This window comes from Chenopodium quinoa, unplaced genomic scaffold (assembly GCF_001683475.1).
Source record: "Chenopodium quinoa cultivar QQ74 unplaced genomic scaffold, ASM168347v1, whole genome shotgun sequence".
Lineage (NCBI taxonomy): Eukaryota > Viridiplantae > Streptophyta > Magnoliopsida > Caryophyllales > Amaranthaceae > Chenopodium > Chenopodium quinoa.
This window is the reverse complement of record NW_018742523.1, coordinates 1,080,432-1,152,520: the sequence shown is the minus strand read 5'-3', so window position 1 is coordinate 1,152,520 and position 72,089 is coordinate 1,080,432. Positions and strand designations below refer to the sequence as shown.

Sequence of the window (72,089 nt, the reverse complement as noted above, 5' to 3'; positions counted from 1 at the left end):
GGAGCAGTCGGCTAAGAAACCCTCCACTTCACGGAAGAGGAAGCCAGTTCAAGGGCGAGAGGCGACCCCTCATCCTAAATCTAGGAAGTGGGAGCCGCCTGCCCTTGATTTCACAAAATACCGTTTTCCTACTCCAGGAAAGAGGAAACCTGTTCGTCATATTCAGGCGGACGGGTCAAGGAAAACATACACAGATGCTCGGCTACTGCTAGAACAGAAGAAGAGTGACCGATTGTCAGAGTCGGCCTCTACTTCAAACTTCCAAGACAGTCTGCGCAATACCTCGATGAGGCATACTTAGTCGTATCATGAGAGTCAGTCAGGCGGCACCTCCCGTCAGTCCGGCTTTCATAGCGACCAGGCGGTACCAAACTTACCGTTTGTACCGCTACAACAGTTTTTTTTGCAGCCACCTCCGTTTGGTGGGCATGCAGCAAAAAATGTCCAACCTATGGACTGGCAGCTACGGTTGCTTAGACTTGGCGAACAACCATCAACTTCTCCAAGGAAATTACTGAAGCCGCTCAGCCGGCCAAAGTGAAAAATGTATTAGTAGGCGCCTATGACGGCACTACTAACCCAGAAGACCATCTGATGGCATTCACCAACCTGATGTACCTTCAAGGGTTGGATGATCCCACTTGGTGCAAGTGTTTCCCAGCGACTCTCAAAGGAATCGCACAACAATGGTTCGGCAACCTGCCGACTGGTTGTGTAAATAACTTCAGGACGCTTGCTTACTTATTCACCTCCAACTTCGCCATGAACATCCCTGCGAAGAAGACGACCCTTGATTTAGGAACGATTCAGCAGGGCGAGAAGGAGGGGCTTCGTTCTTACATCAGGCGGTTTAACCTGATGAGAATACAGATTCAAGGGTTACCGGATGAAGTAGCCTATACTGACTTTTTCAGAGGTCTCAAAGACGGGTCGACCTTCAAATTTGATTTGGTCCGAAAGAGGGTGGCGACTCTTCAAGAGGCCTTGATTGAAGCGGAAGCCTATATACAGGCGACTGATCTTCGTAGTACGGTAAAACAGTCAGACGGGAAAAGGTCCGACAAAAGAGAAGGACGATAGAAACAGTCGTCAAACAAAGATGAGAAGAGAAAAGAGGTATGGGCGGCTGATTCCTCTAAACAGCCGGCCCAGAAGAAGAAAAAAGAATTCAAACCATACTCCCCAAAGTATGCGTTTAACAAGGATAGCCAATTTATCCAAAAGGAAATCAAGGGACGGATCTCAATTGAGAAGCCGGTCCCCATGAAGGGTTCTGCAAACAATCGGAACCAAGAAAAATTCTGTGATTATCATGAAGATGTTGGTCATCACACCAATGAATGCATCAGTCTCATGCGGTATCTGGACCGCCTGGCTGAGCAAGGTGATCTTGACACTTATGTCAAGAAATCTACGGGGAACACTTCCTCGAAAAAGCAGTCGGCCAAAAAGAATCAACAGGCCGACAGCTCCGATACAGATGATGCAGTCGTCTACACCATTGCAGGCGGCTTCTCAGGAGGCGGCCCCACTATTAGGGGCAACAAAGACAATATTAGACGGCTAGATGTAAATTCCGTTCACCAAGAACGGCCCTCCAAATATTCATTTCCTGAGATTGTCATCACTGAAGAAGATCTAGGAGGGGTAAGAGGGCCGCATGACAACCCTATCGTTATTGAATGTAAAGTGGCCAACCAGAGAGTTGGCCGAATCCTCATAGATACCGGAAGCTCCTCAGATCTCATCAGTAGCAAATGTCTGTTGAAACTAAAATATCAGACTGATTGCATACATCCGGCATCCCACCCTTTAGTAGGGTTTGGAGGAGGAGTCGTCCACCCAGTGGGACGAGTGGATTTACCCATCCGCCTGGGTGAAAAAGGGGAAGGACGACACATGGTAGTCCGGTTCCTGGTAGTAGAAGAACTCTCGGCCTACAACATGATTCTGGGACGACCAACCCTGAATAATTCCAAGGCTGTTATAATCCCATCTCTTATGTTGCTCAAGTTTGAGAGGGATAATGGAACAGTTGGGTCCCTAAGGGGAGATCAGAGGATGGCCCGAGAGTGCTATCTCTCGGATGTCAAGCCCACTGTTATGGCCGCTGGGTCGAGTGGTGGAAAAATAGACCTTGATAATGTCAAGGAGAGTGCGCCTGTTCAAGAAGCAGGCGGCAAGAAGAGAAAGGCATCCCAGACGGGGGCCGCAAGAAAAGACAGAAAATAGCAATCATTGGCAGAGGAGCGGTCGGATGAATTCCGCCCTCAGCCGGCTGGTGAGCATACGGACCTGATCTTAGATGACTCGCGTCCTGACAGAACAGTCAAAGTTGGGACGACTGCTCTAAGGGTCCTGGGTGACGACTTTCACAAACTATTGAAAGAATACAAGGACATCTTTGCATTCGAAGTCCATGAAATGCCAGGCATCAGTCCTGATCTGGCGGTACATAAACTGGTCGTGGATCCGAAAAAGAAGCCGGTAAGGCAGAAGAAGCGGAACCATGGCGAAGAAAGAAGTCAGGCGGCAGCCGCCGAAGTTAAAAAATTACTTGATGCAGGGTTCATCCGGCAATGTTACTTCCCAGACTGGGTTGCAAATGTGGTGCTTGTTAAAAAGCCGAATGGCACCTGGCGAATGTGTGTAGACTACACAGACTTAAACAAGGCATGCCCCAAAGACAGTTACCCTCTGCCTAAAATTGATAACCTGGTCGACTCAACAGCCGGCCATGCTTTGATGAGCTTTATGGACGCCTACTCTGGTTTCCATCAAATTCCTTTATGGAAGAAAGATTAGGAGAAGACGGCCTTCGTCACTGATCAAGGGTTATACTGTTACACGGTCATGCCGTTTGGTCTTAAGAATGCCCCGGCCACTTTCCAGCGAATGATAAACACTGTGTTCTTTGATCAGATTGGGAGAAATGTCGAGGCATATATTGATGATATGATTGTCAAGTCTAAACTTCAGAAAGATCATCTGTCGGACCTCCGAGAAACTTTCGCCACACTCAGGCGGCACCATGTCATGCTCAATCCCAAGAAATGTGTCTTTGGAGTTGAGTCTGGGAAATTTCTCGGATTCCTTATCAATCAGAGAGGAATAGAGGCGAACCCTGAGAAGGTGCAGGCGGTCATCGACATGCAGTCGCCTCGTACCATCCGAGAGGTTCAGAAGTTAACAGGTTGTCTGGCGGCCTTGGGAAGATTTCTAAGCTGATCAGGCGACAAATGCCTATACTTTTTCCAGGCAATTAAGAAGAAGGCAAGGTTTGAATGGGGGCCGGATGCTGAGGCGGCCTTCCAGAAATTGAAAGTTCACTTGCATTCCTTGCCGAGGCTGGTCAGCCCTTTACCCAAAGAAGTACTTTACATGTACCTGGCCGTCTCTGATCATGCGTTAAGCGCTGTTCTTCTTGCTGAAAGAGACGGCTGTCAGCTCCCGGTCTACTTTGTCAGTCATGTACTGAAAAATGCCGAGTTGAGGTATCCCTTAGTGGAGAAATTTGGTCTTGCACTCTTCATGGCTGTTAAAAAATTGAAGCCCTACTTTTTGGCACATGCAGTCGTCGTGTATACAAATCAACCTATCAAGCGGCCACTGACCACCATGGAGTCGTCAGGCCGAATGATCAAATGGGCCATAGAAATACAGAGCCTCGAAGTTACTTTCGAGCCTAGAAAAGCAGTGAAGGGGCAAGCCTTTGCTGACTTTATTGTTGAGATGACTCGTCCCCCTGATTCTCGAGATCCAGACCAAGTCTGGAAGGTATATGTGGATGGAAGCTCTACATCAAATGGTTGTGGAGCAGGCGTCATATGTCAGTCGCCAGAGGGCGACAGGTACGAGTATGCTCTACGCTTCAGTTTTCAGGCCTCAAACAATGAGGCAAAATATGAAGCTTTACTAGCTGGAATCCGCATGTGCAAGGCGGCAGGGGCACGAAAGATAGACGCCTGTTCCGATTCACAATTGATAGTGAGTCAGTACAATGGCGAATACGAAGCAACCCATCCGGCCATGATCAAGTATTTACAGGCGGTCCGACAAGCAGTCGACAACCAGGCGGATGCACTTTCAAAATTAGCATCATCCGCCTCCTGTGATACTCCTCAAACTGTTTTTTGGGAAGTAATGGAGAGGAGAAGCATTGAGGAAGACCCTATTGGAATCTTAGACAGAAGCTCAACCTGGATGGATCCAATCAGGGCATATCTGACAAACGGATGCTCCGGATGATTATCAACAGGCGGCAGCACTGAAAAAACGAGCAACCAGTTTTGAAATGATAAAGGGAGAACTTCACAAAAGGGGGTACCTTCAACCCTTCTTGAAGTGTGTTACTCCAGAAAAGGGGCGAGAGATACTAGACGATCTTCACTCTGGTTACTGTGTTTCCCATATAGGCGGTAGGACGCTTGCTCAACGGGCAAGGCGGCAGGGCTACTTTTGGCCTACTTTAGAAGCAGATGCAATGGAGATGGTGAAAAAATGTGACAAGTGCCAAAGGTTTGGCAAGCTAATTCACCGTCCGGCTACTGACCTCACTACCATTCATAGCCCACTACCGTTTGCTAAGTGGGGCATGGATATTCTGGGTCCATATACGCCTGCTACAGGCGGAAGGAGGTACATACTTGTTGCAGTCGACTACTTCACTAAATGGGTAGATGCGGAGGCTGTAAAGGGAATCAAGACGAAGGATGTAATTTCATTCATTTGGAAAAATGTCATCACTCGGTTCGGGGTTCCCATGTCTATGGTTTTTGATAATGGTCCCCAATTTGAGACGCCTGTTCTCAAAAGCTGGTTGGGTGACCAAGGAATTGCACACTACTTTGCATCTGTCGGCCGTCCACAAGCAAACGGCCAGGTAGAAGCCTTTAATAAAATCATCTCAGACGGTCTCAAGAAAAATATTGAACGAGCAGGCGGCCTATGGGCGGATGAATTACCACATGTTCTCTGGGCCATTAGGACGACTGAAAAAGGGGCGACTGGAGAAACTCCATTCCTCCTAACTTATGGTGCGGAAGTTGTTCTTCCAATAGAACACTACGAGCCGACTCTTCTAGTAATGCTATATGACGAAGAGGCAAACTGGGAAGCCATGCGCCTGGCATTAGACTCACTCCCTGAAAGGAGGGGCAATGCTGTCTTGCGCCATGAAATTTACCGCCTGAGAATGACTAGATCATACAACAAAAAAGTACACAGGCGTCCACTCAAAGTGGGGGACTTTGTACTTAGAAAAATGGAAGTAGTTGGTAGGGCTAATGAGTCTGGCAAACTAACTCCCAACTGGGAAGGACCCTACCGAATCTGTGAAGAGGTCAGGGACGGTACCTACCGTCTGGAAACACCAGACGGCCAACCGTTGCCTCGAACTTGGAATGTAGATAATCTTAAGAAATATTTCTTTTGAATGATGTAAATAGTCAAGGGCTACTTAATAAAAGTTTGCTGTTTCATTCAATTTTGTACTAAGAGGGGCACGCCTACTAACAAACAGTCGGCTACTCTCCATATTTAGTTTTCATTTTTACCTAAGAGGGGCATGCCTACTGACAAACAGTCGGCTACTCTCCATGTTTAATTTTTATTCTTACTTAAGAGGGGCACGCCGCTTGTTTCACTCAACCGGCTACTCTCCCATAATACAGTTCACCAAGAACTGTCAAAGGCTCATGGCTAAAATGATCAGACCAGGCGTCAAGCCAACTGATCAAAATATAAAAATTCAATTCGACCTGTCCCAACGTTATAGCAGGCGTCCGACGGCATCCATCATGATGAAATTCGTCGCAGAGAGCAGCTCCCTTTTGGGTGGAACATTGTTCTATAAAATCATTACACGGCACCTATACGACTGTCTAAACAAGACAACCACGTAGCTGTTTCCCGGACAAGGATACCTCTCACTTAACTGACTAATCAGGTCAAACAAGTGTTCGCAGTAACCATCCGTGTCAACCAACCGACTGGACTACTTGGGATAAGAACAGTCGGTATCTTATGAGTTGATAGCCAACAAACATTGGCGAATAAAGGGGAGCAACCGGTACCCACCGCTTGAAACCTCTACTACTCAGTCACTCGGCGACTAGGTAACAATCATGTTTACTTGGTCACTCCTTAAAAATTTAGTATGAAACTAAAAAGGTGTTCATACAGCACCTGTTCACACTAGATTAAATGTGGCGGGGAACAGTCGGCCTAGATTGCCTAAAGTCTCTAGCCTAAAAACATGACAGGTAGGAAACCACTTTCCTACTTGGTTAATTTTACAAATGACAGGACCGCCTGCCTAAAGGGGATCCAGTCTTTAAAATGGGTCGAATACCGATTGGATAAATGGCCGACTGATCGCCTAGCCTGGAAACAGACAACCAGTCGTCCAGGGGCATAGGCGGCGTGACTAACTATCCGTACCTGTCTGCAACTATCGGCCATGTAAAACAGTCGGTATAGTGTGCAATTGGATATCAGAATATTCAATACTTAAACAAATTTGAAGCAAAACAAAAATATTCATTAAAAGGAAGCCGGTCATTAAAGACCGGCCAAATATTCAGATCCCCGGCCCCCTGGCCGGGTAAATACAAACAAACGGCACGCAGGCCGTGGAAAGAAGACATAAAGCTTAAGAAGGGGGCAGATCTTCAATATTAGCAGCTGCCGCCTGGTCAGCACTCTTTTTGCTGGACTCGGCTTCAGCTGCATCCTTCTTCGATGCATTACCCCCAAGCGGCACAAGCGCCACAACCGGCTGCTCCTCCTCCTCCAACGCCTCGTCCTCAGCAGCCGCCAGGATCTCTTGATTATATCTATCAGAACACTGGCGGTACGTTTTTTTCCCAGGAGGCAAAGTCGGCATTGGGGAAGAGGCGGCCCCAAGTCATGCGCTGGATTTGAGCAGAGTCTTCCATCATCTCCCGGACCAGCTCTTTCTTTTCTTGCTCGGCCTTTTCCGAGAGCTCCTGAGTAAGACTCTTCTCCTGGGTCACCAGGCGTTCCTTAACAGCCGCCAAGGATTTCTCCAAGGTGTCGTATGAGGACATCTTTTGGCGAAGAGGTCTCAGCTCGGCCTTGAAATTGTTGATGGTCGCCTCCAGCTCGCTATTCCTCTTCTGGGCCGCCTCTAACTGAGCCCGGATAGCGGCGGTAGCCTGCGCCTGATAATAAAGAATATTAATTGTCAGAACCTCATTTTGGGCAATTTGAAACATTGCCTTATCACAGTCAGAGGCGGCCATAGCTTTTGCAGCCTTTACCTCTTTGTTCTTCCTGTCAAGCGGCTTACGGAGGCCGTTTACTCGGAGCAGGGCCTAAGTAAAAAGGGGAACAGGCGTCAGTTTCCAAACAAAAAAAAAAAAAAAAAAAAAAAAGAGGCGTCCTGGAATTCAAATACTCAAAAATATGTTAAGTATACCTCAGCAAGGACTCCTGCAATCCCATCTAGGTCAAGGGTGCCGACACCCCTGACCGCCTCCCTTTCAGCTGGAGGAACGGCCTTGATCATAGACTTGGCCACCTCGACCAAGTCAGGATCCTGAGGGCCGGCTGCATTAAGCATAGACAAATGGATTAGACCTAGTAAAGAAGGGAGCAAGTCTAAAATTTACAAGGACAACTTCATACTTCTAGGCGGCCCAATTGGAGTTTTGGAAGGAGTGGCCGGCTGTTTCTCAGCCGCCGCATGTTTCTTGGCAGAACCAAGAGAGCTCGCAACAGTCGTCCTCCGGGCCTTGGAGTCCGGCTGTTGGGAAGAAGAAGCTCTTGGAGCGCCCGTCTAAAAAAGAAGAAAAGAGTCAGTATATGCATAAACACAACTCTAAAAAGAGAGTGAAAGGTTCGAAGCCCACCAAGGGTGCCCCCTTGTTGGGGGAGTCGGTTGAAGACTGTTGCATGATGGAGGCCCGCAACATGGCCGCCGCAGTCTTGGAGGCGGTAATTTTGCTCATGGCGTCCGCTGCAAAAACAAATAGGAAAGTTAATAAAAGTCATAACAGAAATGCATGGAACAACAGAGTATTCGACAGGCCGGCTACCTCTTGAGCACCGACTGCTGAGGCCACATGCGGCCAAAAAGTACTCGTCGTAGAGCCATTTGAAGCTCGGGACGCAGTGCAGGGGTACTTGCTCTCGTACCCCTGAAGTAGAGTTCACCTTCGACTCTACTTTGAAGAGTCCTTTATCTAGGATCTCTTTCTTAGCCTTGGGGGGAACAGGCGGCATGCTGCGGCCGCCTGCAAGAAGGGGCGGATTCCTGTTCCACCTGTTGAAGCGCTTGTTCAGCTCTGTGTCTGAACTCTCAATGATAAGGAAGGTACTCCGCCAGTCCTTCCATTTGTTTGCTTTACCTCTTGTCATGAGGTAGCCCCTGTGGCTCGTCAATTGATACCAGCCGGTACCGCCTGCCTTAGGGGTCCGGCTGAGGTAGTTCATGTGGGAGAAAGCCTCGAAGTTCGGCTCCACCCCGTGCAGTTCGCACCCGGCCACATAGCCGAGTACGTTGACCCAGGAGTTCGGGGCTAACTGCCATAACCCCAACTCATACCCATCCAAGATCCGCTGAACAGCCGGATGTAGTGGGAAGCGCAGCCCAGCCTTGATGGCCGCCTCGTAGCAGCCAAAGCAGGCGCCATCATAACTGGTACCAGCCGGCCAGACGACTGTGTCTTCTGGATCCAGCACGAACACTAAAAAGTCGGGGCCCATTGTGTGGTTTGCGATAAAGCTCCCCACTTTTTCTTGCATGGCCGTGATCCGGCCCCGAGGTACCGTGCAGTAGTAGGGGGTATTTTGCTCTCGGTGAGAGGCGGATGGCTCCGCCCAATCGTCCCCCTTCTCAACTGCGTGAGAAAGCCTCGCCTCTTGTAGGCGACTGTTTTTCTCTTCTGTGTCCAGAGAAGCATGGCCAGAAGAGCTAGACTCGGAATCGTCCTCTGACGAGTCCGAAGAGGACGACTCCTCCCCTCTCCCGGAGGGGCCCGCCTCCTCTCCTTTAAAAGGAGCAGGAGAGAATGTAGAATTGACAACTGTAAAATGGGAAGGGGTCACTTTGACTCCTCCCTCAGAACTGCCGGCTTTCAAGCCGCTTTGTTTCACTTCCACATCTGGCGCCTGGTCAGATGTTTCACTAATCGGCACCCGGTGGGAGGAGCCGTCTGAGTTCGAGATCCTAGCCGTCTTTTTTGTTCTGGCCATCATGTTCTGCATAGACACAGATATAGTCGGACTTTGTATAAAGGGCAAAGATGGGTCCAGAAAAGGGCAGGCGGCACTCCTAGTCCTAGATTCAGCCGTCCCCGGTGACCAGCTGATCGCTAACCTAGGTCGTGTCGTGTGCTTCCGTGGTGTCATTTCAAAAAGAATAAAGTAAAGAGAAAATTAAGAGTAAGAGAACCGACGGTTACCTGAACGAGTGACGATTGATGAAGTTCTGAAAATCCTTTGCAGTCGGCTTGTCAGAGCAGGCGGTAGGCAGAAAGGGTCCAAAATGTCAGAGCAAGTTCAGGGGTCCGAATGTTCTCTCACAAAGTTCTCAAGTGTGAAAATGACCGAAGGCAACACTCCCTTATATAGGCGAAGTGAGAAGGCGAAGGGTCACTTCCGGAATTCAAAATTTGGGCGGGAGAATCTCTCGGCCTTTCGCCGAATGACACCTGTAGCAGGCCGTCGCCTGTTACAGAGCGACACCTGTCACAGGTAACACGTGACCAGTCACGTGCCACCTGTGAGGGGCAAATGATTAGGGGATTTTGCTCCCACCAATCGGAATGCGCCACGTGGGCCAATCAGGTCCTGCCAAGTGTCGCCCAGTTGGACCTCTCAGGGCTTGCCACGTGGCACACGCTTATTCGTCCACCCTGGACCTATTATGTCATGACACGTGGCATACTCCATGCCTAATGGAGAAGTCGGCCACCTAGGCCCAACTTCCGAGGGAAGCCCAATCAGCCCAAGGTTAACCTAAACCTAGGATTGGCACGTTTCCCGAGGTTATAAATACCTCCCTTAATCCTCATTAAGGGGGATTACGCAGATTACACACATTAAACACTCTCACCTAGAGAGACCTAATCACTTTAATTTCCGCATTAATTACTCCTTAATCAAGTACTAACTTGACCGTCGGAGGCGGATTTCCAATCATCCGGAGCATCCGTTTGTTTTGCAGGTACAGGCGTCCGGTTCCAGTCTCGGAATTGTAACTCTCCCGCAGGACATCAGAAAACCCCGAAACAACTTTCATGTGGCATTTGCTTACCCGATTAGCTCCCGGTGTAGTTTACCTCAATTTATTTGGGGCAGGGATTTGGTGGGAAACCGATTCGATGCGTAAACAAATTAAATAAGCAATTTATTTAGCTATTTATTGGTTGGTTGTGTTGTATGCTTGTAAATAGGTGCAACAAGGTAAGTTGTGTGTTGATATGATGAAAGTATGTTAGTGTGTACTGTTTACGCTTATGTACTCAGCATTGCTGTTTGTGTGTTAATATGTTTGTTTGGCCTTGTCTTTATCTTGGCCCTACGACGACCCATTTCTAATGGCGAGTAGTGGGACAAAGTAAAGATAAGCTTTTCATGTGATGAAGCATATACATGATGGGCATGAGTGAAGAGCAAATCATGCTTAGTTTCTATAAGAATATGATGTGGTTAATTGTTTTGATTATCATATATTTTGCTTGTTAGACTAACACAAAGGTTTTTAAAATTTGTTTTGGGTTGATAAGGGCTTAAAATGGTTCCAAGTTGTAGGTTGACTTCGTTTACCTTTACTTTTGTTTGGTTTGACTTTTTAAGATAACTTGTTTTGAATGATTTTTGAAGTGAGTCTTCTTCTGTGAGTTTTTGATAATTGCCTTAGCCGTTTTCACGGTGGCGGTAATGTCTCAGAATTTCATACTTCGTATTTTAAAAAGAGCAAAACAGGTATTTTAAAGGAAAGGAATTTCTAAGGTGTTACAATAATGTTGTTCATGATACAGTTATTGATATTTGTTTTCGGTCTGGGATTTCTGTAAGAAAGGAGGTTAAAGTTGGGTTGACTGGAGGGAACGATGGGACTCTTCGACCTGCAGATGTGTTACTTTATTCCTGGGACAAAGGCCTTGATGTATGTGTTGACTTGATGGGGTCTTCTCTTTTAACATAATCTGGATTGTCTAACTTCGTTCCTGGTCGTGTTGTGTCGGTTGCAGCTCAGCGGAAGCGCGATAAGTGTGGGGCGTGTTGTAAGGCTATTGGCTATGGTTTTCTTCCTTTCTCCATTTCTTCATTGGGGGAATTAGAGAAGGATGTTGTTGCGTTGCTAAAGCGGGTTCAGGCGTTCACTATGACTCAGGATATAGGTGCTCGTGGAGCTACAGGATCGGGTTCGCTATAGATAGAGGGGTGGGGTGGGGCCCAAATTGTATCTCGGCTCCCTACTAATTTCTTGTAATTCGTTTGACTTTGTAGGTTTTTTTTTAATAATAATAATAATAATGATGATAATAAGTATAGAAGTATATATTACATGAACACAGTATTGAGCATCCAACCATTGGTGAGACGGATCTCACCTAAACACTTAAAGTTATCATATTCACTCCCTTTTCTTCATCAATCACTCCACCACGATCCTTCCTTCCTTTGATCCAACCTCACCCCATACGTTCTCTCTCTTCAACAATGTCCGACGAAGCATTACAAGTTCTCGACTACACTCACCTCCTCACCGCCGACACTTTTGAACTTTTCGACGACATCGCCACCGATCGTGTTCTTCAAATAAATGAGTTTGTCCCCACAACACTTGCTCTGCATCGAAAATCATGTAGTGAGATGAAACGGTGTGTGAATAGTAAATAATAAACATCATTCATGAGAAAATAGAGGACATAATAACATCACCCTATGGTGGGTGAAACGAAAGGTAACGAGTAAAGACAACCTTTTTATTTCTCCCCTGGTTTTCCAAGTTATTATTAGTCCTATTTTTGTAATTTCTGGGTTGATTTATTTTATTGTATTTATGATGTAATGGGTAAATGAGAAACTTTTTTTAAAAGGTCATGTATTATCTCTCATGGTAAATTATATTCTCGATTTAACGGCTCGCTTTGGTTGCCATTTCTCTGAAATATGAAAAATTAATTATACAATATGGTCATACTTCTTATTATTATCTATGCATGAGGATATGAAGAAGCTAGGAATTTTTATTTATTGTCACAACTCATTATGCGCGAGTCTCAGGTGGTTGCATCTTTTTCTTGTACATGGATCATGGGTAAATTGAGTGGAATATATCAATAACTATTTGGATGGTGTGATTCATTGGATAGATGACATGGTTAATTATTTGGATGATATCAGTAACTACTCGGATGATAATTTGTCAGACTTTAAGTATCTAGGTTGGATAATATGGTTAATTGGGTGGATAGCATGATTAATTGCTGAATGATATCAATAACTACTTAGATGATATATTTAAGCTTAGTGTTTAGGGTATATGATATGATGATTAATTGGACAGATGACATGGTTAATTGTTTAGATGATATCAGTACGTAACATTATGGATGATTTCTCTTTTAGTAATCGTTGGTTCGTACACCGGGGTGTACCATGCGCATGATATACCAGGATTAAAGAGGAAAAAACATAGCTTATAATTGTAAAGAACATCACTAATTTATAAAAGAACACAGCTTTGAAATATAAGGAACATGGTAAGTTCTAAGAAACTAATTTAAAAAAAGGTAATAGATAATTACTAATTGATTTATACCGCATTTAATGTCAAATCATTTCAAAATATTTAGTTTTCTAAAATTTATCTATCTAAGTTTATTTTCTACCAAAAATAATTCAAGGTTTCATTTTCAAATTTTAAATTCAAAATTTAAGTTTTCAAAATACTTTATTTCAAATTATTTTAAAAAAAATTATGTACAAAAATTAATCATATTTTTTCAACGTTATAAAAAAAATAAAGAATTAAACAAAAGTACACAATGTTATAACAAATATAATACCCAAAATAATATAAGGGTTAAATCAAACGAAAATTAATATAGAAGAACATATTATCTAGGTTAAAAGAACATGATTTGTATTATTAAAACCCAAAGAATGTTTTTAATCTACATACATTAAAGTACATTATTTTAATGTAAAGAACATATAGTTCATATGCAAAGAACATAAAAGAATATAGATCTAAGAAATGATAAAAAAAAAATAAAAAAAAAAAAGATAAAATAAAATAAAATAAAATTTATCATTATACGAAGAACATCATTATCAACCTCATAAAATAACACGAAAACAAGAAAAAAATATAAAAAATTAAAAAATAATACATTTTCTCTCAACAACGAATTGATCAATTACATCATTAAGAAATTATAAATAATAAATCAATTAATAAATAAAGGAGTATAGATAACAAGTCAATCCCTTAAATCAAGGAGGGAATCGTTTTGAATCAAGGAATATTTGTATACAATGTTATTTCCGCATTTTTTAGTAACCTTTGTATATTGACCGGGTGTACCATGCTCATGGTACTTCCAAGTGTATGATGAAATTTTTATTAATTATCCAGCATGGCTCATATACAAAATTTAGAGAATATTTCAGAATTAACAATAACCATTATATAATAATAAAAGTACATTGCAGCAATCGAGGATCATGGACATTTAAACTATTTTATCTAAAGATCTAATAAGGATCATTATATGATACTACATATAATAATGAATATTTGAGAAGAACATACTGTACAGTACAAATAAATAATTAATTGTACATTACAAACAAATATAAAGTACATTATATTTTTTGATAAAGAACATGTATATTAAATCATATAAAGAACATGATAAGAAATACACCTAACCATCATTAATACGGATGTCATATTGAAATAAATAATTTTTCTAGTTGAAAAAATATGAACGGCTTTTTTTTATTCTTTTTTGCAAATAAATTATATGAAATTTAATATTTTAGAAACATAAATTTTTAAAATGAAAAAGAATTTTTGAACTTTAAATTTTGAATTTTGAAAATCTTGAAATTTTAGAGCAAGAAAAACAATTTGAAAAAATGATTTTTGGTTAAAACAGATATTTTGTTAAGATATGACACACTGACACTTAATTTGGGATAAAAATCTTTGGTAATTTTTTTTTTAATGCCTTCAAAAATTTGCGCGTACATTACAAAGGACTGTTGTGTTCTTTTTATCGTCCATGTTCTTTTTTCTTAACCACAATGTACTTTCCGTTTTTTTTTAATCGGGTGTACCATGCTCATGGTACACGTAGGTGTACAGATCAAGCATTATCAACTATATGTCTATTTATCAATGTCATCATTTGATGCATAATTATTATAATTCTGAAATGAATTGTATACTCCTAAAATTAAATTCCTATTAGCAAAAAATTAATTTTATTTTTAAAATAATTTAAAATTAATGAAACATGTAGTCAAATTGTAAAGGGAAATTCTATAGAGTAACCCTCTACTATTGACTTTTCCAAGTTGTGTCCTTTCCTTTTGAAAATTACATTTTGTAACCTTATGCTACAATTAGTTTAATCAATAGTGACCTTTTCGTTATCCTGCCGTTATTGGGTTCCGTTTTGTTGATTCAATCACAGTTAGCGGGGCCCACTTTGCTCCTATTAATATTTTTTTCATGAATTTGCGTGCTGAAAAAAATGTTTCTTTAAAGCTTTAAGGGTTCATTTTGGCCTTATTAGGTCCAAATCGAGCTCGAACTTGGCAAAAAAAAAAAAAAGAGTAAATGCTTCGTTTTTGCGTATCATAAAATGTTCAAATTTGTGTGTCATTATTTTTTTAGCTAGGAAATTGCTCGGATAAGGTTTTGGGGTCATTTTAGCTATTAGGAATTCGAGTTGAACTTAAAATCGGCAAAATAACAATGTAACATCCTCATTTTGCAATCTATAAATAATGTAATTGACACGTAAAATGAGGCAAAAATATTATTTTCTTTTGCCAAATTCAAGCCCAATTTGGATCCTTAAGGGCTAAAATGATCTCCAAAACCTTATTAGAGTAATTGCTGGAACTAAAGTAATAATGACACGCAATTCAAGACATTTTTTGATACACAAATCGAGACATTTACGTTTTTTTTTTTGCCATATCCGATCTCAATTTGGAACTTTATGTATGGGCCAAAATGACCCTTTAAACTTTAACGGAACATTTTTTAGCACACAAATCGGAAAAAAATATTAAGAGGTGCAAAGTGGGCCCTACTAACAGTGATTGAATCAACAAAGCGGAACCCATTAACGGTGAGATAATGGGCAAGGTCACTATTGATAGACTAATTATAGTACAAGGTTACAACATGTAACTTTCAAAGGAGGGGGCACAACTTGAAAAAATCAATAGTAAAGGGTTATTGTATAGAATTTCCCAATCGTAAATCATTTTTCTCATTCGATAGATATTCAAATTAAATTGTTAATAGCAACAGAAAAAAAATATATTTTATCAATATTCCTTTCGCTCTAGGCAGAATATAATTGTAATAGCTATTTCCATGAAAAATGCACACAAAGTACTTAACTTTGAAATTATGCCACATTTTATCAATATTCCTTACAATTACTGTCCATGATAGCAATTGAAATTAAAGAGATTTTTTTTTTTCCAATTCTCAACAAAGTTGCCAATTGAATTAGTGATTTTAGTGAGACCAAAACTGCTAATTGGAAAATTACCGGTGCCACCCTCTACAAAACCACTAATTCAATTAGCGACTACGATTCGAATAATTATGAACCGCTAACTCAATCATCATTTATATTGTAATTAAAAAATATATATATTCGTTGCTATTTTTTTTTCTATCATGAACGGTCGCTGGGAATATTGAAAAAATGTAGTGCAATGACGAAATTTTGTACTTTTCGAGTATTTTAAATGGAAATTTCGAAAGTTTGTGTTTTTTATGATGTTCAGAAGAGTTGTAATTTCGTAACAGCTACTCGTTAATAAATTCTCAAATTATTGTCCACATCACTGATTCAAGGAGAATTTTCTAATGGTTTTCGGGGAAATCACTACCTAGTATTTTAAAGTTAGTGATTTTCAATTGGTTCGTTTCGATTTATAATTCTATAATTTCAAATTGTTACAATTTTAATATATTGGTAATTAAAGATATTATTGATTGAAATAATTATTGGCAAATGTAAAATGCGAAGTGTTGCAAGTAAAAAAACACAAGGAGGTATAGAATAGTCTTCCGTTCCGCACCCTATATAATTTTCCTGAAATTATATGCTAGTATTACGATTATTTTGAAAAAGAGGGAGTATTTGCGCTTTATTGATAAATTTTCTCTATTTTTTTTAAACCAATTTACTCTATTTAATTAATGAGTATAAATTAAATTTTAGTGTGTAAAAGACTAAAAGTAATTATATTATCCTTATAAATACTTCGTATTCATTGCTTATATATATTCCATCCATTCCAAAATTAAGTGCTTGATTTTCTAATTGGGTATCCCAAAATTAAGAGCCTATTTTCTAAAAAAAAATTTTTGGACCACCCTTATTTCAAGATTCCAAAAAAAAGAGATTCCCACCAACTAATCTTATGTGTTTTATTTGTACGTACATATGAAAAAAATGGAACAATAATGAATGTCTTTTAAGAATACCACCAATTAATCTTTTAAAGTATCTCTTTAATACTTGTACTTGCACACATGAAAATAATAATTGTACAACAATAATGAAAATCTTTTGAAAAATCTGCAATTTTATTAGCCTTAATTCCCGTAAAATATTAAAAATGGACACTTAATTTTGAGAATGAGAGACCGAGGGAGCATATTAAAATGAAAAAAAAACTTGTGTAGAGTCTGTAGAACTGATTCACAATAATATTATTATGGACCAAGGTCTATACGTGTGCAACTAATTAACGTATTGTTGAACGACCCTAATTTTAACATAGTAACGTTTATTAAAACTTTTGTGACCTTTAATATTATTGTGAACCTGAAATATGCACGTGTCAGCCAATGTAATGGTAATATAGTGACCTTAATTTTAATATAGTGACCTACTAGTCGACAAATTGATCTCTCGTTTATCGAACCAATTGTGCTCACCAGATGATTGCAACACCCTCCTCGGCCCAATCTTTAAAGAAGAAATAAAAAGGGTCTTTTTTGATATGAATCTAAATAAATCCCTCGAATCAGATGGCTTTGGGGCTAAATTTTTTCAAGCCTACTGGCCAATAGTTGAGAACGACATCAGTATAGCAATTCAGAGTTTTTTTTTTCGCATGGGCATCTTCCCCCCCTTTGTGTACCACACTATTATTACCTTAATACCAAAGAATCATTTCCGGCCATTAGCCTGGTAAACACAATCTACAAAGCCATTTCAAAAATCTTGGTTAATCATCTATGTCCAATCTAAAGAAATCAGTTAGCCCCTTACAAAATGCTTTTACCCCCCATCGCTCAATGCACGACAATATTCTTATAGTGAAATAAATACTTAACACCTTCCATAAATAAAAAAAAATAAGACGAGTTGGTGTGCACTAAAGTTGGACATGGAAAAAGCCTATGATAGGATTAAATGAGTTTTTTTTATGGGAAACCCTAAAAGGTTTTGAATTCCCCTCAAAATAGTTTCACTGGATTCAGGAATGTGTCACAAAAGTATCATATTCTCTCAAAATCAATGGAGAAACTACACAATGGTTCAAGCCTTCAAGGGGGCTAAGACAAGGGGGGCCCCCTCTCTTCGTTTCTTTTTATCTTATGCATGGAAGTTCTAATTAGAAAATTATCCCTAGAAAGCCAAAAACATAATCAGGGATCGGGTTAAAAATTGCCCCTCGCTTATTTAATATTCTGTATCTCCTTTTTGCAGATGACAACTTAGTTTTATATAAAGCTACAACGTCGGCTTGTAATAATTTAAAGAGAATACTAGACGAGTTCTGCTCCTCCTCTGGTCAACTAATTAATTTCCACAAGTCATCAATCATTTTTTCACACCAAATTACAAATAGTCGTCGCAGTGCCCTTGCACCACATTTCAACATGGCTCCCAAGTCATCTCTCGGAAGATATTTAGGGGTCTTTTTTAGCTCCTATTACCCTATGAAAAAATATTTTAAGGGAGTACTTGATAGCACCCAACAACGAATAAGCTTTTGGGAAGCAAATTACCTCTCTAAAGCGGGTCGCTAGACGTTAATCCAAAGTAATTTAGAAGCCCTTCCGTCCTACATTTGTTCTTCTTATCTCCTTCCCACTGATATTGCGAAAAATCTAGACTCCCTCTGTTTCGGGGTTTTCTGATGTCCTGCGGGAGAGTTACAATTCCGAGACTGGAACCGGACGCCTGTACCTGCAAAACAAACGGATGCTCCGGATGATTGGAGATCCGCCTCCGACGGTCAAGTTAGTACTTGATTAAGGAGTAATTAATGCGGAAATTAAAGTGATTGGGTCTCTCTAGGTGAGAGAGTTTAATGTGTGTAATCTGCGTTTCTTCCCTTAATGAGGATTAAGGGAGGTATTTATAACCTCGGGAAACGTGCCAATCTAGGTTTAGGTTAACCTTGGGCTGATTGGGCTTCCCTCGGAAGTTGGGCCTTGGTGACCAGTTATCCCAGGTGTCATGGGAAGGACACGTGTCGTGTCGTAATTGGTCCATAGTGGACGGATCATTGCTTGACACGTGGCAGGCTCCTATTGGCCCATGTGACGGACACATGGCGGAACCTGATTGGTCCACTTGTCAGATGGTGATTGGTGGGAAAAATCCCCTAATCATTTGCCCCTCACAGGTGGCACGTGACTGGTCGCATGTTACCTGTGACAGGTATCACCCTGTAACAGGCGACGACCTGCTACAAGTGTCACTCGGCGAGAGGCCGAGAGATTCTCCCGCCAAAATTTTGAATTCTGGAAGTGACCCTTCGCCTTCTCACTTCGCCTATATAAAGGAGTGTTGACTTCGGTCATTTTCACACTTGAAAACTTTGTGAGAGAACATTCGGACCCCTGAACTTGCTCTAACATTTTGGACCCTTTCTGCCTACCGCCTGCTCTGACAAGCCGACTGCAAAGGATTTTCAGAACTTCATCAATCGTCACTCGTTCAGGTAACCGTCGGTTCTCTTACTCTTAATTTTCTCTTTACTTTATTCTTTTTTTGAAATGGCACCACGGAAGCACACGACACGACCTAGGTTAGTGATCAGCCGGTCACCGGGGACGGCTGAATCTAGGACTAGGAGTGCCGCCTGCCCTTTTCTGGACCCATCTTTGCTTTTTATACAAAGTCCGACTATATCTGTGTCTATGCAAAGCATGATGGCCAGAACAAAAAAGACTGCCAGGATCTCAAACTCAGACGGCTCCTCCCACAGGGTGCCGATTAGTGAAACATCTGACCAGGCGCCAGATGTGGAAGTGAAACAAAGCGGCTTGAAAGCCGGAAGTTCTGAGGGAGGAGTCAAAGTGACCCCTTCCCATTTTACAGTTGACAATTCTACATTCTCTCCTGCTCCTTTTAAAGGAGAGGAGGCGGGCCCCTCCGGGAGAGGGGAGGAGTCGTCCTCTTCGGACTCGTCAGAGGACGATTCCGAGTCTAGCTCTTCTGGCCATGCTTCTCTGGACACAGAAGAGAAAAACAGTCGCCTACAAGAGGCGAGGCTTTCTCACGCAGTTGAGAAGGGGGACGATTGGGCGGAGCCATCCGCCTCTCGCCGAGAGCAAAATACCCCCTACTACTGCACGGTACCTCGGGGCCGGATCACAGCCATGCAAGAGAAAGTGGAGAGCTTTATCGCAAACCACACAATGGGCCCCGGCTTTTTAGTGTTCGTGCCGGATCCAGAAGACACAGTCGTCTGGCCGGCTGGTACCAGTTATGATGGCGCCTGCTTTGGCTGCTACGAGGCGGCCATCAAGGCTGGGCTGCGCTTCCCACTACATCCGGCTGTTCAGCGGATCTTGGATGGGTATGAGTTGGGGTTATGGCAGTTAGCCCCGAACTCCTGGGTCAACGTACTCGGCTATGTGGCCGGGTGCGAACTGCATGGGGTGGAGCCGAACTTCGAGGCTTTCGCCCACATGAACTACCTCAGCCGGACCCCTAAGGCAGGCGGTACCGGCTGGTATCAATTGACGAGCCACAGGGGCTACCTCATGACGAGAGGTAAAGCAAACAAATGGAAGGACTGGCGGAGCACCTTCCTTATTATTGAGAGTTCAGACACAGAGCTGAACAAGCGCTTCAACAGGTGGAACAGGAATCCGCCCCTTCTTGCAGGCGGCCGTAGCATGCCGCCTGTTCCCCCCAAGGCTAAAAAAGAGATCCTAGATAAAGGACTCTTCAAAGTAGAGTCGAAGGTGAACTCTACTTCAGGGGTACGAGAGCAAGTACCCCTGCACTGCGTCCCGAGCTTCAAATGGCTCTACGACGAGTACTTTTTGGCCGCCTGTGGCCTCAGCAGTCGGTGCTCAAGAGGTAGCCGGCCTGTCGAATACTCTGTTGTTCCATGCATTTCGTGTTATGACTTTTATTAACTTTGCTATTTGTTTTTGCAGCGGACGCCATGAGCAAAATTACTGCCTCCAAGACTGCGGCGGCCATGTTGCGGGCCTCCATCATGCAACAGTCTTCAACCGACTCCCCCAACAAGGGGGCACCCCTGGTGGGCTTCGAACCTTTCACCCTCTTTTTGGAGTTGTGTTTATGCATATACTGACTCTTTTCTTCTTTTTTTAGACGGGAGATCCAAGAGCTTCTTCTTCCCAACAGCCGGACCCCAAGGCCCGGAGGACGACTGTTGCGAGCTCTCCTGGTTCTGCCAGGAAACATGTGGCGGCTGAGAAGCAGCCGACCACTTCTTCTAAAATTCTAGCTGGGCCACCTAGAAGTATGAAATTATCCTTGTAAATGTTAGACTTGCTCCCTTCTTTACTAGGTCTAATCCGTTTGTTTATGCTTGATGCAGCCGGCCCTCAGGAGCCTGACTTGGTCGAGGTGGCAAAGTCTATGATCAAGGCCGTTCCTCCAGCTGAAAGGGAGGCGGTCAGGGGTGTCGGCACCCTTGACCTAGACGGGATTGCAGGGGTCCTTGCTGAGGTATACTTAGCATATTTTTGAGTATTTGAATTCCAGGACGCCTGTGTTCTTTTTTGTTTGGAAACTGACGCCTGTTCCCCTTTTTACTTAGGCCCTGCTCCGAGTGAACGGCCTTCGCAAGCCGCTTGACCGGAAGAACAAAGAGGTAAAGGCTGCAAAAGCTATGGCCGCCTCTGACTGTGATAAGGCAATGTTTCAAATTGCCCAAAATGAAGTTCTGACCATTGATATTCTTTATTATCAGGCGCAGGCTACCGCCGCTATCCGGGCTCAGTTAAAGGCGGCCCAGAAGAGGAATAGCGAGCTGGAGGCGACCATCAACAACCTCAAGGCCGAGCTGAGACCTCTTCGCCAAAAGATGTCCTCATACGAAACCTTGGAGAAATCCTTGGCGAGCGTAAAGGTACGCCTGGTGACCCAGGAGAAGAGTCTTACTCAGGAGCTCTCGGAAAAGGCCGAGCAAGAAAAGAAAGAGCTGGTCCGGGAGATGATGGAAGACTCTGCTCAAATCCAGCGCATGACTTGGGGCCGCCTCTTCCCCAATGCCGACTTTGCCTCATGGGAAAAAACGTACCGCCAGTGTTCTGATAGATATAATCAAGAGATCCTGGCGGCTGCTGAGGAAGAGGCGTTGGAGGAGGAGGAGCAGCCGGTAGTGGCGCTTGTGCCGCTTGGGGGTAATGCATCAAAGAAGGATGCAGCTGAAGCCGAGTCCAGCAGGAAGAGTGCTGACCAGGCGGCAGCTGCTAATATTGAAGATCTGCCCCCTTCTTAAGCTTTATGTCTTCTTTCCACGGCCTGCGTGCCGTTTGTTTGTATTTACCCGGCCAGGGGGCCGGGGCTCTGAATATTTTGCCGGTCTTTAATGACCGGCTTCTTTTTAATGAATTTTTTTGTTTTGCTTCAAATTTGTTTAAGTATTGAATATTCTGATATCCAATTGTACACTATACCGATTGTTTTACATGGCCGATAGTTGCAGACAGGTACGGATAGTTAGTCACGCCGCCTATGCCCCTGGACGACTGGTTGTCTGTTTCCAGGCTAGACGATCAGTCGGCCATTTATCCAATCGGTATTCGAACCATCTCAAAGACTGGATCCCCTTTAAGCAGGCGGTTCTGTCCTTTGTAAAATTAACCAAGTAGGAAAGTGGTTTCCTACTTGTCATGTTTTTAGGCTAGAGACTTTAGGCCGTCTGGGCCGACTGTATGAACACATTTTTAGTTTCAAACTAAAATTTTTAGGGAGTGACCAAGTAAACATGATTGTTACCTAATCGCCAAGTAACTGAGTAGTAGAGGTATCAAGCGGTGGGTACCGGTTGTTCCCCTTTATTCGCCAATGTTTTTTGGCTTTTAACTCATAGGTTGTTAACTTAGCAGGAGTAGTGGTTGAGAGCCCCTGTTTGCTAAAAACAGGCGGACGACTCATACCTTTTAGGCTCCATACTAAGTTTGAGAGAGTGACTATGAGTTAACTTTGGTGTTACTCAGTCGCCGTCACTCCAGCTTGAGTAGTAAAGGTACCAGGCGGCGGAGGCCGGCTGAACCTTTTGATTCGCCAATGTTTGTTGGCTATTAACTCAAGAGGTACCCCCTGCATTTATCCCAAGTAATACAGGCGGTCATCTGACTCAGATGCCAACTGCTACCACTAGTTTGGTTAGTGATAGAGTTATCCTTGTCTCAAAAACGGCTACGTGGTTGCCCTTGGGGACAGTCGTATAGGTGCCGTGTAATTAGTTTATAGAGCAATGTTCCACCCAAAAGGGAGCTGCTCTCTGCGACGAATTTCATTCGGAGGGATGCCGCCGGACGCCTGCTATGATGTTGGGACAAGTCGTATTAGTTTTGAGGATTGGATCAGTTGGCTTGGCGCCTGGACTGATCATTCGGCTTGTGGCCTTGGTTAGTTCTTGGTGAACGTAGGTGCTAAGTAAGAGGAGGGTGGCTGTGTGCTTTGGAACCAGTCAGCCTTCTTCTATGGAGAGTAGCCGACTATATGTCCAGACGGTATGCCCCTATGGTGATAAAATATTCAATGGAGAGTAGCCGACTGTAAAGGTACAGGCGGCATGCCCCTCTGAAGATAGAGTAAAATACTTAATGGAGAGTAGCCGATTGTAAAGGTACAGACGGCATGCCCCTCCGATGATAAAGTGAAATACTCAATGGAGAGTAGCCGACTGTTTGTTAGTAGGCGTGCCCCTCTTAGTACAAAATTGAATATTAAGTATGCAAACTTTTATTAAGTAGCCCTTGACTATTTACATCATTCAAAAGAAATATTTCTTAAGATTATCTACATTCCTAGTTCGAGGCAACGGTTGTCCGTCTGGTGTTCCCAGACGGTAGGTACCGTCCCTGACCTCTTCACAGATTCGGTAGGGTCCTTCCCAGTTGGGAGTTAGTTTGGCAGACTCATTAGCCCTTCCAACTGCTTCCATTTTTCTAAGTACAAAGTCCCCCACTTTGAGTGGACGCCTGTGTACTTTTTTGTTGTATGATCTAGTCATTCTCAGGCGGTAAATTTCATGGCGCAAGACAGCATTTCCCCTTCTTTCAGGAAGTGAGTCTAATGCCAGGCGCATGGCTTCCCAGTTTGCCTCTTCGTCATATAACATTACTCGAAGAGTCGGCTCGTAGTGTTCTATTGGAAGAACTGCTTCCGCACCATAAGTTAGGAGGAATGGAGTTTCTCCAGTCGCCCCTTTTTCAGTCGTCCTAATGGCCCAGAGAACATGTGGTAATTCATCCGCCCATAGGCCGCCTGCTCGTTCAATCTTTTTCTTGAGACCGTCTGAGATGATTTTATTAAAGGCTTCTACCTGGCCGTTTGCTTGTGGACGGCCGACAGATGCAAAGTAGTGTGCAATTCCTTGGTCACCCAACCAGCTTTTGAGAACAGGCGTCTCAAATTGGGGACCATTATCAAAAACCATAGACATGGGAACCCCGAACCGAGTGATGACATTTTTCCAAATGAATGAAATTACATCCTTCGTCTTGATTCCCTTTACAGCCTCCGCCTCTACCCATTTAGTGAAGTAGTCGACTGCAACAAGTATGTACCTCCTTCCGCCTGTAGCAGGCGTATATGGACCCAGAATATCCATGCCCCACTTAGCAAACGGTAGTGGGCTATGAATGGTATTGAGGTCAGTAGCCGGACGGTGAATTAGCTTGCCAAACCTTTGGCACTTGTCACATTTTTTCACCACCTCCATTGCATCTGCTTCTAAAGTAGGCCAAAAGTAGCCCTGCCGCCTTGCCCGTTGAGCAAGCGTCCTACCGCCTATATAGGAAGCACAGTAACCAGAGTGAAGATCGTCTAGTATCTCTCGTCCCCTTTCTGGAGTAACACACTTTAAGAAGGGTTGAAGGTACCCCCTTTTGTGAAGTTCTCCCTTTATTATTTCAAAACTGGTTGCTCGTTTTTTCAGTGTTGCCGCCTGTTGATGATCATCCGGCAGGGTACCGTTTGTCAGATATGCCCTGATTTGATCCATCCAGGTTGAGCTTCAGTCTAGGATTCCAATAGGGTCTTCCTCGATGCTTCTCTTCTCCATTACTTCCCAAAAAACAGTTCGAGGAGTATCACGGGAGGCGGATGATGCTAATTTTGACAGTGCATCCGCCTGGTTGTTTTCTGATCTCGGCACTTGGGTCAGATGGAAATCCTCAAGGGAGCCGACTGCTTGTCGGACCGCCTGTAAATACTTGATCATGGCCGGATGGGTTTCTTCGTAATCGCCATTGTACTGACTCACTATCAATTGTGAATCGGAACAGGCGTCTATTTTTCTTGCCCCTGCCGCCTTGCACATGCGGATTCCGGCTAGTAAAGCTTCATATTCTGCCTCATTGTTTGAGGCCTGAAAACTGAAGCGTAGAGCATACTTGTACCTGTCGCCCTCTGGCGACTGACATATGACGCCTGCTCCAAAACCATTTGAAGTAGAGCTTCCGTCCACATATACCTTCCAGACCTGGTCTGTAACTTGTGAGTCAGGAGGACGAGTCATCTCAACAATAAATTCAGCAAAGGCTTGCACCTTCACTGCTTTTCTAGGCTCGAAAGTAACTTCGAGGCTCTGTATTTCTATGGCCCATTTGATCATTCGGCCTGACGACTCCATGATGGTCAGTGGCCGTTTGATAGGTTGGTCTGTATACACGACGACTGCATGTGCCAAAAAGTAGGGCTTCAATTTTTTAACAGCCATGAAGAGTGCAAGACCAAATTTCTCCACTAAGGGATACCTCAACTCGGCATTTTTCAGTACATGACTGACAAAGTAGACCGGGAGCTGACAGCCGTCTCTTTCAGCAAGGAGAACAGCGCTTAACGCATGATCAGAGACGGCCAGGTACATGTAGAGTACTTCTTTGGGCAAAGGGCTGACCAGCCTCGGCAAGGAATGCAAGTGAACTTTCAGTTTCTGGAAGGCCGCCTCAGCATCCGGCCCCCATTCAAACCTTGCCTTTTTCTTAATTGCCTGGAAAAAATATAGGCATTTGTCGCCTGATCGGCTTAGAAATCTTCCCAAGGCCGCTAGACAACCTGTTAACTTCTGAACCTCTCGGATGGTACAAGGCGACTGCATGTCGATGACCGCCTGCACCTTCTTAGGGTTCGCCTCTATTCCTCTCTGATTGATAAGGAATCCGAGAAATTTCCCAGACTCAACTCCAAAGACACATTTCTTGGGATTGAGCATGACATGGTGCCGCCTGAGTGTGGCGAAAGTTTCTCGGAGGTCCGACAGATGATCTTTATGAAGTTTAGACTTGACAATCATATCATAAATATATGCCTCGACATTTCTCCCAATCTGATCAAAGAACACAGTGTTTATCATTCGCTGGAAAGTGGCCGGGGCATTCTTAAGACCAAACGGCATGACCGTGTAACAGTATAACCCTTGATCAGTGACGAAGGCCGTCTTCTCCTGATCTTTCTTCCATAAAGGAATTTGATGGAAACCAGAGTAGGCGTCCATAAAGCTCATCAAAGCATGGCCGGCTGTTGAGTCGACCAGGTTATCAATTTTAGGCAGAGGGTAACTGTCTTTGGGGCACGCCTTGTTTAAGTCTGTGTAGTCTACACACATTCGCCAGGTGCCATTCGGCTTTTTAACAAGCACCACATTTGCAACCCAGTCTGGGAAGTAACATTGCCGAATGAACCCTGCATCAAGTAATTTTTTAACTTCGGCGGCTGCCGCCTGACTTCTTTCTTCGCCATGGTTCCGCTTCTTCTGCCGTACCGGCTTCTTTTTCGGATCCACGGCCAGTTTATGTACCGCCAGATCAGGACTAATGCCTGGCATTTCATGGACTTCGAATGCAAAGATGTCCTTGTATTCTTTCAATAGTTTGTGAAAGTCGTCACCCAGGTCCCTTAGAGCAGTCGTCCCAACCTTGATTGTTCTGTCAGGACGCGAGTCATCTAACATCAGGTCCGTATGCTCACCAGCTGGCTGAGGGCGGAATTCATCCGACCGCTCCTCTGCCAATGATTGCTATTTTCTGTCTTTTCTTGCGGCCCCTGTCTGGGACGCCTTTCTCTTCTTGCCGCCTGCTTCTTGAACAGGCGCACTTTCCTTGACATTGTCAAGGTCTATTTTTCCACCGCTCGACATACTGGCCATAACAGTGGGCTTGACATCCGAGAGATAGCACTCTCGGGCCATCCTCTGATCTCCCCTTAGGGACCCGACTGTTCCATTATCCCTCTCAAACTTGAGCAACATAAGAGATGGGATTATAACAGCCTTGGAATTATTCAGGGTTGGTCGTCCCAGAATCATGTTGTAGGCCGAGAGTTCTTCTACTACCAGGAACCGGACTACCATGTGTCGTCCTTCCCCTTTTTCACCCAGGCGGATGGGTAAATCCACTCGTCCCACTGGGTGGACAACTCCTCCTCCAAACCCTACTAAAGGGTGGGATGCCGGATGTATGCAATCAGTCTGATATTTTAGTTTCGACAGACATTTGCTACTGATGAGATCTGAGGAGCTTCCGGTATCTATGAGGATTCGGCCTACTCTCTGGTTGGCCACTTTACATTCAATAACGATAGGGTCGTCATGCGGCCCTCTTACACCTCCTAGATCTTCTTCAGTGATGACAATCTCATGAAATGAATATTTGGAGGGCCGTTCTTGGTGAACGGAATTTACATCTAACCGTCTGATATTGTCTTTGTTGCCCCTAATAGTGGGGCCGCCTCCTGAGAAGCCGCCTGCAATGGTGTAGACGACTGCATCATCTGTATCGGAGCTGTCGGCCTGTTGATTCTTTTTGGCCGACTGCTTTTTCGAGGAAGTGTTCCCCGTAGATTTCTTGACATAAGTGTCAAGATCACCTTGCTCAGCCAGGCGGTCCAGATACCGCATGAGACTGATGCATTCATTGGTGTGATGACCAACATCTTCATGATAATCACAGAATTTTTCTTGGTTCCGGTTGTTTGCAGAACCCTTCATGGGGACCAGCTTCTCAATTGAGATCCGTCCCTTGATTTCCTTTAGGATAAATTGGCTATCCTTGTTAAACGCATACTTTGGGGAGTATGGTTTGAATTCTTTTTTCTTTTTCTGGGCCGGCTGTTTAGAGGAATCAGCCGCCCAGACCTCTTTTCTCTTCTCGTCTTTGTTTGACGATTGTTTCTGTCGTCCTTCTCTTTTGTCGGACCTTCTCCCGTCTGACTGTTTTATCGTACTACAAAGATCAGTCGCATGTATATAAGCTTCCGCTTCAATCAAGGCCTCTTGAAGAGTCGCCACCCTCTTTCGGACCAAATCAAATTTGAAGGTCGACCCGTCTTTGAGACCTCTGAAAAAGTCAGTATAGGCTACTTCATCCGGTAACCCTTGAATCTGTATTCTCATCAGGTTAAACCGCCTGATGTAAGAACGAAGCCCCTCCTTCTCGCCCTGCTGAATTGTTCCTAAATCAAGGGTCGTCTTCTTCGCAGGGATGTTCATGGCGAAGTTGGAGGTGAATAAGTAAGCAAGCGTCTTGAAGCTATTTACACAACCAGTCGGCAGGTTGCCGAACCATTGTTGTGCGATTCCTTTGAGAGTCGCTGGGAAACACTTGCACCAAGTGGGATCATCCAACCCTTGAAGGTACAACAGGTTGGTGAATGCCATCAGATGGTCTTCTGGGTTAGTAGTGCCGTCATAGGCACCTACTAATACATTTTTCACTTTGGCCGGCTGAGCGGCTTCAGTAATTTCCTTGGAGAAGGCCGACGGCTGTTCGCCAAGTCTAAGCAACCGTAGCTGCCAGTCCATAGGTTGGACGTTTTTTGCTGCATGTCCACCAAACGGAGGTGGCTGTAAAAAATATTGTTGTTGCGGTACAAACGGTAAGTTTGGTACCGCCTGGTCGCTATGATAGCCAGACTGACGGGAGGTGCCGCCTGACTGACTCTCATGATACGACTGAGTATGCCTCATCGAGGTATTTCGCAGACTGTCTTGGAGGTTTGAAGTAGAGGCCGACTCTGACAATCGATCACTCTTCTTCTGCTCTAGCAGTAGCCGAGCGTCTGTGTATGTTTTCCTCGACCCGTCCGCTTGAATATGACGAACAGGTTTCCTATTTCCTGGAGTAGGAAAACGGTATTTTGTGAAATCAAGGGCAGGTGGCTCCCGCTTCCTAGATTTAGGATGAGGGGTCGCCTCTCGCCCTTGAACTGGCTTCCTCTTCTGTGAAGTGGAGGGTTTCTTAGCCGACTGCTCCTTGTCCAGAGCAGGCGGCTTCTTGTTGATCAACTCTTGAATTTCTCCCTTGAAGTCCCTCATGAAGGTCATGAGTTCGTTCCTTGTGATGGGAGCAGACCCATCAGTCGGCTGTTGCCGAACAGGCGGTGCGCCTGCTGGCTCGCTTCCTGTATGAAGATGTTCCCGTTCCCTCCTTTCGGTATGACGGGTACGTCGGGCCCTTAGGGTCCCGTCTGAAGCTGTGTGAGCTTCAACTTCAATTTCATTCTCAGTATCGTGGTCCGACTGAACTAGAGGGTCGTCCAGGGGACGTCTCTCTTCAGGAGTCGGTACAAACGTGGATGCCATCTCAGAAGTACTCTCCTCACAGACGGCGCCAAAATGTTTCGGGGTTTTCTGATGTCCTGCGGGAGAGTTACAATTCCGAGACTGGAACCGGACGCCTGTACCTGAAAAACAAACGGATGCTCCGGATGATTGGAGATCCGCCTCCGACAGTCAAGTTAGTACTTGATTAAGGAGTAATTAATGAGGAAATTAAAGTGATTGGGTCTCTCTAGGTGAGAGAGTTTAATGTGTGTAATCTGCGTTTCTTCCCTTAATGAGGATTAAGGGAGGTATTTATAACCTCGGGAAACGTGCCAATCTAGGTTTAGGTTAACCTTGGGCTGATTGGGCTTCCCTCGGAAGTTGGGCCTTGGTGACCAGTTATCCCAGGTGTCATGGGAAGGACACGTGTCGTGTCGTAATTGGTCCATAGTGGACGGATCATTGCTTGACACGTGGCAGGCTCCTATTGGCCCATGTGACGGACACATGGCGGAACCTGATTGGTCCACTTGTCAGATGGTGATTGGTGGGAAAAATCCCCTAATCACCCTCCATAGAATTTTCTTTTGGAGGCAACAAAAAGAAAAAAATGGTACCCCTCTAATAGCATGGAATAAAGTTTGTAACCCAAGAACCACGACGGCCTAGCTTTAAGGCAGACCCTTCCCTTAAATAAAGCGTTCCTAGCTAAGTTATGATGGAAGATCATATCAGACCCTACTAATCGGGTTAAACTCATAAAAGAGAAATATCTCCATAGCTCCTTATTTTTTTACTATCAACCAGCTTAAAGACTCACGTATATGGAAAATCATTCTCGCGCAGAGGGAAATTTTGCGCAAAGGCACTCGCATGAAAATCGGTAATGGCAATGGCATTTGCTTTTGGCTAGACAACTGGGTCACAAATAAGAGTCTCCTAGAAACCTTGGAGTTACAAGGCCACCAAGTCAACATTAACTCAAGGGTTGCAGACTTTATTCTCCCAGATCGACATTGGAATAAACATAAGCTTTGTTCTTTAGTACCAAACTATATTGTACAACTAATCATAAGCATCCCCTTACCTAACTCTCAAATGACTGACGCACCAGTATGGGGCCCTACGCCTTCGTGGAATTTTTCGATAAACTCGGCTACATGGATAGCACATGATTTATAGCCAAATTAAATGCTGTAAAATGGCCACATCGTTGGATATGGAAACTAGACATCCCGCCTAAACTCCAAATCTTCTTATGGAAAATAATGCATAATAGCCTTGGAGTTAGAGACACCCTTTTTATAAAAGAAAGATTATTCCTTTCAATCTTTTCACCTTTTGTTCCGCCTATCCAGAATCTCACGATCACTTATTTCTTACTTGTGATAGGGCTAAAGAAATTAGGAACCACACTTTAACCCAAAGCTGGTTGTCAGGTGCACTTCCACCCACATACTTAATAACGACATTATTTACGCTTTGGAAAAACAACTCCTCCCTCCGAAAGGTTATCTTCTTCTTATTATGGAGTATCTGGAAAGAATGTAACTCTATTATTTTCAAGAATGAGACTTTTGACATCCCTAAAACCTTCCACCGAGCGCAAATTGCGTTCAAAGAGTGGAATTATCGCATTCTCATAGATACCTCTTTGAGCTCGGGGTCTCCAGAGATCCCAAACCCATCATCTTCCTCACCCAAACCACCATAACCCACAATTAGTTGCATGGGAGGCTCCTTCTCTCAACTCCATCAAACTCAACTTTGACGGTTCGGTCAAAAACAATTCAGCAGCAGTAGGAGTCATCATTAGAGACAGTGACAGTACACCCATTGCAGCACAAGCTTTCAACCTTGGAACCACCTACGTTTTTGTAGCTGAAGCTTTTGGTCTCCCCAAGGGAATTATCCTCGCCCTCCAACAAGGAATACAAAATCGTCAAATTGAAGGGGACAACCTCCTAGCTGTCAACGTAGTGAACGGTATTTGGTCGACCCCATGGCAGATTGATCACATTATAGCAGATATCAAGATCCTACTTCGCAGATTCCCCCATTGGGAAATTCGACATGTCTACAGAGAAGCAAACAAAGCAGCAAATTGGATTGCAAATGTCGGCCATCTTGTCACCGACAAATTGGATATTTCTTTTTGTAGCTCTTCAGCTTTGTACCCCATTCTCACCTCAGATGCTTTAGGATCACCCCTCGTGAGGAGGGGGTACTAATTCTTTCCTTTTTTCTTACCTTAAAAAAAAAAAGTACAAGTACATTAAAACTTTTATTAAAAAAAATTTAACGCTTATGACCTTTATAATGACACAATGACTTTTATTTTAACATAGTGACTTTTTTTTTAATTAATAAAACGGTCATAATATCTCTAATATTAATAGTGCACTGATGCACAATAAATGAATATGAACCAAATTTATTTAAAAGTTTGTATATTAAAATCGTATTAACTTTACAAATTCCGATTTACCGCTTTGTAATTTGTAAACCGATTGTCTGAGTATGCAACAAAAGTTTTTGATTGTTTAAAAAAAAAAAAAAAAGAAAAAAAAAAAGAAAAAGAAAAAAACAAAAGTTTTTGAAAAATCAAGTACTAGTTAGTTCGTACCAAACATTTCCATTGTCTTTCCAACTTTTGTAGTCACTTTTACTAGTGCACTGTTTTTTTTCTCATGGAAACATACCCTTTACCTCAGGGCTCCCTTCATCTGGGCTTGGATTGTTCTACTCAGTAAGTCTTTCATTCTATCCTTTTACATGTATTTATCATCGATTCTACTCGTGTCTTATTATGATTTTGGATTTTTTAATTCCTATATTACTCCTACAAATTTAATTATCAGCTGTAAAATATGTAATTTCTCTATCATTAATCGTTCATTATATACTAAATTCTGCGTTATTAAGTTTTCTCTTTGATCTTTGTCCTTATGAAAACTTATATATACTTGGGTTGAAAATTTGAAATTGAATTTTGTTTATAATTTTTTTGGTGGGTTTAGGTCCTTAAAGGCTACTGTTTTGGATTCCAACATTGTAATTGTTGCCACAGAATTTGTGCATTTTGATTCAGACTTACCCCATTACAAAACCAAAGATGGGGTATATCGCGATTCGGCAATTAATGGCCGGATTGTTTCCCCTACTATAATGTGGGTTGAAGCCCTTGACTTGATGCTTGAAAAACTAAACAAGAAAGTAGACTATACAAAGATTGTTTCAATTTCTGGGAGTGCACAACAACATGGTAGTGTATATTGGAAAAATGGGAGTTCTATGGTATTATCATCTCTTGATCCCGAAAAGAGGTTAAAAGATCAATTAAGTGAGTCATTTTCTTTGAAAGAGTCACCAATATGGATGGACTGTAGCACAACAGAACAATGTAGGAAGATTGAAGAAGCTGTTGGGGGTGCATTTGAGTTACATCGTCTCACTGGGTCTCGGGCCCATGAAAGATATGTCGGCCCACAAGTCCGGAAGATTTATGAGACAAGGCCTGAAATATACAATAATACTGAGAGGATATCCCTTGTTAGTTCTTTTATGGGATCTCTTCTTATTGGTGCATATGCTTGCATTGATGAAACAGATGGAGCAGGGATGAACTTAATGGATATAAAGAAACGAGAGTGGTCAAATTTGGCTTTGGAAGTAGGCTATTTTCCTCATATGATTGTTGATGTTTGCTGAAACGTATTGCTGTCTTGTTTGTCAGGAATTAGATTTCCTATCTTCAGTATAGACTACCTAATCTAAGAAGTGCTCAATACAGGCAACCACACCGTCTTTGAAAGAGAAGCTTGGAAAGCTTGCTCCAGCTTTTGCTGTTTCTGGTTACATTGCCTCATATTTTGTCAACAGGTTAGTTTGCCTTAAATTGACTTGTAGCTGTTGCTGGTCTTATTTATTTATTTTTATTATATATATATATTTTTTTTTTTTTACTCCGTACCATTTTAGATGTAATAGAAAATCGTAGATTAAGTTTAGGTAGCTAATCATCCTACCATTTTGATACTGAAGTATTATGTTATCAATGCTTCATACTCCTTTCAGATTCAAGTTCAACGAGGAATGTTTGGTTATTCAGTGGTCAGGAGATAATCCAAACAGCCTTGCTGGTACGTACTTTATTTTTCTGAATACAGTGAGGTTATGACAGTGCTATATGTTTCAATGGTCATCACCTCTGTCCTGTTAAATTTGTCATTTATTTTCTCTTTTATCGTGTTGGCTTATGCCTGTCAGCTATGAGATGTGCATTAAACACCTTGTTGCAATTGCATCCAAACTACGGGTTTCTTGAAGTGGGAAGGCTAAAACCTTACAATAGTTATGCCTGAATGAGCATTTGGTAACATGGATTATGTTGTTCCTGCTTTTCCCTTTCATTTCCCTTTTTCTTTCTGGAAAATATCTTCAACTTCATCTCCATAAATTCAGCACTATGGCTAGTGCTCTCCACTTTATTAGAATTCTGGTCTTTGGCAGAATAAGATAGCGTAAAATAAGGGTGTGCCAATATCAAAGATTGGCTCCTCTAGCGACCATAAATGACTCTTGCGTGCTCTATTGGTATTAGCTGAGCTCTAAGCTTCTTGCACAACTTTGCTTCTTTGCTTTTTTCTAGGAGAATCCTTGAGGTATCGATTGAGCTTGCCTTCATCTGCTAGCTTATTAAGAGCTCTTTTGAGTTTACGACAGTTTCGGGTGGTGTGACCACACTCTCGATGGTACTCGCACCAGAGTTTCTTGTTTCTTTGTTCTATCGGCGTGTTCATTGGATTCGGCTTTGGGAGGATAGCCTTATTTTTTATGTCCATGTAGATCTCACGCCTATTAGCATTGTATCTAAATCCTTCTTTCTCGACCCTCATAGGCTTTCTGTTCTTGTTTTCTTGATAACTGTCCCCGGGTTTCCTCTTTGCTTTCCCCTTATCCGAGGGAATTTTGCAAACATCACTAGCCTCAATGATACTTTCGGCTCTCTCCATAGCTTCAGTGAAGGTGGTAACCTTGTCATGGACAAGTTCAAACTTCAGCATGTTAGACTTGAGCCCGAACAGAAGAGTGGTTAAGGCAACATTATCCACCTAGAGGTCGGGGATAAGCTGAGATTCGGTGTTGAACCTCTTGAAATAATATAGCTGACATCAAGTGAACGCTAGTCTTTGTTTGCCTATTTCCAGCGATGAAATGCTTTTTAAATAGGCTAGATAACTTCTCCCTGAAGAAGATTATTGAACCTGAGCAATTCCCTTGAGGGTGGTAGGTAAGAACCTACACCATGATGCCTCACACCCAGTCTGCACGCCCATTTGTGCTTTATAAGCGTTTAAATGGTCTCTCGGGTTGATTTTACCATCATAGGGCTCCAAAGTAGGTATCTTGACCTTTGGAAGAATCAGGGGATTCATGATTTCTTGGCTGAAGGGAGTAATGTACTTTACAATTCCAAGCCTCTCCGGCTCGGGAAAGGGGGAACGAACGTTCGAGCAGGCCGAGTGGGGGTTCTTCTTTGTTGTGAAGTAGTTGAGTTAGCTAAGGTATCATGGTACCTGTTTCGGGGTTTTCTGATGTCCTGCGGGAGAGTTACAATTCCGAGACTGGAACCGGACGCCTGTACCTGCAAAACAAACGGATGCTCCGGATGATTAGAGATCCGCCTCCGACGGTCAAGTTAGTACTTGATTAAGGAGTAATTAATGCGGAAATTAAAGTGATTGGGTCTCTCTAGGTGAGAGTGTTTTATGTGTGTAATCTGCGTAATCCCCCTTAATGAGGATTAAGGGAGGTATTTATAACCTCGGGAAACGTGCCAATCTAGGTTTAGGTTAACCTTGGGCTGATTAGGCTTCCCTCGGAAGTTGGGCCTAGGTGGCCGACTTCTCCATTAGGCATGGAGTATGCCACGTGTCATGACATAATAGGTCCAGGGTGGACGAATAAGCGTGTGCCACGTGGCAAGCCCTGAGAGGTCCAACTGGGGGACACTTGGCAGGACCTGATTGGCCCACGTGGCGCATTCCGATTGGTGGGAGCAAATTCTCCTAATCATTTGCCCCTCACAGGTGGCACGTGACTGGTCACGTGTTACCTGTGACAGGTGTCGCCCTGTAACAGGCGACGGCCTGCTACAGGTGTCACTCGGCGAAAGGCCGAGAGATTCTCCCGCCAAAATTTTGAATTCTGGAAGTGACCCTTCGCCTTCTCACTTCGCCTATATAAAGGAGTGTTGACTTCGGTCATTTTCACACTTGAGAACTTTGTGAGAGAACATTCGGACCCCTGAACTTGCTCTGACATTTTGGACCTTTTCCGCCTACCGCCTGCTCTAACAAGCCGACTGCAAAGGATTTTCAGAACGTCATCAATCGTCACTCGTTCAGGTAACCGTCGGTTCTCTTACTCTTAATTTTCTCTTTACTTTATTCTTTTTTGAAATGGCACCACGGAAGCACACGACACGACCTAGGTTAGTGATCAGCCGGTCACCGGGGACGGCTGAATCTAGAACTAGGAGTGCCGCCTGCCCTTTTCTGGACCCATCTTTGCCCTTTATACAAAGTCCGACTGTATCTGTGTCTATGCAGAACATGATGGCCAGAACAAAAAAGACTGCCAGGATCTCAAACTCAGACGGCTCCTCCCACAGGGTGCCGATTAGTGAAACATCTGACCAGGCGCCAGATGTGGAAGTGAAACAAAGCGGCTTGAAAGCCGGCAGTTCTGAGGGAGGAGTCAAAGTGACCCCTTCCCATTTTACAGTTGACAATTCTACATTCTCTCCTGCTCCTTTTAAAGGAGAGGAGGCGGGCCCCTCCGGGAGAGGGGAGGAGTCGTCCTCTTCAGACTCGTCAGAGGACGAATCCGAGTCTAGCTCTTCTGGCCATGCTTCTCTGGACACAGAAGAGAAAAACAGTCGTCTACAAGAGGCGAGGCTTTCTCACGCAGTTGAGAAGGGGGACGATTGGGCGGAGCCATCCGCCTCTCACCGAGAGCAAAATACCCCCTACTACTGCACGGTACCTCGGGGCCGGATCACGGCTATGCAAGAGAAAGTGGGGAGCTTTATCGCAAACCACACAATGGGCCCCGGCTTTTTAGTGTTCGTGCCGGATCCAGAAGACACAGTCGTCTGGCCGGCTGGTACTAGTTATGATGGCGCCTGCTTTGGCTGCTACGAGGCGGCCATCAAGGCTGGGCTGCGCTTCCCACTACATCCGGCTGTTCAGCGGATCTTGGATGGGTATGAGTTGGGGTTATGGCAGTTAGCCCGGAACTCCTGGGTCAACGTACTCGGCTATGTGGCCGGGTGCGAACTGCACGGGGTGGAGCCGAACTTCGAGGCTTTCGCCCACATGAACTACCTCAGCCGGACCCCTAAGGCGGGCGGTACCGGCTGGTATCAATTGACGAGCCACAGGGGCTACCTCATGACAAGAGGTAAAGCAAACAAATGGAAGGACTGGCGGAGCACCTTCCTTATCATTGAGAGTTCAGACAAAGAGCTGAACAAGCGCTTCAACAGGTGGAACAGGAATCCGCCCCTTATTGCAGGCGGCCGCAGCATGCCGCCTGTTCCCCCCAAGGCTAAGAAAGAGATCCTAGATAAAGGACTCTTCAAAGTAGAGTCGAAGGTGAAGTCTACTTCAGGGGTACGAGAGCAAGTACCCCTACACTGCGTCCCGAGCTTCAAATGGCTCTACGACGAGTACTTTTTGGCCGCCTGTGGCCTCAGCAGTCGGTGCTCAAGAGGTAGCCGGCCTGTCGAATACTCTGTTGTTCCGTGCATTTCTTGTTATGACTTTTATTAACTTTGCTATTTGTTTTTGCAGCGGACGCCATGAGCAAAATTACCGCCTCCAAGACTGCGGCGGCCATGTTGCGGGCCTCCATTATGCAACAGTCTTCAACCGACTCCCCCAACAAGGGGGCACCCTTGGTGGGCTTCGAACCTTTCACTCTTTTTGGAGTTGTGTTTATGCATATACTGACTCTTTTCTTCTTTTTTAGACGTGCGCTCCAAGAGCTTCTTCTTCCCAACAGCCGGACCCCAAGGCCCGGAGGACGACTGTTGCGAGCTCTCCTGGTTCTGCCAGGAAATATGCGGCGGCTGAGAAACAGCCGGCCACTCCATCTAAAACTCCAACTGGACCACCTAGAAGTATGAAATCGTCCTTGTAAATTTTAGACTTGCTCCCTTCTTTACTAGGTCTAATCCGTTTGTTTATGCTTGATGCAGCCGGCCCTCAGGAGCCTGACTTGGTCGAGGTGGCCAAGTCGATGATCAAGGCCGTTCCTCCAGCTGAAAGGGAGGCGGTCAGGGGTGTCGGCACCCTTGACCTAGACGGGATTGCAGGGGTCCTTGCTGAGGTAAACTTAGCATATTTTTTGAGTATTTGAATTCCAGGACGCCTGTTTTCTTTTTTGTTTGGAAACTGACGCCTGTTCCCTTTTTACTTAGGCCCTGCTCCGAGTGAACGGCCTTCGCAAGCCGCTTGACCGGAAGAACAAAGAGGTAAAGGCTGCAAAAGCTATGGCCGCCTCTGACTGTGATAAGGCAATGTTTCAAATTGCCCAAAATGAAGTTCTGACAATTGATATTCTTTATTATCAGGCGCAGGCTACCGCCGCTATCGGAGCTCAGTTAGAGGCGGCCCAGAAGAGGAATAGCGAGCTGGAGGCGACCATCAACAACCTCAAGGCCGAGCTGAGACCTCTTCGCCAAAAGATGTCCTCATACGAAACCTTGGAGAAATCCTTGGCGAGCGTAAAGGAACGCCTGGTGACCCAGGAGAAGAGTCTTACTCAGGAGCTCTCGGAAAAGGCCGAGCAAGAAAAGAAAGAGCTGGTCCGGGAGATGATGGAAGACTCTGCTCAAATCCAGCGCATGACTTGGGGCCGCCTCTTCCCCAATGCCGACTTTGCCTCTTGGGAAAAAACGTACCGCCAGTGTTCTGATAGATATAATCAAGAGATCCTGGCGGCTGCTGAGGAAGAGGCGTTGGAGGAGGAGGAGCAGCCGGTAGTGGCGCTTGTGCCGCTTGGGGGTAATGCATCGAAGAAGGATGCAGCTGAAGCCGAGTCCAGCAAAAAGAGTGCTGACCAGGCGGCAGCTGCTAATATTGAAGATCTGCCCCCTTCATAAGCTTTATGTCTTCTTTCCACGGTCTGCGTGCCGTTTGTTTGTATTTACCCGGCCAGGGGGCCGGGGCTCTGAATATTTTGCCGGTCTTTAATGACCGGCTTCCTTTTAATGAATATTTTTGTTTTGCTTCAAATTTGTTTAAGTATTGAATATTCTGATATCCAATTGTACACTATACCGACTGTTTTACATGGCCGATAGTTGCAGACAGGTACGGATAGTTAGTCACGCCGCCTATGCCCCTGGACGACTGGTTGTCTGTTTCCAGGCTAGACGATCAGTCGGCCATTTATCCAATCGGTATTCGCACCATTTTAAAGACTGGATCCCCTTTAGGCAGGCGGTCCGGTCATTTGTAAAATTAACCAAGTAGGAAAGTGGTTTCCTACTTGTCATGTTTTTAGGCTAGAGACTTTAGGCCGTCTAGGCCGACTGTTCCCCGCCACATTTAATCTAGTGTGAACAGATGCTGTATGGACACCTTTTTGTTTCATACTAAATTTTTAAGGAGTGACCAAGTAAACATGATTGTTACCTAGTCACCAAGTGACTGAGTAGTAGAGGTATCAAGCGGTTGGAACCGGTTGCCTCTTTATTCGCCAATGTTTGTTGGCTATTAACTCATAAAATACCAACTGTTCTTATCCCAAGTAGTTCAGTCGGTCGGTTGACCCGGATGGTTACTGCGAACACTTGCTTGACGTGTTTAGTCAGTTTAAGTGAGAGATATCCTTGTCCGGGAAACGGCTACGTGGTTGTCTTGTTTAGACAGTCGTATAGGGGCCGTGTAATGATTTTATAGAACAATGTTCCACCCAAAAGGGAGCTGCTCTCTGCGACGAATTTCATCCGGATGGATGCCGTCGGACGCCTGCTATAACGTTGGGACAGGTCGAATTGAATTTTTATATTTTGATCAGTTGGCTTGACACCTGGTCTGATCATTTTAGCCATGAGCCTTTGATAGTTCTTGGTGAACTGTATTATGGGAGAGTAGCCGGTTGAGTGAAACAAGCGGCGTGCCCCTCTTAAGTAAGAATAAAAATTAAACATGGAGAGTAGCCGACTGTTTGTCAGTAGGCATGCCCCTCTTAAGTAAAAATGAAAACTAAGTATGGAGAGTAGCCGACTGTTTGTTAGTAGGCATGCCCCTCTTAGTACAAAATTGAATGAAACAGCAAACTTTTATTAAGTAGCCCTTGACTATTTACATCATTCAAAAGAAATATTTCTTAAGATTATCTACATTCCAAGTTCGAGGCAACGGTTGGCCGTCTGGTGTTTCCAGACGGTAGGTACCGTCCCTAACCTCTTCACAGATTCGGTAGGGTCCTTCCCAGTTGGGAGTTAGTTTGCCAGACTCATTAGCCCTACCAACTGCTTCCATTTTTCTAAGTACAAAGTCCCCCACTTTGAGTGGACGCCTGTGTACTTTTTTGTTGTATGATCTAGTCATTCTCAGGCGGTAAATTTCATGGCGCAAGACAGCATTGCCCCTCCTTTCAGGGAGTGAGTCTAATGCCAGGCGCATGGCTTCCCAGTTTGCCTCTTCGTCATATAGCATTACTCGAAGAGTCGGCTCGTAGTGTTCTATTGGAAGAACAACTTCCGCACCATAAGTTAGGAGGAATGGAGTTTCTCCAGTCGCCCCTTTTTTAGTCGTCCTAATGGCCCAGAGAACATGTGGTAATTCATCCGCCCATAGGCCGCCTGCTCGTTCAATCTTTTTCTTGAGACCGTCTGAGATGATTTTATTAAAGGCTTCTACCTGGCCGTTTGCTTGTGGACGGCCGACAGATGCAAAGTAGTGTGCAATTCCTTGGTCACCCAACCAGCTTTTGAGAACAGGCGTCTCAAATTGGGGACCATTATCAAAAACCATAGACATGGGAACCCCGAACCGAGTGATGACATTTTTCCAAATGAATGAAATTACATCCTTCGTCTTGATTCCCTTTACAGCCTCCGCCTCTACCCATTTAGTGAAGTAGTCGACTGCAACAAGTATGTACCTCCTTCCGCCTGTAGCAGGCGTATATGGACCCAGAATATCCATGCCCCACTTAGCAAACGGTAGTGGGCTATGAATGGTAGTGAGGTCAGTAGCCGGACGGTGAATTAGCTTGCCAAACCTTTGGCACTTGTCACATTTTTTCACCATCTCCATTGCATCTGCTTCTAAAGTAGGCCAAAAGTAGCCCTGCCGCCTTGCCCGTTGAGCAAGCGTCCTACCGCCTATATGGGAAACACAGTAACCAGAGTGAAGACCGTCTAGTATCTCTCGCCCCTTTTCTGCAGTAACACACTTCAAGAAGGGTTGAAGGTACCCCCTTTTGTGAAGTTCTCCCTTTATCATTTCAAAACTGGTTGCTCGTTTTTTCAGTGCTGCCGCCTGTTGATAATCATCCGGAGCATCCGTTTGTCAGATATGCCCTGATTGGATCCATCCAGGTTGAGCTTCTGTCTAAGATTCCAATAGGGTCTTCCTCGATGCTTCTCTTCTCCATTACTTCCCAAAAAACGGTTCGAGGAGTATCACAGGAGGCGGATGATGCTAATTTTGAAAGTGCATCCGCCTGGTTATTTTCTGATCTCGGCACTTGGGTCAGATGGAAATCCTCAAGGGAGCCGACTGCTTGTCGGACCGCCTGTAAATACTTGATCATGGCCGGATGGGTTGCTTCGTATTCGCCATTGTACTGACTCACTATCAATTGTGAATCGGAACAGGCGTCTATTTTTCTTGCCCCTGCCGCCTTGCACATGCGGATTCCGGCTAGTAAAGCTTCATATTCTGCCTCATTGTTTGAGGCCTGAAAACTGAAGCGTAAAGCATACTCGTACCTGTCGCCCTCTGGCGACTGACATATGACGCCTGCTCCACAACCATTTGAAGTAGAGCTTCCATCCACATATACCTTCCAGACTTGGTCTGGAACTTGAGAGTCAGGAGGACGAGTCATCTCAACAATAAAGTCAGCAAAGGCTTGCCCCTTCACTGCTTTTCTAGGCTCGAAAGTAACTTCGAGGCTCTGTATTTCTATGGCCCATTTGATCATTCGGCCTGACGACTCCATGACGGTCAGTGGCCGCTTGATAGGTTGGTCTGTATACACGACGACTGCATGTGCCAAAAAGTAGGGCTTCAATTTTTTAACAGCCATGAAGAGTGCAAGACCAAATTTCTCCACTAAGGGATACCTTAACTCGGCATTTTTCAGTACATGACTGACAAAGTAGACCGGGAGCTGACAGCCGTCTCTTTCAGCAAGGAGAACAGCGCTTAACGCATGATCAGAGACGGCCAGGTACATGTAGAGTACTTCTTTGGGCAAAGGGCTGACCAGCCTCGGCAAGGAATGCAAGTGAACTTTCAATTTCTGGAAGGCCGCCTCAGCATCCGGCCCCCATTCAAACCTTGCCTTTTTCTTAATTGCCTGGAAAAAGTATAGGCATTTGTCGCATGATCGGCTTAGAAATCTTCCCAAGGCCGCCAGACAACCTGTTAACTTCTGAACCTCTCGGATGGTACGAGGCGACTGCATGTCGATGACCGCCTGCACCTTCTCAGGGTTCGCCTCTATTCCTCTCTGATTGATAAGGAATCCGAAAAATTTCCCAGACTCAACTCCAAAGACACATTTCTTGGGATTGAGCATGACATGGTGCCGCCTGAGTGTGGCGAAAGTTTCTCGGAGGTCCGACAGATGATCTTTCTGAAGTTTAGACTTGACAATCATATCATCAATATATGCCTCGACATTTCTCCCAATCTGATCAAAGAACACAGTGTTTATCATTCGATGGAAAGTGGCCGGGGCATTCTTAAGACCAAACGGCATGACCGTGTAACAGTATAACCCTTGATCAGTGACGAAGGCCGTCTTCTCCTGATCTTTCTTCCATAAAGGAATTTGATGGAAACCAGAGTAGGCGTCCATAAAGCTCATCAAAGCATGGCCGGCTGTTGAGTCGACCAGGTTATCAATTTTAGGCAGAGGGTAACTGTCTTTGGGGCACGCCTTGTTTAAGTCTGTGTAGTCTACACACATTCGCCAGGTGCCATTCGGCTTTTTAACAAGCACCACATTTGCAACCCAGTCTGGGAAGTAACATTGCCGGATGAACCCTGCATCAAGTAATTTTTTAACTTCGGCGGCTGCCGCCTGACTTCTTTCTTCGCCATGGTTCCGCTTCTTCTGCCTTACCGGCTTCTTTTTCGGATCCACGGCCAGTTTATGTACCGCCAGATCAGGACTGATGCCTGGCATTTCATGGACTTCGAATGCAAAGATGTCCTTGTATTCTTTCAATAGTTTGTGAAAATCGTCACCCAGGACCTTTAGAGCAGTCGTCCAAACTTTAACTGTTCTGTCAGGACGCGAGTCATCTAAGATCAGGTCCGTATGCTCACCAGCCGGCTGAGGGTGGAATTCATCCGACCGCTCCTCTGCCAATGATTGCTATTTTCTGTCTTTTCTTGCGGCCCCCGTCTGGGATGCCTTTCTCTTCTTGCCGCCTGCTTCTTGAACAGGCGCACTCTCCTTGACATTGTCAAGGTCTATTTTTCCCCCACTCGACCCAGCGGCCATAACAGTGGGCTTGACATCCGAGAGATAGCACTCTCGGGCCATCCTCTGATCTCCCCTTAGGGACCCGACTGTTCCATTATCCCTCTCAAACTTGAGCAACATAAGAGATGGGATTATAACAGCCTTGGAATTATTCAGGGTTGGTCGTCCCAGAATCATGTTGTAGGCCGAGAGTTCTTCTACTACCAGGAACCGGACTACCATGTGTCGTCCTTCCCCTTTTTCACCCAGGCGGATGGGTAAATCCACTCGTCCCACTGGGTGGACGACTCCTCCTCCAAACCCTACTAAAGGGTGGGATGCCGGATGTATGCAATCAGTCTGATATTTCAGTTTCGACAGACATTTGCTACTGATGAGATCTGAGGAGCTTCCGGTATCTATAAGGATTCAGCCAACTCTCTGGTTGGCCACTTTACATTCAATAACGATAGGGTCGTCATGCGGCCCTCTTACCCCTCCTAGATCTTCTTCAGTGATGACAATCTCAGGAAATGAATATTTGGAGGGCCCTGCTGAATTGTTCCTAAATCAAGGGTCGTCTTCTTCGCAGGGATGTTCATGGCGAAGTTGGAGGTGAATAAGTAAGCAAGCGTTTTGAAGTTATTTACACAACCAGTCGGCAGGTTGCCGAACCATTGTTGTGCAATTCCTTTGAGAGTCGCTGGGAAACACTTGCACCAAGTGGGATCATCCAACCCTTGAAGGTACATCAGGTTGGTGAATGCCATCAGATGGTCTTCTGGGTTAGTAGTGCCGTCATAGGCGCCTACTAATACATTTTTCACTTTGGCCGGCTGAGCGGCTTCAGTAATTTCCTTGGAGAAGGCCGACGGCTGTTCGCCAAGTCTAAGCAACCGTAGCTGCCAGTCCATAGGTTGGACATTTTTTGCTGCATGTCCACCAAACGGAGGTGGCTGCAAAAAATACTGTTGTTGCGGTACAAACGGTAAGTTTGGTACCGCCCGGTCGCTATGAAAGCCGGACTGACGGGAGGTGCCGCCTGACTGACTCTCATGATACGACTGAGTATGCCTCATCGAGGTATTTCGCAGACTGTCTTGGAAGTTTGAAGTAGAGGCCGACTCTGACAATCGGTCACTCTTCTTCTGCTCTAGCAGTAGCCGAGCGTCTGTGTATTTTTTCCTCGACCCGTCCGCCTGAATATGACGAACAAGTTTCCTATTTCCTGGAGTAGGAAAACGGTATTTTGTGAAATCAAGGGCAGGTGGCTCCCACTTCCTAGATTTAGGATGAGGGGTCGCCTCTCGCCCTTGAACTGGCTTCCTCTTCCGTGAAGTGGAGGGTTTCTTAGCCGACTGCTCCTTGTCCAGAGCAGGCGGCTTCTTGTTGATCAACTCTTGAATTTCTCCCTTGAAGTCCCTCATGAAGGTCATGAGTTCGTTCCTTGTGATGGGAGCAGACCCATCAGTCGGCTGCTGCCGAACAGGCGGTGCGCCTGCTGGCTCGCTTCCAGTTTGAAGATGTTCCCGTTCCCTCCTTTCGGTATGACGGGTACGTCGGGCCCTTAGGGTCCCGTCTGAAGCTGTGTGAGCTTCAACTTCAAATTCATTCTCAGTATCGTGGTCCGACTGAACTAGAGGGTCGTCCAGGGGACGTCTCTCTTCAGGAGCCGGTACAAACGTGGATGCCATCTCAGAAGTACTCTCCCCACAGACGGCGCCAAAATGTTTCGGGGTTTTCTGATGTCCTGCGGGAGAGTTACAATTCCGAGACTGGAACCGGACGCCTGTACCTGCAAAACAAACGGATGCTCCGGATGATTGGAGATCCGCCTCCGACGGTCAAGTTAGTACTTGATTAAGGAGTAATTAATGCGGAAATTAAAGTGATTGGGTCTCTCTAGGTGAGAGTGTTTTATGTGTGTAATCTGCGTAATCCCCCTTAATGAGGATTAAGGGAGGTATTTATAACCTCGGGAAACGTGCCAATCTAGGTTTAGGTTAACCTTGGGCTGATTGGGCTTCCCTCGGAAGTTGGGCCTAGGTGGCCGACTTCTCCATTAGGCATGAAGTATGCCACGTGTCATGACATAATAGGTCCAGGGTGGACGAATAAGCGTGTGCCACGTGGCAAGCCCTGAGAGGTCCAACTGGGGGACACTTGGCAGGACCTGATTGGCCCACGTGGCGCATTCCGATTGGTGGGAGCAAATTCCCCTAATCAGTACCTAGTTGAACCATGTTGAGAGTGAACTCCGGTTCAACCTCCTTGGGGTGGATCATCTTTATCCTTAGAATTTTCCCGCCTTGAATTGATTATATCACGGGTATCCAACATTCCTTCCTTCAGCCTTTGATCATTGATTACTGCCGGTTGAGCTGGTTGACTCTCGTCGTGCTATCGGAGATTGATGTGGTCGCGACTAACGAGATTCTTGGTGGTGAAGCTGAGAGGATGCTTGATGGGGCTGAGACAAGTGAAGCTGAGGGCTAGGCTATGGAGCGTTCCCCAGCCTACCTTGCTCTCCGCCCTGGTTGACAAGTGCTCTCAAGCTCTCTTCAAGGTTTTTGTTGATTTGGGCTGCAAGCTACTCTAAGTCCCGACGAGTGACTAGTTGAGGGCCAGTCACCTCCCCTATGGGTTCACTTTGAGCTCGTGGTACAATTTCCTCGACTATATGATTATGCCGATCTGAGAGAACTGAAGCTTACCTAGTGGCATCTTGATATGGTCGGGGACGCCTAGTATTCACCATAGCTTTTTGTTTGTTATCCCCACATATGGCGTCACCTGTTTCTAGAAACAGATTTCTCGTGGGAGTGTTAGGGTATTTCGGGTATCAAGATGCCTTAGATTCTATATGTCCAATTGTCTAAAGGTAGCTGTGCCTTGCAAGAGTGTCTAAGAGCTCCGCAGGTTGACCTGGGAAAGCCCTTCTGTTGCTTAAGTCAGCGAAACGTACTTTCAAGAAAGAAAGTAGAGAGAGAGTACTTTTTAGAGAGAGAGAGAGCAAAGAGAGAGAACGAGAGAGATTTGAAAAAGTTACCATCATTAATCATTAGTTGGCTATTTATAGATGTACTTTCCGGTGGCAAAGCTGTACTTTATTGGATAGTTTAGGGGTAAATTTGTACTTTGTGATGATTAATGGATGGTTATGATGGGCTGGATCATGGAGGGGTATTTTCGGCATTTCAGGTTCATTGGGCTTAGGACATGGACTAGGCCTAAACACTAACTAATAATTGAGAGTTTTAATTTCTAAGCAAAAACTAAGAGAAAGGACCTTAAAAAAGCTGAATATCCGTACAAAAGGAGCAAAGGGGTATTTTATATTACCGTTCAATAAAACTGTCGGAAAAAGAAGTCGTGAGGCCACTACAGGAATGCCAAGGCAGTTGCTTCTGCATCCATGCTGGAATCAGCCTGAGAGGTCTTCAATTCAAGTTCCTGCCAACTTCTGCCAGTGTGAGCACGGATGTACTCAATGTGGCACGTCTGTGTCACTCTTCTTCTTGGATTTCCTTCATCATTCTTCTTTGCTTGCTTCTTTCAATAGCTTCAAGGGATGCCTCTAAACTTTGATATGTAATAAAAAACATGAACAACCCCGTAAAGCATAAAATATACAGATCTAGGAGGTTTATTTTTCACAAAATCAAGGGTCAAAATACACTCAAAATTCATACAAATAACAAGTTATCGTGCACCTTAGAATTCTCAGTTTCTACGCGTTGATCTACTGTGATTATTTGTTTTGGTTTTTAGTTGGTTGGTTAGCTTATTTATAGCTAAATCTATTCTCTCTAATACTTATGTTTAGATAAAAGTTTTGATGACACGAATATTAAATTTGTTGAGGTTGTAAAAAACCAAGCCTCCTCAACGAGAAAATTAATGCATGCTGATGGATTACATCGGTATCTAAGGTTTACTGGTCCAGTATAAAATGAATGTGATTTTTAATATTCATCTCATTGTCAATGCTAAGAAAAAATGCATTGTAAGAAAATTAGAGCGTAAAACAAAAAGTGTTTTGGATCTTGTCTATAGCAATGGCTTATAATTCTGTAACCGTTGCCTAACTAGTGAAAAAAAATTCAGTGTTGTGAAGAAGGTTTTTAATTTTCTACCGTATTTTATGGAAGAGAGAACAGATGGAGAGGATCATGGTTGATGACCACCGGAGATAAATTCTTGGTTCATGTAGCCTACTCCATGATTGGGATTAAGGCTTTGATATTGTTCTAATTTTATCATGACATGCCTCATTCCTCCTATATTGTAATCATATGTACTACCTTTATTACATAATGAACTTAACACTTGCTATTTTCATATAATTTAAGACAATAGAAGAAAGTGTTGATGTGGTGAGTGTAAGAAAAGGTGGATAAAGTACAAGAGATAATGTAAAAAGGTGTTTGGGTGTAAGAAAAAGGTGGATAAAATAATGGAAAATGAGTGAAAAGGTGTACGTGTTGTGGGGTAAGGGAATAAGTGTGAAATGTGTGTCCCAAAAATAGAATAAAGCTTAAATGGAAAGTGTTAAGATCATCACGAAACGGAGGTATTTCCTAAACTTCCTATATATGGTCATTGAATCTTATTTCTTATAAAAAAGTTATTCTTATAATTGGTTATAACTTAAGTTGTGTGCACTTCCAGATCAATTAATTGCACAACCTACAACTTAAATCGTCAGGACTTTTGTTTTTGTATCTGGCTTTGGACTATAGTATTTAATTATGTTTCGTTTGTATCATCAATTCTTGGGTCTGTTATCATATGCCATGTCTCCATTCATAAATAAACTGTTGGCATCTCAGATCAATCGCATTGCTTTGTTGTGTTTTGATGGCAGGTTTGACACTCAACTATGGTGATCTTGCAATAAGTCTTGGCACAAGTGACACGGTGAGTGGACATCTTTCTTATACTACTTGTCTTAATTTGATTAGCAGAAATAGGTCATTGTGATTCCTTCCAAACCAAATTAATCCTAATCTCTACTATCCTAAATATAGTAGCAAGCAAGGGTCATCTCTCCTAAGGGAAGCAAGTAAGAGTATACCTAAATTCAGATAAAGCCAAGCCGATGATAATGTGTTTTTTTGGTTTTTGGAAATTTAGACTAAAATTGTAGGAAGATTAAACTAGCAATCTAAATTAAACAAGCAAAGGAAATTCAATGGACAAAAGCACTAGGTAAAGGGAGTTCCAACCGTAGCAATACATTCAATTTAATTATGATTATTAAAATGATCATAATCACTACCAAGGGAAATCAACATACTAGATTACTCCCACGTATTAAGACATGCAAACCCCCTACTCAATAAGCTCACTCTCGGCCAACTAATCGGGCCTAATGTTGGGTAAACTAATGCTCTAGACTGACTCACTCCCAGCGCAACTAATCAAGCCTAATATTGGATAAATTAATGCTCTATACTAGCTTGCCCCCTTACAACTAGCCTAAGAACAATTTATAACAAGATAACAATTAGTTAGAAAGTCCTCAAGCAGATATGCCATCATCCAGTATTGCAAGTAGAAGATCAATCACAAATTAATCATAATCATTTAATACCGTCCATTACTACACCCTTCACCCCCTATGCTAGCTAAAAATCTAGCGTAGAATAAGGAAAGAGATCCTCATAATCATAAAGAATTTAACCAATCAAACCAAACATGACTAGCTAGATATTGAAACATTAATCAATGATTAACAAATAGTTAATGAAGCAATTAGCAACTAATCTACCAAATTAAGAAAGTAAAATAAGAGAAGAGAGTAAGAAATTACTGAAAATTGGAAGATATTTTATTGAATGCTAAGGTTAAAAAACAAAAAAAAAAAAAAAAAAAAAAAAAAAAAAAAAAAAAAAAAAAAAAAAAAAAAAAACAACAACGGAGACTACTTCTCTATCTAGTACCTAAAAATTAACACTAATCTCTATTCCGAAGATTAAAAATCTGATAATTCTTAATTACATGATATTAGCACTTTATATCCCTAAATATCCCAACATAAATGGCTCAAAACAGCTCGAGAAATCCCGATAATTACCCAATGGAGCGGACGCTCCAGCGGGTCTTCACAGGCCCCTAACGCTGGCTGGAGCGGATGCTTCAGCTTACTGCTCCAAAGTTTGTTTTTGCTCTTGAACGGAGCTGGCGCTCCTCTGAGTTGTGCAGTCGCTCCTCCCTTGTTTTGCTCTCAAATGACTTTCCTCCTAGCCTCTAACTTCACATCAGGTTCACGATATGAGGTCTCTGAGGCAACTTACACTAAAGGGCTCGCACAAAGCTCGTGAGCAGAAGGGAAATGCAAGAATATTAAGGAACTAAGGGTGTAAATCAAGGAATATCATGTAATTCTAAGCAAAGTAAGAAGAAGGGACGAAACTAATGAAAACTTGCAAAGTTGCTTAAAGCACAAAGATTGGGGATAAATGCACGAGAAAGGGACAGAATTAAGGGAATATTTAGGTAGAAAAGTGTTCTAAAGACCGTTAATTACAGTCGTAAATGTTTTTTTTACAGGTAGTATTCAGTACATTTATCACTTAATAGTGTCACTTTTTTTTCCTCATAAATTGACCACATTGGTAAAAGTTAGCACCTTTGCGATACATTGGTATAAAATTATTATTGGTGACAAATTGGTATAAAATCTATCAAGTTGCAACAAATTGACATATAAGTTAACAAGTTATGACATTTGTCCCTTTTTTTTTTGCCAGAGCAAGTGCTTAATTTTATTTTATTTTTAGTTTTAACTTTTTCAATTTTGTTGCTGTTGTTAATTCTTATTTAATGTCAAATACTTCTTTCCTTCATGCCCATACACCTAAGATTAGTGAAAAAACAATTACAAAAAAAATTGTATGAGTAAACAAATTAAAAATCTCAAAAATTGAAAGGGAAGAGAAATTCATAGGAATTAATGTCTCAAAAGTAGTTGAAATGAACTTGTAAATTGTTTAGAAAATGGGAACAAATTTATTTGTAAAATATAATATATTGCCAAAAAAGGAAAGCTCAATGTGATTCTGAACTTATAATTCTTATACATGATCTTGAATTTCCCTTTATATTTTTTTATTTCCTTTTTTTCTTTCTTTTTTATTCTTTGGATTTTATTTTTTTTATCAGTCCAAGAAATATTTAATGAATATCTAAAGCAGATAAAAGTAAAGAAAAGAAAAGAAAACAATAGACTAAAGTTACAAATTTAAGAATAATGATGAGTACAATTTGTTATGACAAGAAAAAAGGGTTAAATGTTTTCACTCATTAACTTTTATACCAATATGTCGCCACTTATTATTATACCAATAAGTCGCCACTTGTTAACTTTTATATTAATCCGTCGCCACTTGCTAACTTTTATACCAATTTGTCGCCGATGATAACTTTTATACCAATATATTTTAAGGGTGCTAACTTTTATACCAATATGCTTAATTGGCCTTTTTTGACAGGTATTTGGAATAATTGATGATCCTCAACCTTGCTTAGAAAGCCATGTTTTCCCAAATCCTGTTGACACAAAAGGCTATATGGTGATGCTAGTCTACAAGAATGGATCTCTTACTAGGGAAGGTGTGCGATGTTACTCCCTTGTGCTTTAAAATTTGTTGTTGAAAGGTATGTAAACTAATAGCAAACTAATGTTGTGAGCACTTATTCTTGACTAGATATCCGCAACCGATATGCAGAGAATTCTTGGGAAGTTTTTAACAAGTATCTGCAGCAAACGCCGCCTCTTAATGGTGTGTATCCATTCCATCTTTAATAGCCATGCTGTGAAAGTAATTAACCTGATCTATGTTTCTTACATGTGTAGAAGGGAAGTTGGGATTTTACTACAAAGAGCATGAAATTCTTCCTCCTCTACCTGGTAAATACTATTCTGTTGTCTTTAACACTTTGTACATGGCTATAAACTAGACATCTTTTCCCACTGAATCTTTCCCTCGTTCAATTTGGTCAAATAAATTATTGTGACTAGTAAGTCCAGATCCTTGGAGAACGAGAAGGCATTAGGTGTTATTCACCAGTTTACTTTCTTATAATATACTGATGACCCTGTGTTATGTCTATAATAGATTTATGTGTAGCAATTCCAAAGTTAGGATTTTGTAGAAGTACTATTTTTTGACAGAATAAAGCATTTATGTAATATCTTAATCTCTCACTGTTACTGAAGAGATGAAATACAAATAACTAACTCTTTTCTTCATACATTAACAAGTTGGTTTCCACAGATATGCTCTTAAAAATTTCGCAAGTGATAGTATGGATGGTGTGATTGCACAGGAGATGCAAGAGTTTGATGCTCCGTTTGAGGTTCATATTCTTAACTAAATGCGGGAAAAACTCGTCAATTTACCATACAAGTCCTTAGTAAGCGTGCAAAGTCTGTTTAGACTTTGATAATGATATTGAGTATATCCTCCCACATAAGAAAGGTGCTATTGCAGGTCCGAGCACTAATAGAGGGTCAGCTGCTATCTATGCGAGCACATGCTGAAAGAGTAGGGATGGTTCTTCCACCAAAGCGCCTAATAGCCACAGGTGGAGCATCATCAAACGAGTGCATTCTTAATGCTATTGCTTCTATATTTGGATGTGATGTACATACTGTCCCAAGGCCAGGTAAATAGTAGGAATTCAATTTTAATTCTTAAAGCTGTTTATAATTGTGATAGAGTGTCGAGCCTTGGACAAATACCTGTCATTTGTTAAAAAAAACTTCTTGTATGTCTTCATAGATTCAGCATCCATGGGAGCTGCACTTAGAGCTGCCCATGGTTGGACATGCCACAAAAGGGGGAGTTTTGTTCCTGTTCGGATGTTGTACGAAGACCGGTTGGAGAAGACATCTCTCAGTTCTAAGCTTTCTGTGAATGCTGGGGACCCAATTTTGTCATCAAAATATGCAATGCTGATGAGGAAGCGAATAGAAATTGAAGACCACCTTGTCAAGCAGTTTGGACGTGTATAAATTTAAATCGTTAATAAGTTAAAACGTTCTGTTTGTTTTAAAAAAAATTACGTTACGTTGTGAATAGTGATGCGTGACGACAATGTACTTAGATTTAATGTTTCAACTAATTTTGCCCATAAAATAATACTACTAACTTCGTTACAATTTATTTACAACGATTAAAGTGTGAATAGAAAATATCTAAACGTTGCAAATAATTTGTAATGGTGGTAGTAAACTAAACTTGGCAGACTTGCATTGTACCCAAAACTCTAAGAACATGTACAATGGTGGGGATTCATGAATCCCCTTAATTCTTCTCTCTCATTCTCTCTTTTTGACACATCATTTCTCTTTCTTCCACATCATTTTCCACTATCTCCATCCTCTTCCTCTTTCTTTATTTTTTCCCACAACAAAGGGGATTCATGAATCCCCTTCCTTTCTATTTTTATGCCCCACCATCTTCTATTAAATTAGATATTTGCAAATTTAATATCACAAATTATTATAATTAGATTAATGACAATTTTAATATATTACAAAAATGTACAATTAATGATAATTTAAAATGCATAATTAGTAAATAGAACAGTCGTCACACATATAATAAATAGTTAGAAAGAAACATTGCAATACATTATGTAAAAAGATATTGAAAATATGGCAAATTTTGGTTCATTTTATAGAGAAAAAAAAAATATAACCGTTGGTGTTTTTGTTTTTTTTTTTAAAAAAAAAAATAAGTTATCGTTTTTTTTATTACCGTTTGAATAATTTTAACCGTTGTAAATGTCAACCAATTACAAAACAACAAATGTCAGCAAAAGCAAGCAACACGTGGGCCCCTGCCAGCCCGGCCAACCAGCAGGAAGTTGCCACGTCGCTCTTGCTTGTCCCCTTCCCCACCTTTTCCAATCCCCCTTCCCATCTCTTCTTCCTCTTCCCAAAGAGGATTTACCATATTCCTCTTCCTAAGAGGACTCCCCATTTCACCTCTACAATGAAGGGGATTCCTCTTAAGAGGAGAGAGAAGGCTAAGAGGAGGGTGAATCTCCTCCATTGCACATGCTCTAACGGGACTTGAAACGACGAGTTGAACTGGACCCGAAACACGAAATGTACCTAAACTGAGGCAATGTTTAGCATGTAAAACAAGGCATATTTGGTAATTTTTGACCATAAATTAGAATCTTTAAGAACCAAAATGACTAGTTTAACTCTTGAAATTATAGAAATGGAGTCTTTATTTTAAAATCACATGCCTAACACGTGATAGTCAACACTAGAAAAAAAAGTCAATTATTGGAAAACAAGTAAACTAGTAAAGGTTCTTTCTCACAACCTAAACGTGATAAGACGTTCTTATTTACCACTTGTTTTTTACAAGGTCCTTTTCCTCAAAAGTCATACCATAAAGGTTCTTTGTACTTCCTCCGTTTTTTTAAATAAGTGTTATACTTACCAAATACGGTCTTATTTTAATAAGTGTTACACTTCTTTTTTTGACAAAAAAACTACATTGGAATATTATATCTTTCTCCTTTCATGGTCACCACCCAAACCCAGTACTACTTTTTTTTATTATTTATTTTCTCACATTTTACTTTTCAATAAACTATTAACCTCACTATTTTTCTTTTACAATTTTTTAATACTCTAACTACCCTTACTTACCTCTAATTTTATTTAAGTTAATTAAATTGCCTAAAACTATAAAGAATTCAAGCCTCCAAAAAAAATCCTAAAAAACTTCTCTGTTTTCTCTCTTCAAACCTAGCCACCATAGTAAAACTTAGGGGTTGCCATCGATTTTTATCGATGGTAAGCCCCAAATTTTTCTTCAATTTAATGGTTTTAGACTTTTAGCCAATAAAGCTCACCAACAATATGGTGATTATAGTCAGTCCCTCCATGTAGGGTTTAGTCACTTTCCTAATGGTGAGATGTTTAGTATTGTTTGTTTATTTGTTTTTCGTGTGTGCAGGGATACAAATTCGGAAGATTCTTTTTGCAAATTTGTGGCATTGCGGGTCTGTTGGTATAGGGGTGTGTAGACACCTAAAAATGTCTCCCCAAAACCAAACCCGATGATAAACAACCTTTCACCGCCATTATTGGTCGGGTCGAGTATTTAATCTCGAGAGTGCTTAAAATCCATATTCAGTCAAACATAGTCAGTCCACAAATCAGTTCAAACATTTAATCAATTTCAGTCCAACTCGCATTTCAACCCAATTTCTTTTTAATTCATTTCGTGTTATTTATTAATTAAGTCCAATTAATAAATAATCAAACCCTAAGCCTGAAATAAGTCTGGAACAGCTGAAACGACGCCAATTATCGCGTGCTTAATGCTTAAGAAAAAAGGTTAAATGAATTTGGACGGATTTCTGGAAAACACAAATGCCGCGACACGACAATTTTCTAGGGTTTTGTTTTGTGGCGCCTTCAATTCTAGGGTTCCGTACCTCACCCCTTATATTTTCTCTATAAATACGAGGCTGATTTCTCAGTTTTGGGGCACCAATCATTTCTCTCTTTCTCTCTTATGCACCAAATCATTCTCTCTTTCTCTATCATGCTCTAGCCTAAATACTAGCCTTCCCTATTCTTTCACAATACATCCCTTAAGCACTTCTTGGAGTCCGTACTTTACCCGAAGTGTTAAACTTAAACCAAGGCGTGAAAGATAGAACTGTTTAAGGGTTTAGCCCCAAATCAACTTTACTTTAATTTGATTTAATTTCCATTATTGTTTATTAATTTTCCTTGAAGTTACTAACGCGTTTATTGTTTTATAATCAAGCAAACGCAATCAAAGTAAGGAATCATGTTCTTTTTGTTCCTGTTATATTTCTAACGGTTTTTGTTATGTTTTTCATATACTAATCGTTATTTTTATGGTTAAATTGCTTCCAATGTTGATGTTATTTTTATTATATTTATTGATCACCATATTGCATGTTTAAAGGGAATATGTAATTGAATATCATGCTTAATAAGATAATTTGGATGACCGGTTTAGGATCCTTTTTAATCTTGTTGTTTAATCAAATGATCATAATATTTAGAATCATATGTTGCATTAGCATTCAAGAAATTTCGCCTAATAATAGTTTGGAGCAAATTGAATCTTTGTTTGTATGCCTTTGAGATAGCAGAAAATACTTTTCACAATAAGAATCGAGTAGAGGCCAATACGGGCAAATGTAACTCCATGACTCACTTCGTATCATCATCCCCGATCATGCTTTCATGGTTTTGAACCATATGGAGTTAGTAATCTCATGGATTATGAATGACCTTCAGGGTCAATCGTTATTGCCTATCGTTGTCCCTTATTCGTGGTTGCCTTAAATGATCCGTGAACGTTTTACAAGTTCCTTAGAAACTTGTTGGTAGCTCCCTACTTTGCTTTGTCCCTAATCGTATGTCAATTCCCACTTCCTATGAGTGCCAAGCATATTCACCACATGCTTAGTGTAGGCGCACTTCGAACGACGCCTACAATTTGGCGACTCCACTGGTGAGGATTCTTGGTTATTTATCGATTTGAGTGATTGATATTTAATTAAGATGAGTTTGATGAGACTTGAAAGATTCTTGAATCGTATTCCTATGAATAATTTGGCATTTTTTGCTTATGCGTTGACGTTTTAACGTCGTATTTAGGTTCACCTCGTAGGAAAAATTGAATTACCTGATTGCGATAAAGAACAGAGGCACAAATTAAAATTTCTTGACTACCGCGCAATGGCAGAACTGTCGTGGCACGGAAGAGTTTGCCGTGACGCGGCAGAGTTTGATGTGACGCGACAATTTTTACCGTGGCACGACAATTTATGTCGTGGCGCGACAGTCCTGAAATGTTTTCTGTGGTTCTGCTTTTTTCTCGTTGTTAGCTTCCTTTGATTTTTCTGAAAAACCGTATGTGTTCTACATACGTTTTAGCCCCGGGGGATTTAAGTTCTATCAACCCGAAAACGTTCACGGCAATAAGGGTTCATCCGAGTTATTAAATCCACCCAAACCATGGAGTCGAGTTTGATTTAATCACAAACTTGCGGAGCCGCCCGTTGGCATACACCCTTAAGGGAGGCTGCCTTGCTAACGCATCCAAACTCTTAACCATGGTACCCTTTTGACACCAAAAAGCTTGACCATAGTGGAACATAGAACTTGACCTTAGGTTACGAACTTCATTGCACCATTATGACTACGTGCCCTATGTGTGCATCTTTGATTGTTTAATCCTAACCTTAATGATCGTTCTTCATCTATGGTGTTGGTTTATTTCTAATGAATGCCAATGGACTGTACTCACTAAGTAATTAGCGCAAACTCTAAAATTGACAAAAGCTGGAAAAATAGACAAATAGAGCTTGGAACTACTTACCGTGTCAGGGCAGTTTGTACCGCACCACGGTATATTCTGTCGTGCCACGACAGTTGTACCGCGGCGCGGTACCCAGGGAATAGTCCAGTCAGCTCATATTTTATTCTATCGTGTTATTTTGGTCCTCGCGTTACTCGTCTTGTTACTGTTTACATGTCTAGCCATGCGATCATACCACGAGTCTTATAACATCACCTAATCACTCACGAGTCAAGTATAGTCCACACACTTTTTTATGTCCGACTCGAGTCGTGCACCATGTCGTTTCTGATCGTACACTTGGTTCATGCATGTGTCTCCTTTTTCCGTCACAATAAAGAATGAGTGGAGTTCTTCTCACTTGTTTTCCAAATTCTGTCCTTTCCTCCCTTCTTTTTGAGAAGTGAGTCAAACCATTAAATGAATTTGTTTTACATCACAATACTTGGTCAAGAAGCAGCGGTAGATTGGTATGGTTCGAGTCACTACTGCAACAACCTCTTAGACCTAAGAGGCGTTCAAAGAAGATTTCGTCATCTCCACATCAACTATCACCTTCAAACTACTTTCAATTCATTCCAATGGCCACCAAAGAAGATATTGAGGGAATTCACAAGTCCATCGAGGCACTTTCTACCATGATGCAAAAACTCACTGCCCAAGTCAATACCATGGAACAAACCAAGGTCACTGTTGCTGTAGTTGACAGGATCAAAGATCAAGTGAGCAAGATTTATGAGGACTTCACCTATGTGGAACAACCTGTCACTTCTTTGGCTGTGAAGGACAAGCTCCTGGAAAAATTCTCCACTGCTGATATACCAAAGTTCAAGCCTACTGACAACCCAATGTTCCATTTGAAGGCTTTCTCTACAACTATGGCTCTTAAAGGACTAGATGTAACACTCTTCCCAACGGTGTTCCCTTTCTCCTTAGAGCATGCTTGCCAACAATGGTTTTGTTCTCTAGATTCCAAGCACACTGCAACTTGGCAAGATGATTGAAAGTCTTATGAATCGTTACAAGTGTAACATTCAAGCTAGAACTTCTAAACGTGAACTCTCCATTCTCAAACAGAAAGAGAATGAAGGCTTCACCGCTTATCTGAGCAGGTGGAGGGAGACATCTGCACTTTTAGTGGATCCCCCTAAAGAAAAGGAGATGGTTCGCCTCTTTGTCCAAAATCTGACTCATAAGTATAGGCAACATCTCAAATTCTTTCCATTAAACACTTTTGAAGCTGTATACGATATTGGCATCAATATTGAGGACGAGCTAATAAAGACCGCTAGTAGTAGTAACAATAATAACACTTGAAAAAACAAGAAGAACGACCTTCCTTATTCTTTGTCTTCTAAGCCCGAAAATACTACCAACAATGTAAGCCAAGTTGATCTCAATGAAGTTTTAGCTCTTGATGCTCCTCTGCCAAAGAAAAAGAACTTACACTCCTTTGGGAATGACTTATGATGCTACCTTTGATCGCCTCTACAGTCAAGGCTTGATTACACCTATTGGATCGTTCCCAGAGCCAAAACCTGAAGAAAGGAGTGCTAAGTGGAATCCTAATGCCCATTGCAAGTTCCACCAAGGAAGGGGCCACTTTACTAAGCAATGCTGGAATTTAAAAGATGCCATTCAAGATTTGGTTGATGCAAACAAACTTCTTGTCCCGCCAGGCGGCAAGAAGTAACAAGAAGCAATGAAGATAAGGCGCACGGCGAGTCCTTCGTGTAAGATTTCATGATGTCTTTCTTTTTTTAATCTCCATTTTCCCCATTTTTGTCTAACGTAGGTTTCCCATTCTAAATTTCAATATGTTTATTCACTTTTTCCATAAATAAAGTGAGCATAATTTCCTTTACATCTCGATCGTGTCTTTTTCCAAACCAAAAAAAAAAAAAAAAGCCGAACTAAACACAAGGTACACCAATGATTGGAGGCACCTTTGCAACCCATTCATTCCCCTTAAACCATTCAAACATATATTGCATTTCTTCACTAACCATTTTGAGCCTCGTCTAACAATTGACCTTCATTTATTCAACCTATATTCACCTAACCTTGGGGTGGGAAAATGTGCAATTCGTGTAATATTCAAAAGCAAGTTAAGAAAAAAAAATCTAAGGGTAAGTGTTCCAATGTCTTTGATATGATATCTCGAATTGCGTCTCTCACCGAGTGCTTGGTACCGTGCTTGAGAAACATGAATATTAAGTGAGTGATGGACTGCATGATCCGAGATTGCCCACATTGATTCAAAAGAATAAAAAGAACAAAAATTCAAAGCAAAGAGAAATGAAAAATAAAGCTTGCAAGTTTAAATTTCAAATACACAATTACACATCTTGGGGGGCTTCTCTCAGGTCTTGAACCTTTTACCCTTTTCTTCGTTAAACCATCAGCTTAACCACGTTACAACCCTCAAAAGACCTCTTTGAGGTGTACACATACTTGAGCGAAGTTCGGCTAGAGCTACGTTTGGCCTAATTCCTAACGGATACGTAGGCAATCTCACATCGAGGTGCGGCCACATTCATATTCATATTCATATTCAGCATGATCGTGTCAAAGCATCTCCAATGCTCATCCCTATCCATCTAGAGTTAGACTTGGGGGGCTTGAACCCACATCACTTAGCCTACCCAGCCTAAAGAGTCACCATCTCTACTTTTTTCACATCTCTTTCCATCACCATAACCTTTGCAGCCTAACCTTAGTATCACTTTCACACACTTCATTCACATATGCAAGGCCATATCCTCCTTCCCTTAGGAATCCCTTATCATGAAATCTTGTTACCACACCACGCATGCTTTACAATAGCATCCAGCAAAGTCATCATCATTCGATAGCATTGTCACAAATGTACTTAGCTTCCTGACCTAGGTACATTTATCAAGATTCATGCAAGATGTGCTTAGCTCCCTAACCTAAGTAACATTCACTATTGCATACATTACATATCGTGCTTAGCTCCTTGACCTAAGAAATTGTCATTATTTCATGCATTACTCAACAATCACCATTGTATACGTGCTTAGCTTCCAGACCTAAGTGATGTTCAAGATTGTTTTTTCATACACTACATATGATACTTAGCTCCCTAACCTAAGCAACATACACCGATAATAAACTACGATTATACCATGCTTAGGTTCATGACCTAAGTTCAATAATTGGTCGGGTCACATGATGTAATTGTCCTTAGCCTCCTGGCCTACAAACATTCATCATGCATACATTATTTTCAAAGACGAGCAATTCAATTTGATAAGAAGAAAATCCAGCGATTCATCTCGCTTTGCTCATCGAGGAAGTTCAAAAATTATTCCTTTTTTCATGTCTTTTCTTTTGGGGAAGTTCAAAAACTTTTTCAAAAATTTTATTGACGGAAGTTCGAAAAATCTTACTTCATTTTTCACGTCTTTCTTTTTCGGGAGAAAGTCGGTACCCTCCACTCATGACGGAAATTTTCGCATTTTTAGTTATTTGTGTCTGCGCACACACTCAAACTATAAATTTACACACACAGTCACAAGTCATACACATGTCATGTCGTGTCAAGTCAAGCTTGGTTAAGTTAGTTGGTCATGTCAATCGCAGTCCATACGAGTCCTTTGGCAAATTCTATTTTGCAGGTTTCAGGTACAATCAAACAAATTATCATCTTCTACAACCCAAGTTCAGGGAAAATCGAACCATTATCATTTATCAAACACCTAGTGATCATCTTCCGAGGCGAGGACGATTCACGTTGCAAGTTTCTCAAGGTGTAGAGCCTTATAATTTCTCATTATCAGACAAGCTTTTCCCCTGGAGAATTGTGGGTCGTTGCACACTTCTCAAGGCGTAGAATTCGGCGATTGTGTCCCAAGGCGTGGACATATAACTTCTCATTATCAGACAAACTTTTGTGAGGCGTGGAGAATTGTCGGTCGTTGCACACTTCTCGAGGCGTAGAAGTCGGTGATTGTGTCCCAAGGCGTGGACATGTAATTTCTCATCATCGGACAAGTTTTTCTCGAGGCGTGGAAAATTGTCAATCGTTGCATACTTCTCGAGGCGTAGAAGTCGGCGATTTCGTCCCAAGGAGTGGACACTTAGTGTTATTCCCGGAGTATGGAATTTCACTTGTGAGCTACTCGAGGCGTAAGAGTTCACGATAGAGTTCCCAAGGCGTGGAAACTATCTCATCTAAGAGAATTACCAAGGCGTGGAAAAATATCATCCAATAGAATTCCCGAGGCGTGGAAAAATATCATCTAACAAAATTCCCAAGGCGTGGAAAATTAGCATCAGGTGGATTTCTCGAGGCGTAGAAAACTACCAAACATATTTGCCACCAATACACTGGTGTCAGATACGCATTCTATCTCTTCACTCTTTTATCTTGTGGAACTAACGCTTTTCTGCAGGTATCGGTGTATACAGAGTGATTTAGGATCGTAGAACGTCTTAAACATTCTCCGTCCCAATCGACTACTTTGACTATCGTTTTTAAAACTGGCGTTTCTACAAACTCGGTCAAAGTGGGGGCTTTTGTAGACACCTAAAAATGTCTCCCCAAAACCAAGCCCGATGATAAACAACCTTTCACCGCCATTATTGGTCGGCTCGAGTATTTAATCTTGGGAGTGCTTAAAATCCATATTCAGTCAAACATATTCAGTCCACAAATCAGTCCAAAGATTTAGTTAAACTCAGTCCAACTCGCATCTCAGCCCAAATTCTTTTTAATTCATTTCGTGATATTTATTAATTAAGCCCGACTAATAAATAATAAAACCCTAAGCCTAAAATAAGTTCTGAATAGCTGAAATGGCGCCTAATTATCACGTTCTTAATGCTTATGAAAAAAGGTTAAAATGAATTTGGACGGATTTCTGGAAAACACAATTGTCGCGACACGGCAAAATCTGCTGCGCCACGACAACATTTGTCGCGCCACGGCAATTTCTGCTGCTTAACGGCAATTCTGCCGTGACACTGCAATTTTCAAGGGTTTTGTTTCGCAGCGCCTTCAATTCTAAGGTTCCGTACCCCACCCCTCATATTTTCTCTATAAATACGAGGCTGCTGATTTCTCAGTTTCAAGGCACCAAACAGTTCTCTCTTTCTCTCTTATGCACCAAATCATTCTCTCTTTCTCTCTCATGCTCTAGCCTAAACACTAGCCTTCCTTATTATTTCACAATACATCTCTTGAGCACTTCCCAGAGTCCGCACTTTACCTGAAGTTCTAAACTTAAACCAAGGCGTGAAAAGTAGAACTGTTTGAGGGTTTGGCCCCAAATCAACTTTACTTAATTTGATTTAATTTCCATTATTGTTTATTAATTTTCCTTGAAGTTACTAACGCGTTTATTGTTTTATAGTTAAGAAAATGCAATCAAAGTAAGGAATTATATTCCTTTTGTTCTTGTTATATTTCTAACGATTTTTGTTATGTTTTTCATATACAAATCGTTATTTTTATGGTTAAATTGCTTCCAATGTTGATGTTATTTTTATTATATTTATTAATCACCATATTGCATGTTTGGCACCGGTTTAAACCCCCCTTAAGGAACCGATTTTGAACCGTTGGGGATTTGAGGGGTGCCAAATCCTCAAATTTTTGGCACCGGTTCAAAACCGGTGCCAACTAATGGATTTGGCACCGGTTAACCGGTGCTAATTACCCATGGCGTGCCTTTTTTTTCAATTTCAGTACAATAGGCACCGGTTTTGGCTTAGAACCGGTGCCAAAAGTCCCCTATTAGGCACCAGTTTTTACTTAGAACCGGTGCCAAAAGTCCCCAAAAAAATATATAAAAAACCTTTAGCACCGGTTTATTTTAAAACCGTTGCCAAAAATGCCCAAAAAAAATAATTTTTATTTTTTTTTTAATTTTTGCATTTTTTTCACTTAAATTGTACCAAATACTTATAATATTACACATATATTTTCTTCAATAACTTGTAATATTACACATATACATAACAAGACTATATATTGTGTAATTGGAAATCGAGTAGGAAGCCCGTATTCAGAGCTCTAAGAAAAGTCTCGTCCACAGTCAGTGATATCCCTCCCCCAGCATCATCATCCTTGCGCAGCCACGCACCATCAGAGTTCAGCTTGAAGTATCCCTCCCTAGGAGTAAATAAATAAAAAAGAGTTATACTGTCATTGGTCTTATTTGTTACGGACTTGCAAAACCAACAGATAACACATCCAAGGATCAAAGTACATGATCGTTGACAGTTCATTCAAAGTTTCAAATAGATACAACAACCAAACTGGTAACATTACCGTTCCAATAATAGTCCATTTTAATTAAGTGTCCAAAACTATTTGCCAAACTAGAAACAACAGTTGCTAGACCATTCAACTATCAACTAATATGAAATAAATAGAGATACATATGAAGATAATATTAAGAAGCATTAAAATTAATTTGAGAAAGACTTATTAATATAAACTATGCTTTAATCAAAGATATAGCAAACAATTTGAGGAAACTATTGGCAATGATTCAAGCTTGTGCAGTAATGAATTAGACACCCATTTGCTAAGATCTCCCATGCTTTCCTGTATTTTATTTTTCCTAGCAAAAGTCAAAGAGGCAGTGAGACAAGTAAAGTTCTCCAGCTCAAGCTATTTTTGGTTCTTACTTTTTGATTTGTTTAAAGGCTTACTGGTTTGCTCACTTAAACTGTAAATCAATTAAACTGTAATAACACTTACTATTGTTGCACGATCAAGTCAATCTCTACTTCAGGCAGAGCAAGAGCAACCTCCTCTTTAAAGACAAGATTAGAGTCCCTGAAACAAAGGCATACACACGTTAGATATTTATCCAAAACTTAGCGGTAACAGATGAAACAACAAGTTTAATTAAAAAAAAAAAAGGAGCTATGCAGGTGATAACAAAGAGGAAAAAGTATTGCAAAATTTTTTTTTTAAAAAAAAGGAGCTATGCAGATGATAACAACCCAGAGTCAAAAGTAAAAATACAGAGCGGACAACTCCCTCGTTGTAGGATTGTATGGAAATAGATCAATTCAAGGAATCAAGGATGCATAAGGAGTTGCAATTAGAAACCCTAACCTCGAATTTCTGATTTTTGGTTCCAAATTGATTCGAATTTGTTGTTGTTGAAGACGCACGCACATCGAATTGATTCAAATAGACGCACCCAGAAACCCTAACCTCTAATATTGTAGAAAGAGAGAAGGAGAAGGAGAAGGAGAAGAAGATCGAAAGAGAGAAGAAAGGAAAGGGAAAGTGGCGGTTATGGAGAAGGAGATCGAAGGAGAGAGACGGAGTGTTAGGAAAGTGCTGAGAGAAAGCTCCGAACTCCCTTCAATGGAGAAATTCGAGTACGCTACAATGGAGGAGAGAGAGAGGCAGATCAGTAGATGAGAAGAGGAAAGAGCAAGGAAATGATGAAGAATAAGACGCGCGTTATAAACCGAGCTTTTTTTTTGTAAATGGCACCGGTTCAAACCGGTGCTAATTACTATAGTTAGCACTCTATTGCTTTCAATGTTTTTTTTTTTTGTTTTTTTTTGTTTTTTTTTTTTTAAAAAAAAAACCGGTGCTAATTAAATGAGTTGGCACCGGTTTTGATTGGAACCGGTGCCAACTCCCTAGTTTCCAATCCCGCCCATTTCATTTGGCACCGGTTTTCAAGAACCGGTGCTAAAGGGGGGTGCCTATTTGATTTTTTCTACTAATGTTACCTGAAGTTCTAAACTTAAACCAAGGCGTGAAAACTAGAACTATTTGAGGCTTTGGCCCCAAATCAACTTTACTTAATTTGATTTAATTTTCATTATTGTTTATTAATTTTCCTTGAAGTTACTAACGCATTTATTGTTTTATAATCAAGAAAACGCAATCAAAGTAAGGAATTATATTCCTTTTGTTCCTGTTATATTTCTAACGCTTTTTGTTATGTTTTTCATATACTAATCGTTATTTTTATGGTTAAATTGCTTCCAATGTTGATGTTATCTTTACTATATTTATTGATCACTATATTGCATGTTTAAAGGGAATATGTAATTGAATATCATGCTTAATAAGATAATTTGGACGACTGGTTTAGGATCCTTTATAATCTTGTTGTTAATCAAATGATCACAATACTTTAGTATAAAATGTTGCATTAGCATTCGCAATTTAGCCTAATAATAGTTTGGAGCAAATTGAATCTTTGTTTGTATGCCTTTGAGATCGCAGGAAATACTTTTCACAATAAGAATCGAGTAGAGGCCAATACGGGCGAATGTAACTCCATGACTCACTTCGTACCATCATCCCCGATCCTCCTTTCGTGGTTCCGAACCATATGGAGTTAGTAATATCATGGATTATGAATGGGGGTGTATCCTTCACGGGTCAACCGTTGTTGCATATCGTTGCCCCTTATTCGTGGTTGCCTTAAATGATCCGTGAACGGTTTACAAGTTCCTTAGAAACTTGTCGGCGGCTCCCTACTTTGCTTTGTCCCTAATCGTGTCCCTAATCGTATGTCGATTACCATTTCCTACGAATGCCAAGAATATTCACCACATACTTAGCGTAGGTGTGTTTCGAACGACGCCTATAGGTTGCAAATTTAGAAGATTCGTCTTGCAAATTTGCCAATCTTGATGACCAATCAAGTTTTATCACTTTTGCGACTATATATCAATGAAGCTCCATCAAGAGCGATGCAAATAAATCTAAAATGATTCAGGAGCAGTTCAGAAGCGATGACATTACTTCAGGGGTGTTTCATGCTTGTATTGAGAATTTAGATCTTATAAGGGATAATTATAAGTGCTGAATAACTATTATTATTAATGAAATCACCCCTCCCTATTAAAAAAAAAAAAAAAAAGCCTAAAATTATGTGACGATTAAAGTATAGTACTTATTAAAACACGGAGGGATAACAAATGTTCCCTTATTTTATATATTACTTCTTTTGTTAGTCTTAGTGTACTATTACCTTATTTTTATTTTTAGTATTGTAAGTTCTAACTTCTCTCTAAAAAGATACTCCGTGCCAAAAATTTTAAGAAATAATTTTTATTTTCATACAATAATAAAAAATTATCGCATTGGTTATGAGCTTATTAGAGCATACTCAACTCATGCTAGTTAAGGTTTCAAGTCGAGTTGAGTTTGATTAAGCGTTGCCTGAGTCGAGTTTGAGTTGTTCACGAGCTGCTCAACTTGATTAGCACCCCTAGCCTTGATCAATTATATTATTATACATTAACACATACGAAGTATAATTTTAAGAGCGAAATAATATTGAGTTTAAGTTAGTGGTATTGGAAAATTACCAGTTGAAATCAAAGACAAACGAGAGATACCGTATCAAAACAATCAAGATCCGTCCTCCTTCGGCTGTACCGTCGTTTGGAACCCACTAACTTAGAAGCGAAATACGCCACCGTCGATATAGATAAACAAGTGACTCACGCCCCCCAAGTTTTACACGATGACCTCCGTAATTCGTGTACCCGAACTCGAAGGTTGAAATTGCTCAAGAACTGTTAAGATCTCAAAGAGTAGGTTTGTGTTTAGTGTTTAGGTTTTGAAATATGTGAATAATGATAGGAAGAAGATGACCCTCGTATTTATATGTAATACCATGGAAATTTTCTCCTTATAAAACACTCTTTTTACTTTAAATAAAACTCAATTTAGGAAATAACCAAAATATTACCGGCACTGTGATAACGACTAAGGATATTTTCAAATTCACACAGCGAAAGTCTAAGTTAAAAACTAACTTTTCAAAACAAATAACTTAAGTTCACAACCTCAAAACATAAGTACACTAAAACATCTACAAGTTGGAACCAATGCAAACATGGCCCATCCATAACCACCTTTAAAATAAAACATAACAATGTTCGTCCCTGAATAGTAAATCAACAATTCAAAATATAAAAATAAGTAAGCATAACAGATAACTCTCTGTACTCATTCCCTTCATGCTCTTCATGCTTCAAGTACCTGTCACTTTCTCTTTATTTCAACCCCTCTACTCACCATATAAATGGGTCATAGTAGGGTCAATCCAAAGGCTGAGTACATATGCACCACACTAACATGATCATCCTAGAAATAATAAATAAAACATGCTTGCCATACAATTCACAAGTCAACTTACCTTTGACTTATAACTAACAATATTAATTATTAACAAATAGCTTTGGATTAAGCATTGAACGAGTTTTGTTCCTTAAAAATAGCCCATTAAAATATTGATCTTTCAATTAGGGAGCTACCCTAATTGGCACCTATTATGTCACTCTTGTGACGGAATTCCAGCGCATTAATAACAAAAGAAAGTACAGTGTCATGTACCCCTGTAGAAGATATGGTTAAATATAAAACCCCATAACTCCCCCCATATATTCATACTCCAGGTGTGTACATTCCAAGAGTTTTGGTGTGTATCCTCTTACACTTTACGTGATTTACCAATTTAACTTGTGATGACTCCGACTAATCAATAAAAAATAAACATAACAATAAACAATGCATACTTCCATTTCATTCTTGAATTAATTAGTGAGCACATACAATTTATTTTAATTAAGGTTTATTGCCTAGTTTTGTGCTCAAAATTGCACTATTACTACCTTGGTGCAAAAGATGCACTAATAAACTTTCTTGACTCAATCTCAACTTATACGTATGAGTAAGTAAATAAATAAACTAACTTCTTGACTCAACTCCAATAATATACGAGTGAGAAATAAAATCATGAATCATGCTCAATAATTAAAATCTTAGTTCTTTTAAACATACATAAGCTTTGCTTATTAAATTCATGCTTTCTTGATACTTGAAAATAAAACATACATCCATGATTTATACATATTCAACTTGTATCATGCCTTAAATAACATATTCACATGCTTTCATAATAATTCATGATCAACCAACATCAAATCCAAGCATTTAATCAACCAAACATGTTACTAATTCATCACTTGAAACATACTTTACATTCCTAGCATGATACTACGCATACACAAATATTTCTATGCGCATACGTACCTTGAATAACGCCTAAACTCGGCCACACTAGCTAGAAATCACCTAGCTCAAAGCTTCCTACAAATAAAAATACATAACCATAATTAATCCACTATTCTCCCAAATTTCCAGCAACTATAATAGCCTTTAAACCTTACTAATTAACCCAATTTAATGGTTTAAAAACCTTAAAACCTTTTTCTTTAAGTGGGTACTTGAAACTCTTTCAAAAAGACTTAGTTCTCATGACTTAAATAAAATTTCAGCATAATTATTTAATATAAAACATCACTAATAAACCAGAAAATCATATTTAAATCATTAAAAACCCTTTTCCGTTTTTTGGGTAATCAAACCCTAACATAATATTTAAAAAGTAGTGTGTATAATTAAATTCCAGCATTAATTGAGGGCTTTAAACTCATTAAAAATATGTTCTAATCATTAATTTAACAACTACAACAACCTAGAACCAAACCCTAACCATTAACATTAAATTTCCAAATTCTAGGGTTTGTAAATTGGGGTTTTTAATCAAATTAAAATTTGAAAATTATAAGAATAAATTAACAACATCAACTACCCAAAATTAACATCAAAATATAATTAAAATCATGCTTTGAATTAATTAAAACAAGCTTAGAAATTAAAATAGGAGAAAGAGTTATTTTATTTTATTATTTTTTTTCCTTTTATTACCGAAACCGCAAGGAGGAGGAGGAGAGAGGAGAGGACGACCAATGGCCGGTGGCTGCTATTGGTCACCGGCGTGAGCTGGTGGCCGGCGGTGGCTGTCGGTGTGGTTGTCGGTGGCGCGTGGGGAGGAGGAGAGAGAGGCGTGGGAAAAAGGAGGAGAAAAGAGGAAAAAGGAGAGAGAGAAAAATAAGAGAAAAGCTTAGGGTTTTGTAAATCTGACAATTGATTTTTGAGTGTGAAATCCTAAAGTTTTTGGGTATTTAAATCCGTTTTTAAATACCAAAAACACTTATTTACAAAACTGCCATTACTAATCTCATTCCTCCTTGAATTCTCCTTTAAGGCCAACTTGTTGGGCTCTTAAAAAGTATTTTATTTCCAACAAGTTAGTCCAATACTTTTAGTGATGTTGACCCAATTTAAAATACTTTATTGCCCCAATTATTAACTCATATTATTTTATACACACTTATTTTATATTAAAATAATTAATTCATTTAAAATGAAATGAACCGTTTAAAATTTGTTTATAAATAAAATAAATAATTTATGTATATAAAATATTATAAAAATACGGAGTATTACATTATATATGCCTTAAAAGAAGTTTCGTCCTCGAAACTTGAGCACGTAAATAATAAAACTTTGTTCAAAACTGTTTAAAATTGTACTTTTTCACCCACTTAGTAAATTTTGTTTTTCTTACTACTCATAGTTGTTGTACTTTTTGTAACCTTTCTTGCTCTCTTCTTTCTAAACTTTGTATAAAATTGTGCAAAATATACTAAAATGCACAAAAATACTTGAAATGAAGATAAAAGCGCGAAATTCTACCGCATTTTACCCCCCTTAAAGAAAACGAGTTACGACCCCGTAACTCAACTAACTTCAAACAATTCTAGATACTTATTTCTTATTTCATCCTTAGCTTCCCATGTCGCTTCCTCAGTTTCTTGATTCGACCATAAAACCTTTACTATCTTTACATCCTTCTTGCGTGTACTGCGCACTTTACTATCAAGAATCTTTACAGGTTTTTCCTCATAAGTTAGGCTTTGATCTAGTTCTATGGTTTTAGTTTGTAACACATGTGATTTATCTAGGATATACCTTCTTAATTGAGAAACATGAAACACATCATGTACCTTAATAAGGTCCATAGGCAATGCCAATCTCTAAGCTACTTTCCCTTTCCTTTGTAGAATTTCATATGGTCCGATGTACTTTAAACTCAATTTCCCTTTCTTTCCGAATCTCATGACTCCTTTCATTGGTGAAACCTTAAGCAATACTTTGTCACCAACTTTGAATTCTTCTTCCCTATGCTTCAAATCTGCGTAGCTCTTTTGCCTGTCTTGGACTGCTTGAATCTTAGCTTGGATTTCTCTACTTGCTTCGTGGTTTCTTCTATCAATTGAGGACCTAGAATTATTGTCTCACTTATGTCGCTCCAACATAGTGGACTTTTACACTTCCTTCCATACAAGGCCTCAAATGGTGCCATGCCAATACTTGCATGGTAACTATTATTATAAGAGAATTCTACCAAGTCTAAGCTATCTTCCCATCCTCTTTGGCAATCTAACACACACGACCTTAAAATATCTTCCAAGGTTTGGATAGTTATTTCAGAATGTCCATCCGTTGCAGGGTGGAATGTTGTACTCATCTTCAATGTTGTACCAAAGTTCTCCTGCATGCTTTTCCAGAATTTTGAAAGAAACCTAGAATCCCTATCTAAAACGATATCCTTAGGAACTCCATATAGTCTCACAACATTTTTGATGTGAGCCTTCACAAGTTATTCTATTTTCCAAGTCTCTTTCATTGGTATAAACACTGCCGATTTGGTAAGTCTATCCACCACAACCCAGATGGTATCATTTCCATTCTTTGACTTATGTAAACTAGTGACAAAATCCATCAAGATGCAATCCCACTTCCATCCGAGGATCTCGAGTGGTTGCACTGTTCCCTATAGTCTCTAGTGTTATCTTGACTTTCTGACAGGTTAGGCATTTAGCTACAAATTCCGCCACTTCTAGCTTCATTCTAGGCCACCAATACACTTTTTTCAAATCCTTATAAAGCTTATCTCCCCCTGGGTGTATTGAATAGGGTGTATTGTGTCCTTCTTCCATCAACTTCTTCTTTAACTCCTCACACTTTTGTGGTACACACCACCTCCCCTTAAATCGTATACTTCCATCATCATGGATTTTGAAATCAGTCGCCTTCCCTTTCTTGATCTTCTCTTTTATGCGATCTAATTTCATATCCTCTACTTGGTTATCCTTGATCTCATCAAATATCGTTGGTTGGATACTCAAATTATTAAGAATTCATTCCAACGCTCCATGGTGTACTACCTCGAGGTTCAACTTACTCATTTCTCTACAAAGCTCATCTGCCACTACCAAAGTGTTCAATCCATGAGTTTCTTTAAGACTTAAAGCACACAACTAAATTTTCCTTACCCTCATGGTATTGGATATCTAAATCATAGTCATTGAAGAATTCTAACCACCTATGTTATCTCACGTTTAATGTTGATTGCGTGAAAAGATACTTTAAACTTTTATGATAAGTGAATATTCTACATTTCACTCCATATAAATAATGCCTCCATATTTTCAACGCAAACACTATCGCTACAAGTTCTAGATCATGAGTAGGGTAGTTAACTTCATGTGGCTTTAATTATCTCGATGCATAAGCGATCACCTTCCCATTTTGCATCAAGACACATCCAAGTTCGTTCTTAGATGCAGTACTATATACATCATAAGAACCACTCCCATCAGGTAAAGTTAACACTAGTGCTATTGCCAAACTCTTCTTCAAGGCTTGAAATGCTTCCTTACACTTATTGCTCCATATAAACCTAGATTCCTTCTTCATCAACAAAGTCATAGGTCTAGCTATCCTTGATAATTCCTTTACAAATCTTCAATAATATCCACATAGGAAGACATACAATTCTAGCCTATATGCCCTTTCTTTCCTACCTAATCTCACCACATGCTTTCAAAAGCGATTAACACATAATTGCATATATGCACATAGGAAGACATACAATTCTAGCCTATAAATTTCTCAGCCAGTCGGCTTCCTGGGTATCAAGATCCAAAGCTATCAACTCTGCTTTCATTGTCGACCTGGCAATACGCGACTGCTTCACAGACTTCCATGAAATAGCACTCCCACAAAGGGTAAAAATAAACCCGCTGGTAGAGTTGACTTCATCACTGAAACTTACCCAATTTGCATCACAATAACCTTCAAGAACCAAAGGACGACCAACAAAGTCTAAACCCTAATTCATGGTACCTCGAAGATATTTAAGTACTCGCCTCAAAGTTCACCAATGTTCATTACTGGGACAATGAGTGTACCTGCTAAGCTTGCTCACCGCAAATGCAATATCCAGGCGAGTGCAGTTCATCAAGAACATAAGACCGCCTATTACTTTAGCAAATTCTTCTGCAGAAACAACTTTTCCCTGATTCTTCACTAGAGCTATGCTACTGTTAAACGGAGTCTTCAAAGGCACTACATCAAAGCTTTCAAACTTTTTCAATATATCCTCCACATAATGAGACTAAGTCAGGAAATAGCCTTTCTTGCTTTTTAAAACCTTAACACCAAGAATGACATCTACTTCTCCCAAATCCTTCGTCTCAAACTTAGAAGAAAGCATTTTCTTTGTTTCAGTTATAACACTGATATTAGCACTAAACAACATGTCATCCACATATAGGTATATGATCACACAATGATTACCAAACATTTTAGAGTAAACATATGCATCACTACCATTGACAACAAAAACGAAACTAAGAATAATACTTTGAAAATTTTCGTACCACTGCTTTGGTGCCTGCTTCAGTCCATACAAGGACTTCTTAAGCTTACAGACCTTATTCTCCATTCTAGGGACTACGAAATCTGGAGGTTGCTCCATGTAAATTTCCTCTTCCAAATCACCATTCAAGAATGCT

At 41.4% G+C, this 72,089-nt stretch overlaps 1 protein-coding gene across 1 annotated transcript; it reads left to right on the top strand.

Moving 5' to 3' along the window:
* Window positions 1-31,640: 31,640 nt before the first annotated feature.
* On the top strand, window positions 31,641-52,298 carry LOC110719956 (xylulose kinase-like). Its single transcript, XM_021898952.1, has 11 exons — window positions 31,641-31,996; window positions 32,268-32,919; window positions 33,041-33,129; window positions 33,325-33,389; window positions 47,840-47,892; window positions 50,469-50,589; window positions 50,685-50,759; window positions 50,834-50,887; window positions 51,242-51,336; window positions 51,471-51,645; window positions 51,762-52,298. The coding sequence occupies exons 1-11, from the start codon at window positions 31,938-31,940 to the stop codon at window positions 51,992-51,994; spliced, it is 1,671 nt and encodes a 556-aa protein (XP_021754644.1). The 5' UTR covers window positions 31,641-31,937; the 3' UTR covers window positions 51,995-52,298.
* Window positions 52,299-72,089: the final 19,791 nt, after the last annotated feature.

Bases quoted from the DNA above. Each gene is read 5' to 3' on its own strand.
- LOC110719956 (XM_021898952.1), top strand. From the start codon at position 31,938: ATGGAAACATACCCTTTACCTCAGGGCTCCCTTCATCTGGGCTTGGAT. The intron at 47,893-50,468 runs GTGAGTGGACAT...CTTTTTTGACAG, and splicing joins GTCTTGGCACAAGTGACACG to GTATTTGGAATAATTGATGA. The intron at 50,888-51,241 runs GTAAATACTATT...TACATTAACAAG, and splicing joins AATTCTTCCTCCTCTACCTG to TTGGTTTCCACAGATATGCT.